This window comes from Anabrus simplex, chromosome 1 (assembly GCF_040414725.1).
Source record: "Anabrus simplex isolate iqAnaSimp1 chromosome 1, ASM4041472v1, whole genome shotgun sequence".
In the NCBI taxonomy this organism is placed as follows: domain Eukaryota; kingdom Metazoa; phylum Arthropoda; class Insecta; order Orthoptera; family Tettigoniidae; genus Anabrus; species Anabrus simplex.
In genome coordinates this window covers 936,325,247-936,397,335 of record NC_090265.1, presented here as the reverse complement: position 1 = coordinate 936,397,335, position 72,089 = coordinate 936,325,247, and positions in this window count along the sequence as shown.

The following is a 72,089-nucleotide window of genomic DNA, read 5'->3' as shown; positions in this document are numbered from 1 at the left end:
GGTAGAAATTAATGTCTAAACCTTTTTTTCTCATGTGCATCATTTCGATACGAGGATCAATAAGGGAGATATCATTAAAGGACCGTTTTTCTGTACAAGTCCCATCGGACTTAACTCACGAGCGGGTGCGTGTAAAGCGTATTCCTTACAACTTGAAAACTACTGAAGACATTCGAAACAAAATTTATATTTAGCATCCACCTGTCCAAAGGTAGGTTTTAAACGTAAATAACATTTCATGTTCCGGAATGGACTGGCGGTTTATAAGGAACCGAAATGGTGATTTTACTCTTCCACAATATATACAGAACAAGACCAACCTGACTGGAAATCGACCAAACCTGATGGAATTCCACCTCTAAACCTTTTTTTTCATGTGCATTTTTTCGTCAGGAGGATTAATAAGGGAGATATCATGAATGGTCACTTTTGCAGGTTAAGTCCAGCGGACATAGCCCAAAAGGTGTTTTACATGGAGCAGATTCCTTATCTATATAAATCAAATCGTAACGACTGTGTACCTCTACACTGACTATTTTGGCGAAATTTTCGTACAGCTTTCCGTTTAAGGGGTAATAATAACAATCTCCATAATTTTTGATTTCCTGAAAGTCCTAATTTTTACCCGCCTCGCCCAAAATCCACATTGTGGCATAATCTGCCAGAAGAATAAGAAGATAATTGAAATTTGACAAAATTATACGTTTTAGCCTGTAACGAATGAAAAATCCTATATCATTAAATTTTTCATTTTTTATCCCCGAAGAATATCGAAATATGCAGGCAATTTTAATGATGGTGCAGACCTTCGGAAATTCCTATCACGTAACGGATTGCACAATCTCCGTTCAATTTGGAATGATCTACAACCTTGGTCTTATGACTTTATGCCGTATCTGTATCCCTTTTACGTTTGATTTTTCTCTATTAATCGATGTTAAGTCAATTTGGAATTTTCACATGCATTATTCATACTTTCAATTACTTATATGAAATACAGAATCATCAAACTCTTCACGAAAATTGACCCACTCAGTAGCCATATGTGAGCCAAATGCTACGTATGTAGCTGTCACATTATTATCCGAAAAGTAATGTAATGTGAGATGATCTTACAAAACCTTTACCCTGTTCCACGTTTCTAAATCTGACCCAAGAATAGATGACATATCATTGGACCAGCCATTTAGGCCACTAAATCCGGCGTGTCTTATGGTATAATCCTTTGTCGATATGACGTACGTTTAGTAGCAGTTAATCTGTAAATGAAGGTCTTCAATATTGTAAACACGCATATACTTTCGTATGTCGATCTATATATATTCACTGATGTCGATTTAGCGATCGAGAAAGGGTCGGTCTGCTATTGTAATCAGTACTCCCCACACCGACTTTGACTGGCAGTAGGAAAGGGTTCCTTCTCCAACTCCTGTGTAACTGTCATTAGTAAGGAAGGCCTACAATTGTAATGAATAGTTCCCTTCTCGATTTGACTTGCAGAAGGTAAGTGAGCATGCAGTTTTGTTTAAAACTCCCCTACCCGATTGTGTTTGGCAGTAGGCAAGGGTGCCCGCCATTATAAAGAAATGTACTCATCTAAAATGTGACTGGCATTAGGCATAGTGGCCTGCTATTTTGATGGAAACTCACCAACTTGGTGTGACTGGCAGTACGCTGGCTGGCAGTAGGAAAAGGGGCCTGTCATTATAATGATAACTGCACAACTCAATTTCGAGTGATAGTAGGGTAATTGCCTGCCATTATAATAAAAACTGTAATCTGTCTGGAGGTAGGAAAGGGGGGCTGCCATTTTAACGAAAACTCCCCAAATCGATTCTGTCCGCATAGTAGGCAATGGGGCCTGCAATTATAATGTAAACTTCCCAACCTGATTGTGAATGCCAGTAGGCAAGTGAGCCTGCCGTTATATCACAAATCCGTAACAAACACTTTACATTGGAAACGTACGGGGACCTCCCCATGCTCTTTCTCGGATAACGCTAAGAGACATGCAATTTTAAAACTATCTTATTTACTGCATGTACACTATTTACTTCGATATTCGAATACAATGTAGAATACCGTAGCGAAGCACGGGTACATTCGCTAGTTCTGTATAAAATTTTGAATTCCGTAGCGAAGCACGGGTACATCAGCTGGTGTAATAATATTACTTTGATGAGAAAGAGGAAATAAATGTATGTAGTTTTATGCAGAAACACAAATATGGACATAGACATATATGCAGGAAAAGTTTCCTAATATATCCAATATATTGTATGATAGAACAGTAACGAGCTGGGTCGAATACCTCAGGCGTTAGAGAGCTGACTCCTGAGCTCAAGTTGGCGGGATTGATCCCGGCTCAGCTCTGTGGTGTTTGATGGTGCTCAAATACGCCAGTCTCGTGTCGGTATATTTACCGGCAAGAGAATAACTCATGCGGGACAACATTCCGGCAACTCAGCGTCCCCAAAAACCGTATAAAAAGTAGTTAGTGCGACATTAAAACCAAATAACGGTATTATTAAACGCTCACGAGCCTATATTTTGCTTTCGAACACCGACCGGCTGGGAAAGAGTGTTGAAGAGGACTGGGGAAAGATTCTCTCTACACATTTTCACCTAGAACAGATTTCCGAGGAAGTTATGTGGTGTTGTCGGCGGGAAGAATGTTTATGGCTAGAACGGCTCCGGTATTCGTGGAGTACATCGTTTAGGAAAAGTATCGTGTTCAGACATTTCTAAAGCACATCAGGAGGTCATAAATAATATTTCTGATCTCTTGAAGTTGATGAGAATTCAAAACAAGCAATTTAAAAAGAGATATGTTGCATTCTTTTGAGCCGATCAGTATAGTTCGACAAGGCTTTATCAGCCTAAAATCGAAAATTCAGAGATTCTAGAGGGGAAAATTTGTATTGTGATATGCACCTACTGATCACACACACTCCTTTGTAAACTGAATTATAATGCGATACTATACTATTGCTTATATTTCATACTTATAACGTAATGTTTGCATTGAGTTACTTCTGTACTTCATCCAGCGGTAAGTGTAGCCCACATTAGGAGGATGCCACTTCAGTAGCATGCCATACGAGCAGACAGTTATCAAACTAATGCCTGAGTGTGGACAATCAGTCGGCATCATACGTTACAGAGAATACATTTCTTCAGGTTTTTTAGGTTCTTTGAGGGCTGGCTGGCACAACTCTGTCTTATTTTCTGCGCCCTTCCTGACGATATGTGATTAGATAGTTGAAAATCCCACTCTAGAAACTACCGAGAATCGAACCTCGGCCATCATGGTGGAAAGTCATGCTAAGTCACTGTGATAGTTACGTTCTTGGATTATTACCAGACCTATAATTCGTATATAATATTTTTTATTGAAACGACATTTCAAAAATGCATATTTGCGCTCGGAAAGAAATACAATCACGTAAGCATAATGTTATTTAGTATATTTTGAGAGTTTGAGGGGAAGAGAACATATACATTTTATTTTGCATATAATCGCGTATTTTTCCGTTCTCCACCCATATTTATCAACTTCCTTAATGCGAGGAATAAAAGGAGTAATCGTCTTTAAATGATGGTTGTAAATTTACGATTAAATATAAATTATATAATATTTTCACATAAAATATGTCCGTCTCCGTCGCGTAACGGTTAGTATTATTTGCTGCCCACCTTGGGGGCCAGGGTTCAATTTCCGGCGGTACTGTCAGAAATTTAAGAATGGCAGGAGGGCTGGTATGAGGCTGAAATAGTACATGCAGCTCACCTCCATTGGGGGTGTACCTGAAAAGAGCTGCACTACCTCAGGATGAGGACACGAGTTTCTTTGTTCGGCTCCATGGCTAAATGGTTAGCGTGTTAGCCTTTGGTCCAGAGTGTCACGGGTTCGATTCCCGGCGCTGGGCGAGGGATTATAACCTTAAATGGTTAATTACCTTGGCTCGGGGACTGATTGTTTGTGCCGTCCCCAGCATCCCTGCAACTCACACACCATACATAACGCTATCCTCCACCACAATAACATGCACTTACCTACATATGGCAGATGCCGCCCATCCTCCTCGGAGGTCTGCCTTACAAGGGGGGCACCTGGCTAGAAATACCCATAAGAAATCTATATAAATAAAATCGTAACGACCATGTGTCTGTACATTGATTATTTTGACGAAATTTCCGTACAGTTATCCGTTTCACGTGTAATAATGACCATGTGCATCATTTTTAGCTTTGTTGTCTGTTTATTTGTCTGTTTGTCTGTCCTTCTATAACTTGAAAACTACTGGATATATTTCCACCAAACTTCATATTTAGAATCCACCTGTCCTTGGGTAGGTTTTAGCGCAAATATAATTTCTAAATCCCTGAACTGAGTGGGGATTTTTACGAAACCGAATCCGTGATTTTGCACTCCCTCAAAGTATACACATCCGAAATTAATGTAAATCTACCTGCCTTGTTGTTGTGTTGTTTGAGTCATCAGTCCATAGACTGGTTTGATGCAGCTCTCCATGCCACCCTATCCTGTGCTAACCTTTTCATTTCTACGTAACTATTGCATCCTACATCTGTTCTAATCTGCTTGTCATATTCATATCTTGGTCTACCCCTACCGTTCTTACCCCCTACACTTCCTTCAAAAACCAACTGAACAAGTCCTGGGTGTCTTAAGATGTGTCCTATCATTCTATCTCTTCTTCTCGTCAAATTTAGCCAAATCGATCTCCTCTCACCAATTCGATTCAGTATCTCTTCATTCGTGATTCGATCTATCCATCTCACCTTCAGCATTCTTCTGTAACACCACATTTCAAAAGCTTCTATTGTCTTTCTTTCTGAGCTAGTTATCGCCCATGTTTCACTTCCATACAATGCCACGCTCCACACGAAAGTCTTCAAAAACATCTTTCTAATTCCGATATCAATGTTTGAAGTGAGCAAAATTCTTTTCTTAAGAAAGCTCTTCCTTGCTTGTGCTAGTCTGCATTTTATGTCCTCCTTACTTCTGCCATCGTTAGTTATTTTACTACCCAAGTAACAATATTCATCTACTTCCTTTAAGACTTCATTTCCTAATCTAATATTTCCTGCATCACCTGCCTTCGTTCGACTGCACTCCATTACTTTTCTTTTGGACTTATTTATTTTCATCTTGTACTCCTTACCCAAGACTTCATCCATACCATTCAGCAACTTCTCGAGATCTTCTGCAGTCTCAGATAAAATAACAATATCATCGGCAAATCTCAAGGTTTTGATTTCCTCTCCTTGGACTGTGATTCCCTTTCCAAATTTCTCTTTGATTTCCTTTACTGCCTGTTCTATGTAAACATTGAAAAGGAGAGGGGACAAACTGCAGCCTTGCCTCACTCCTTTCTGGATTGCTGCTTCTTTTTCAAAGCCCTCGATTCTTATCACTGCAGACTGATTTTTATACAGATTGTAGATAATTCTTCGTTCTCGGTATCTGATCCCTATCATCTTCAGAATCATAAATAGCTTGGTCCAATCAACATTATCAAATGCCTTTTCTAGATCTACGAATGCCATGTACGTGAGCTTGTCCTTCTTGATTCGATCCTCTAAGATCAGACGTAAAGTCAGGATAGCTTCACGTGTTCCTACATTTCTTCTGAAGCCAAATTGATCTTCTCCCAACTCAGCTTCAGCTTGTTTTTCCATTCTTCTGTAAATAATACGTGTTAAAATTTTGCGGGCATGAGATACTAAACTAATGGTGCGGTAGTTTTCACACCTGTCAGCACCGGCTTTCTTGGGAATAGGTATAACAACATTCTGCTGAAAATCGGATGGGACTTCTCCTGTCTCATACATCTTGCAGACTAAATGAAATAACCTTGCCATGCTGGTTTCTCCTAAGGCAGTCAGTAATTCAGAGGGAATGTCATCAATTCCAGGTGCCTTGTTCCTATTGAGGTCACTCACAGCTCTGTCAAACTCTGACCTCAAAATTGGGTCTCCCTTTTCATCAGCATCAACAGCCTCTTCATGTTCCAGAACCAAATTATCTACATCTTTACCTTGATGCAACTGTTGGATATGCTCCTGCCATCTTTCTGCTTTGTCTTCTTTCCCTAGAAGTGGTTTTCCATCTGAGCTCTTAATATTCATACCCCTAGATTTCCTTTCTCCAAAGGTTTCCTTGATTTTCCTGTATGCAGCATCTACCTTTCCCAGGACCATACAGCCTTCGACATCCTTGCATTTCTCCTTCAGCCATTCTTCCTTAGCTGCCTTGCACTTTCTATCCACTTCATTCTTTAATCGCCTGTATTCTTTTCTGCCCTCTTCATTTCTAGCATTCTTGTATTTTCGTCGTTCATCAATCAGGTCTAGTATCTCCTGAGTTATCCACTGATTCTTAGTTGATCTTTTCTTCCTTCCTAACATTTCTTCAGCAGCCCTACTGACTTCATTTTTCATGACTCTCCACTCTTCCTCTATAGTGTTTCCTTCAGCCTTTTCATTTAGTCCTTGTGCAACATGTTCCTTGAAACAATCCCTCACATTCTTTTCTTTCAACTTGTCTAGATCCCATCTTTTTGCATTCTTTCCTTTCTTCAATTTCTTCAACTTCAGATGGCATTTCATGACCAACAAGTTGTGGTCAGAGTCCACGTCTGCTCCTGGGAAAGTTTTGCAATCCAACACCTGGTTTCTGAATCTCTGCCTAATCATAATGAAGTCTATTTGATACCTTCCAGTGTCTCCAGGTCTCGTCCACGTACACAGCCGTCGTTTGTGGTGTTTGAACCAAGTATTGGCAAGGACTAAATTATGATCAGTGCAGAATTCAACCAGACGACTTCCTCTTTCGTTCCTTCGTCCCAATCCAAATTCTCCTACTGTACTACCTTCTCTTCCTTGGCCTACCACTGCATTCCAGTCTCCCATCACAATTAGATTCTCGTCACCTTTTACATATTGTATTAAATCTTCTATCTCCTCATATATTCTTTCGATTTCTTCATCATCCGCTGAACTAGTAGGCATATAGACCTGCACTATTGTGGTGGGCATTGGTTTGGTGTCTATCTTGACGACAATAATTCTTTCACTATGCTGGTCGTAGTAGCTTACCCGCTGCCCTATTTTCTTATTCATTATTAAACCTGCCTTAATGAAAAATAATTTCTAAACCTTTTTTCTCATGTGCATCATTTCGATAACAGGATTTAATAAGAGAGATATCATTAACGGACCGTTTTTCGGTACAAATCCCAGCGGACTTAACGCAAGAGCGGGTGCGTGTAAAGCCTATTTCTTACAAATTGAAAACTACTGAAGGTATTTGAACCAAACTTTATATATAGCATCCATCTGTCCAAGGGTAGGTTTCCTTGGTGTCTGTTAGTTTGTTTGTTTGTCTGTTGGTTTGTTTGTCTTTCTATAACTTGAAAACTACTGGATATATTTCCACCAAACTTCATATTCAGAATCCACCTGTCCTTGAGTAGGTTTTAGGGCAAATATTGTTTATAAATCCCTGAACTAATTGGGGGTTTATACGAAACCGAATCCGTGATTTTGCACTCCCTCAAAATATACACAACCGAACTTAATGGAAATCTACCTGCCTTAATGGAAATTAATTTCTAAACCTTTTTTTCTCGTGTGCTTCATTTCGATACCAGGATTAATAGCGGAGATGTCATTAACGGACCGTTTTTCGGTACAAGTCCCACCGGACTTAACGCAAGAGCGGGTGCGCGTAAAGCGAATTTCTTGCAACTTGAAAACTACTGAGATATTTGAACCAAAATTTATATTTAGCATCCACCACTCCAAGGGTAGGTTTTAAGGTATATATCATTTCAAATTCTCGGAATGGACTGGGGTTTTATAGGGGATCGAAATGGTATTTTTACTCTCCCACAATGTATAAAGTACAAGACCAACCTGACTGGAAATCGATCAAAATGTTTGGAAATCCAATTCTAATTTCTTTTTCTCAAATGCATTTTTCAACTGGAGGATTAATAAGGGAGATAACATGAAAGTTCGGTTTTCAGGCTAAGTCTAGCGGACATAGCCCAGAAGGTGTTATACGTGGAGCAGATTCCTTACCTATCTACATAACTCATATCGTAACGACCGTGTGTCTGTGCATTGACTATTTTGGCGAAATTTTCGTACAGCGTTCGGTTTAACGGGTAATAATGACCACCTGCATATTTTTAGCTATAGTTTCCTGGAAGTCCTAAATTTTACCCCCCCCCCCCTCGCCCAAAATCAAGATTGCCTCAGAATCTGCCCCACGAGCTGAAAAGTTGAAATTAAGCGAATTTATACGTTTTAGCCGGTAACCTACGGAAAACTTCCAAGATCTTTAAATATTTCACTTTTTATGCCGAATAATATCGAAATATAGGCAATTTAATGACGGTGCAGACCTTCGTTTCGAGGTATTTCGCGGCTAAACGGTAAGTCCTATCACAAAACGGATGGCACGATCTCCGTTCAATTTCGAGGGAATTTTTCGACAGGAGGATTAATAAGTGAGATATCATGAACGGTTGGTTTTGCAGGTTAAGTCCAGCGGACGTAGCCAAAATGTGTTGTACGTGGAGCAGATTCATTATCTATCTATATAAATAAAATCGTAACGACTGTGTGTGCCTGTACATTGACTATTTTGGTGAAATTTTCGTACAGATAAACGTTTGAGGGGTAATAATGATCGTCTGCATATGTTTTGGTTTAATTTCCTGAACCCCCTCACCCAAAATCCAGATTGCAGCATAATCTGCCAGACAAGCAAGAAAATTGAAATTTGGCAAAATTATACTTTTCAGCCTGTAGCGAAAGAAAAACTTCACAGATCTTTAATTTTTTCATTTTTATCCCCGAAGAATATCGAAATATGGAAGCAATTTTAATGATGGTGCAGACCTTCTTTTCGAGGTATTTCGTGGGATAAATGGGAAGTCCTGTCACATAACGGATGGCACAATCTTCGTGGAATTAGGAGTGATCTTCAACCTTGGTCTTTTGACTTTTTGTTGTATCTGTGTCGCCTATACGTTAGATTCGTCTCTATTTCTCGATTTTAAGTAAATTTGGACTCTTTACCTATATAATTCATACTTTCAATCATTTATAGGAAAGATAGTATGATCAAACTCTACACGAACATTGACCCACCCAGTACCCGTATGTGAGCCAAATGCTATGTCATATAATTATCCGAAAAGTAATGCAATGTAAGATAATCTTACACAAATTTCAACCTATTCAACTTTTCTGACTCAATCTGACCCATGAATAGATGAGATACGAGAAAATATCATAGGACCAGCTATTTAGATCGCTAAATACTGCGGCCTACGGTACAATCCTTTGTTAATATGACGTACCGTTTAGCAGCAGTTAATCTGTAAATGAAGGTCTGCAATATTGTAAACATGCATATACTTTCGTATGTCCATCTATATATATTCATTGATGTCGATTTGTAAGGATCGTGAAAGGGTGTGCCTGCTATTTTAATCAGTACTCCCTACACCGACTTTGACTGCTGGCAGAAAGGAATGGGGCCCTTCTCCAACTCCTGTGTAACTGGCGTTAGTAAGGAGGGCCTACCATTTTAATGAATAATTCACTTCTCGATTTGTCTTGCAGAAGGCAAGGGATCATGCAGTTTTGTTCGAAAGTCCCCTACCCTATTGTGTTTGGCTCTAGGCCAGGGTGCCCGCCATTATAAACAAATGTTCCAATCTAAAATTTGACTAGCATTAGGCATAGTGGCCTGCTATTTTCATGGAAACTCACTAATTCTGTGTGACTGGCAGTAAGCTGGCTGGCAGCAGTAAAAAGGGCCTGTCATTATAATGATAACTGCACAACTCAATTTTGACTGGTGGTAGGGAAGTTGCCTGCTATTATAATAAAAGCTCCTCAACTGTAATCTGTCTGAAAGTAGGAAATGGGTCTGCCATTGTAACTAAAAACCCCAAATCGATTGTGACCGCGCAGTAGACAATGAGCCTGCAATTATAATGTAACCTTGCCAACTCGATTGTGAATGGCAGTAGGCAAGTGAGCCTGCCCTTATAATAACAACTCCGCAACCCTCAATTTACACTGGAAACAACGTATGGGGACCTCCCCAAGCTATTACTCGGATAAGGCAAAGAGACGTGCAATTTTAAAACAATCTCATTTACTGCACGCACAGTATTTACGTCGATATCCGTATTCAATGTAGAATACCGTAGTGAAGCACGGGTACATTTGCTAGTTAATGTCAATATATATATATATTGACATTAAAAATAATCTACGGTTAGAATTATTTGAATATTTCATTATTTCCTGGACCGTCCATCTCTGTGGTATAGTGGTTAGTTACCACCCCCGCAGGCCCGCATTCAATTTCGGGCTCTGCCACGAAAATTGATAAGTGGTAAAAGGGCTGAAACGTGGTCCACTCAGCCCTGGGGGATCATTTCCACCTCAGCCATCCTCGACGTGGTTTTCCGTGGTTTGCCACTTCCCCTCCAGGCAAATGCTAGTATGGTACATAACTTAAGGCCACGACAACTTATGTCCCTTCAAATTCTCCCATTACCCCGTAAGGTCTCTGTTCAGCATATCAGGTGAGGCCACCTGGAGAAGTACCCAGTTCTATCCCTGACTTAAAAGTCTTTTCTTTCTAGTGGCTTTTACGTTGCACCGACACGGATAGATCTTATGGCGACGATGGGATAGGAAAGGGGTAGGAGTGGGAAGGAAGCAGCGGTGGCCTTAACTAAGGTACAGCCGCAGGATTTGCCTGGTGTGAAAATGGGAAACCACGTGAAACCATCTTCAGGGCTGCCGGCAGTGGGGTTCGAACCCACTATCTCCCTGATACAAGCTCACAGCGCGCGACCCTAACCGCACGGTCAACTCGCCCGGTACTGAAGTCTCACGCTCCAGCACACTGTCCTTGTGGAGGTAGAAGTGAGATCCCTTGCTGAGTCCAGGGGAAGAAACCATCCCTGGAACTTAAACGGACATTGAAATGAAATTCATGCCCTGGAACTTTATTTCTATATTACAGTCCAGTTAACTCTCACTTAAAACTACGTTCAAGAGATTTGCTTACCTTCAATTTTAATGCATATATAAACGTATAATTTGAAGTTTTCTAGTGTATAGTGGAAAATGTACCCGTGCTTCAGTACGGTATTCTACATTGTATTCGGATATAAAAGTAAATTATAAATGCAGTGAATATTTTTTTAACAGCATGTCTCTTAGCGTTATCCGAGAAACAGCATGGGCAGGTCCCCATACGTTGTTTCCAATGTAAAGTGTGAATCGCGAAGTTGTGATGATAACGGCAGGCTCACTTGCCTACTGTCATTCACAGTAGAGTTGGGAAGTTTACATTATAACGGCAGGTACCATTGCTGAATTCCCGCCAGAACACCAAATTTATCTCATGTTCACGCATGCATAGAAATGGTACACCGATGTAAACAAAGTATGGTATCTCCTCGCCTAGTCACGTAACACATTTCTGAGGTATACAGCTCACTAGAATACCTTTTTGATGATGATGATGATGATGATGATGATGATGATGATGATGATGATGATGATGATGATTGTTGTATAAAGGGGCCTAACATCAGGGTCATCGGCCCCTAATGGTATGAAATGAGGCGAAATGAAGTGACGAATTAAAAGTCCTAAACCCTCCACTGACCAGAATTTAAAACGTCAGGACGAAGAATAAATGTATGGATAGTTATGAATTTAAAACAATCAGTGGAACCAACTCACAGTGCCTCACATGCTCAGAAGTTGGCGTAAAACAATAGTATTACTGACCAAGGGACTGCTTCTATACCACGATACTGAATCGATGATGCTTGTAGTCGAAAGGGGCCCAAAATCCAAGTCATCGGTCCCTCATAATGGTACTTACCGCTAGGAAAGTAGTTCCATGGTATTTGTCACGTTGCGGTACTAATCAAATTTAGCGTAGACTCACGGTATTCCACACAGTATGGTACTACTCACAGGTAATGAAATTCGCACATGGAATACAGACCGATGGTGTTTCGCACATTGCGGTGTCATTTAACATATAGGCAGCGCAAACGTATGGTGTTCATCACATAAGTGTACTAACCACAGGGACTCGCACTATCCTGTGGTGTTCCTCATATAGTGGGTACTTTTCATAGGCAAGTCAGAACCATGGTGTCGCTCATCTTATGGTGTCGCTAATATACAGTAGTGCTATTAATCACAGGTACTGTAAAAGCCGGCAAGGCACTCTTTTCCTACTAATCATAAACGTATTTGGTACCTAACATAGTGGTACTATGCGCAAGTAAAAGCGATTCATGGTGTTTCCCGCGTGTTGGTACTAATCACAAGGAGTTTCATGGTTCTAAAAAAATCATCCCTTGGTCACCCCTTTTAGTCGCTTCTTACGACAGACAGGGGATACCGTGGGTGTATTCTTCGTCTGCGTCCCCCACCCAAGGGGGCATACCTTTTTGTGATTGAAATGTGCACAGTGGTGGATGTACAGAAAAACACACACTCGTCTGTGCTTTCAGCACTGTTATACCCGTTCAAACATTTCCTTTCCTTTTCGGTACAGGACTGGCCTTCATCTCTACCCTCCTTTAAATATTGGAGTGGGTCAGTGTTGGTTGTTTATGCCGCGACACCAATTTTGTGCATTCGTGCACTGGAAGGTCATCATTAACCAGTAGTAGAGTCCTGTCATGAAATCGGTTGCACTTTTATGGCGAATATTTATTGTTAGTAACTTCGTATTCTTATTTTCCTCTTCTATGTGCCATGAGCAGTCTCTCAGACGTAGACAGCCACCATAGTTAATGATTCTTGGTTTTCTTCAGTGTGGCAACTCCAGGAAATTTAAGAAATGTATGGGATACAATTTCCATATCTCTGAAGTTGGCCTATGATTGTTTGACCGTGTCAAAGTGTTAATGTTTACTGATATTTGCGCAGTAAATGCGGCTAGCATCTTCGGAGTAAGCGAGTCAATCAGACTGAATGAACAGTGGCTGATAGCAGTAACGAGTTTATACACACAATCTGATCAAATGTATCCCGACACTCTTCTATAGACATGAACTAGTTGCCATTATGACCACCGCTGCTGCTATGAGGTGTCGATGTTCTTCAGTGCTTCGAAATACCGGAAAAATGGGTGGAACAAGAGGCTTAGAACATCGAATTGTCATTTGTTATTTTTACATCAGGAAGGGTCACTCCCGCCGCCTTCAACTCGCCTAAGTCGACTACCGATGACGTTATTGTGAAGTGAAAACGGGAAGCTATAAAAAGCCATGGCTTAGTCCTCTTCATTGTTTAATATTCGTAAGACAAATATCTGTAGTCTCCTACTTCCCCTCCCTTCCCTGATTTTACTTTTACCGAGCTCGATAGCTGCCGTCGCTTAAGTGCGGCCAGTATCCAGTAATCGGGAGATAGTGGGTTCGAGCCCCACTGTCGGCAGCCTTGAAGATGGTTTTCCATGGTTTCCCATTTTCACACCAGGCAAATGCCAGGGCTGTACCTTAATTAAGGCCACGGCCGCTTCCTACCAATTCCCAGGCCCTTACTGTTCCATCGTCGCCATAAGACCTATCTGTGTCAGTGCGACGTAAAGTAAATACCAAAAAATAATTAATTTTCAAAATAAACTGTATAATATTGTAATCGTCACGAAGTACGTGTTCCAGGTAGGCTATCCCGCTTTTAATAACCGATAGTTTTCTGTTGCTATGAGAACGTTGTGTATGCTGTTCTTTGCTTGTAGTTGCACCCAGGAGACTTACGATTCTTCTTTGTAACAATATTTAAAAAGCTTCAAACTTCTTAGCTGCATCCTGTTTCAGAGTTCACGTTTCAACACCAGAAAGCGGGGTATACCACACCTAGCAGTTTACCATGCGGTGTCGGAGATTCAAAATTGAGAGCGCCAATGAATACCAAATATTTCATTCTGTTAAATGTGATTCTAGCTATTTTATACGGATTTCGATTTCTATATCGGGATATAGGGCGCGAGTAATCCAGGAGCGAAGGTACTTAAAATTATTTGTTCTAATATTTTATCTCGTTGAAAATCATTAGCTTTTGCTTTGTTAAATTTTCTTCTGCTTATTCCAGGTATTTCTAAGGTCATTGAAACTACCGCGACCTTGGGCTGAGATTTAAGGCCAGACGGCATTCCTGATCCCTCATGATTTTTGACATGAAAACCACGATAGGTCGAGATTTGTATCTCAGACTTCCCGATGGGAAGCCAGCAGATAAGTAACTGAACTAACCACACTCCTAATAGCTTTGTTTTTTAATAACTTTAAAAAGTATAATTTGACAGAATTCATTAATTTTTAGTAGCACATTCTGTTTTGTATATTCAACTAATTAACACACAAGGAATAAAATTGTACCGGTTGGTACACCTCTACGCCGCACTTTTGAATTCTCCGCCTTAACGTACCGGTACTCCCCTACAGCAGAAACTCTGAACTTTAAAAACTGAATTATCTCAACAGTTTCTCAGAAGATGTCACTGCGTTAATTTCGAACTGCTTTTGTTTACTAATTATCAAGAAGTGTGGACATTCTCTGATAGATGTCTCTACAAAACTATGACGATGCACCCTGGTGCGAAGTGGTAGAACTTTATTTGAAGAAATTTTGTATTCATAAGTTTGTTCTTAACTAAATTTCGTTCTTTCATTTGTGGGTTGGCAATATAAATCTTTTCTTTCCGCCAGTTTTGAAGTTAGCCAATCAATAATTTCTGTCATTAATTTTCAGCCAATCGTGTCTTTCTTCTCCAATTTTGATGTGTAAATTTTAGTCAGCCAATAAACGGCTGTGGGTGTGTCTTAATTATTCATGATAGGTCTCGAATCTTCCACGAGGGTATAAAACTGCTGATTTTCACAGCTCTTCGCCACTTCAACAACATCTAGCTTTGTGTATGGAAGTATAGCAGGGGGCGGGTAGCGCCTCTTCCTTCGGGGCAGCAGCTCTTCAACAAAGGTAATGGCCGTTTAACACCTTTATTTCTTGCTAGCTCAGCAGTTTAACCCTCGGGGAAGGTCCGAAACCTTTTCAATGTAACCTACCTGTCTAAAAATGTAACTTAGTGCCGGCGTATGTAAAATTGTCTTATTACTTTAACTGTAAATCGGGGATAGAGAGTGCTTTACCCTCTCGAGCTCCCCTTAATTTTTGATTTGAGGTGACTACGTTTTCATAACCGATTTTCTACTCTTAATGTATTAAAATTTTCTTATACGAGTCACCTCCCTAGTGTGGGAATAGCCCCTGTTTTATCAGCCTAGTGTCCCTTATGTTTTAACAAGTGTTCATGTAGGAGTGCAAGTACACGCCTCCACTCTGCTTTGCATTTTGGGCCATTTACTTATCCTATTCTTTTTCAACGAAGGCCCAGTAGGTTGGGTACAGGATACCCCTGTTTCTTTGTAGATGTGCCTTGAGGGCAGTTGATAGTAATGTTGGTTGTTGCCTTTGATAGGCTCAGAAAATTTAGAGCGGGTTAGCTCTTTTATTTGTGGTAAAAGTGCCTCAGAGAGGCTTGAGATGTGAAGGTGGGAACAAGTGCTCCATGTTATTAGGGGTTTTCTGCCCTTTGGTAAATATGTTTTTGGGAGCTGAGAGCTCAAGAAATGTAAAGTGAAGGATTGAAGCCTAAGTTCTGTTATACCACCAAATTTTGTCGTTCCTAGACTTAAATTTTGTTAGTGGTACCTTTTACTTGTTGTTATTGGTTAAAATTGGAAATTCTATATCAAACCTTTAATGAAATTTTAATTCATTTCTCGGTTTTGTAGTTAGACCATTCCAGCCCGCACCTTCTTTCACCTCTGCTGTTCCACGGATAACCCCGTAACAAAAATAGTCAGAATGTTATAACCGAATATCCATTTATATTTTCATTTTGAGTGTACTGTAACAAAATTAAACTGTATTGTATCACACAATGATACAGAGCCATCTTGATAAATACTACATTCTTGTTAATTTACAGTACTTGATTAAGATAGGAGTTAGCTGCTCTGTTCATACATTCATGTGCTATAAGCCCTCTCTGAATTACAGGGTCATACTTTTAACTCTCTTGGTGTTTCTCTGTTATCTGATATGTGAACAGTTCCTTGTTGTTTGTTATCAACTTTGAATTTAGCGAGAATAATTGTGTCCATTCAGGAGTTCAGAAGCAAGGCCAGTTTGGGGCTTGTCATTAATCAGAGAAGTAAGTGTATATTAGAACAAAGAGCATGGCTTGCTAGTGGCCATTGTAGTCTCTGGGGACAGCCAGCGAACACGCACCAGGAGGACTGGAGTCTTCTACGTGAAAACAGAGAACTCCATGCGGGAAATAGTGACCGGGGTGGAAATATGCTGCTGAATTGTTCCAAATATCGTGGAAACATTTTCCAACGAATTTTAAGAAAGATAATAGGAAAGTTCATTATTTACCTAGTTCACAGTTCATATATTCAATACCTCTTGAAAAACTAAGTGTGACAAATCCGGCATTTAAAAAAATCTGTGCTAGGAAGTTTCATTAACCGGGCGAGTTGGCCGTTCGTGTAGAGGTGCACGGCTGTGAGCTTGCATCCGGGAGATAGTAGGTTCGAATCCCACTATCGGCAGCCCTGAAGATGGTTTTCCGTGGTTTCCCATTTTCACACCAGACAAATGCTGGGGCTGTACCTTAATTAAGGCCACGGCCGCTTCTTTCCAACTCCTTGGCCTTCCCTATCCAATCGTCGCCATAAGACATATCTGTGTCGGTGCGACGTAAAGCTCCTAGCAAAAACAAAGTTTCATTAATATCTGGAATGGGATCATGATTGTTTGGACGTGTCAACATTTTGATATTTATTGACATTTTAACAGTAAATGAGACTATAATTTTCGGAATAGGCCAGTCATGAATAATGGATTACAGTAGTGATGACTTTATACCCTGACCGTTCACAACGTTGGGAACGGTCACAATACTTGTACACTATTTGATGAAAAGTATCTTGACATCCCTCTCTATACAAAAATTAGAGCCTTGCTATAAAAGGCGGGTGAGTACTCGATGTTACTCAGTGCTAAGTAATACCTTCAACATTGGTGGATCAATGGAGCATATTATCTGCGCACCTTTTCTGGATATATTTACACCCTAGTGCTGAATGGGTCGACCTCGGCAATCTTCGAGATTCGTACTGGCAACCTTTGAAACACAAACTATGAATCGCTTATGCATCGCTGTGTGACATCTGGCGTACTCTTTACGTACTAGTACTATTGCTATTTACACAGCAAAGCCAAACTATAGAATTCACTCTAGGAATAAGATTCGCATCGAGAAATGTTATATAATGTTATATAATGTGTGTGTGTGACACAGTTGTTGGCTTAAGATAACAAAGGTTTAGCAAAATTCATATCGATCGATCATATTATTGATTCAATTCAGATTTCGTTTCCATTCAGTTGGCAGTACTACTGGTACCGCGAAAGCTCCCTCCTTACTCCTCACCCCGGACGGAAATATATCGATAAAAAGTGCGCAGATAATAGTTACTTCGAACGTAGAATTATTACACACGTCAACATGGATTTAACTTTTTCTGGATCCGAAAATGTCCTTTATTGCACTATTACATACAAATTTCTTAATGATTTCAGTATTTGTAGTTAATAAGATATTAAGGCTCTTTATTGATTCAAGAGAGAAATTTTAAAAGTCCAGAGTGGTTCTAAATAAAGCTCTTTATTCGACAGAGGTAGATATCAGGTGTGAAGGAACTCACGCTAATTGGCCAAGTATCTCAAAAAGTTTTCAGTAATCTACATGCCGATATTTCGTGTTAGTTGTGCTGGCTTCTGTCAAGTGGTGGTCCAGTCGCATACCAGAAAATGGCGGGTTGCGGGCAGCAAAAAGCTGTCTGTGTTCTCGATTACCATTTAAACTAGTCCCTCGTTGTTCAACGGCATTTCCGAACAAGTGTTTGACTGCACAAACCCTGCTGTAAGTGGATGCGCCTGGTGTGAAATAACAAGCTGCATTTTAAGGGAATGTCAACGGGCCGTCCGTCCGTTGATGACGTGACAATGGAGCGTGTGCGTGACTCATTTGCAAGGAGCCCGCAGAAGTCCACGCGCCGTGCAAGCCGACAATTACAAATTTCGCAGACAACAGTCTGGTGAGTGCTGCGAAAGCGATCATCACGAACCGTATTGACTTCAGTGTCTGCATGCTCTGAAACCACCCGATTTTTCGGTGCGAGCATTGTTCACTGTGGAACCAGCTACAATGCACTGTAAGAGTGTGGTTTCACATGGAAATTAGTTTAGTGACGAAGCAACATCTTATCTGTTGGAGCACATGAGTTGACGTAATGTACGGAATTGGGTCATGGAAAATCCCCTTGTAGTTGTGCAGCATGAGCGATCGTCCTCTAAAATGTATGTACACTGACTGACAGAGCAAATGCAACACCAAGAAGGAGTGGTCAGAACTTTATGCCAATTGCAGGGTAGACTGACGTCACTGAGGTATGCTCATGATGTGAAATGCGCCGCTGTGCTGCGCAAGTAGCGAACGATAAATGGGACACGGCATTGGCGGATGGCCCACTTCGTACCGTGATTTCTCAGCCGACAGTCATTGTAGAACGTGTTGTCGTGTGTCACAGGACACGTGTATAGCTAAGAATGCCAGGCCGCCGTCAACGGAGGCATTTCCAGCAGACAGACGACTTTACGAGGGGTATGGTGATCGGGCTGAGAAGGGCAGGTTGGTCGCTTCGTCAAATCGCAGCCGATACCCATAGGGATGTGTCCACGGTGCAGCGCCTGTGGCGAAGATGGTTGGCGCAGGGACATGTGGCACGTGCGAGGGGTCCAGGCGCAGCCCGAGTGACGTCAGCACGCGAGGATCGGCGCATCCGCCGCCAAGCGGTGGCAGCCCCGCACGCCACGTCAACCGCCATTCTTCAGCATGTGCAAGACACCCTGGCTGTTCCAATATCGACCAGAACAATTTCCCGTCGATTGGTTGAAGGAGGCCTGCACTCCCGGCGTCCGCTCAGAAGTCTACCATTGACTCCACAGCATAGACGTGCACGCCTGGCATGAGCTAGAGCGACTTGGATGAGGGAATGGCGGAACGTCGTGTTCTCCGATGAGTCACGCTTCTGTTCTGTCAGTGATAGTCACCGCAGACGAGTGTGGCGTCGGCGTGGAGAAAGGTCAAATCCGGCAGTAACTGTGGAGCGCCCTACCGCTAGACAACGCGGCATCATGGTTTGGGGCGCTATTGCGTATGATTCCACGTCACCTCTAGTGCGTATTCAAGGCACGTTAAATGCCTACCGCTACGTGCAGCATGTGCTGCGGCCGGTGGCACTCCCGTACCTTCAGGGGCTGCCCAATGCTCTGTTTCAGCAGGATAATGCCCGCCCACACACTGCTCGCATCTCCCAACAGGCTCTACGAGGTGTACAGATGCTTCCGTGGCCAGCGTACTCTCCGGATCTCTCACCAATCGAACACGTGTGGGATCTCATTGGACGCCGTTTGCAAACTCTGCCCCAGCCTCGTACGGACGACCAACTGTGGCAAATGGTTGACAGCGAATGGAGAACCATCCCTCAGGATACCATCCGCACTCTTATTGACTCTGTACCTTGACGTGTTTCTGCGTGCATCGCCGCTCGCGGTGGTCCTACATCCTACTGAGTCGATGCCGTGCGCATTGTGTAACCCGCATATCGGTTTGAAATAAACATCAATTATTCTTCCGTGCCGACTCTGTTTTCTCCCCAACTTTCATCCCTTTCGAACCACTCCTCCTTGGTGTTGCATTTGCTCTGTCAGTCAGTATATTTTCTGCCATTGCACGTCGCAATATTTATAGATTTTTGTTTTTCGGTTGTCACTATGACTGGTACGAAAAATATATACATGCCAAAGGAATGGCTTTCTTTCACAACTAGGGGAAGGCATTCCAGGCTTCATTTTTCAGCAAGATTGCGCACCACCGCAGTACCACCATACTGTTCGGGACTACGTAAATACCACTCTACGGAAACGATGGATCAGCCGTAAAACTTAAAGCGATAACGCACTCATGATTTGGCCACCGCAATCGCCTAATATCACCCCATGTAATTTCCTTGTGTTGTTTTTCATGAAGGACCGTGTTTGTACACTGCCACTTGCGAAAACAACGAATCACTTGAGAACATGCATCACAATAGCATTCCCAGATTAATCCCGACATGCTAGGCAGTGTTTGGCGGGAACTGGAATATCGGCTTAATATTTGCCTTGTTACACGTAGGTCGCACATTGATCATTTTGCATTAACCAAACTTGTTCAATATACACTTTCTGTTTGCCTGTGTTTTATTAAACTGTCATAATCGAGTACACCATTTATAATCGTCCTGTATTTTGCTACATAATGATATCAGTTCCAGCCAATAATTCTATCCATCTTAAGGATATAAGGTTCTGTGTATGTTGTTAGTACATTAAAAAGGTTTCATTAAGTACGCCTGTTACATTTGCTTACGGGACAGCCGTGATGCAATAGAAGGAATAATTGGACAACACGAAAATGGGTTCAAAGAAAATCTCTTGAAATCACGTTCCAAATGATTATGAGCTTAGTAGATCGAGCATTGAAAAACGTGATACGCGAAAATAACATGACATCATGTGATACTATCACCCGTGAATTCCATAGTGTTAATAACACTGCAGCTAGCACCATGACTGCGTACACGAAGATACGAGGAATGGGATTCAAAGCTCAGGCATCCGCCCATAAATCGCACATTTCATCGACGAAAGCTAATCTCTGCCACTGGTCCGAAGAAGACAGCAGACGCGCGATTTGGAGTGATGAATCACACAACAAATAGTCTGATGAAAGGGTACGGGTGTGACGAGTGCCAGACGGCGACATACGCTAAACTGTACCTGCGCCCACATTGAAATACTACAGAGCACGTTATAGACGAAGGTATACTGTGTTGAGATGCCGGCAGGAGACGAATATCCACGCTAAAAGACCTCAGAGACTGGACTCAAAAGACATCGGTAGATTTATTTCAAGCAGCACACAACAGAAACCATAGCGAGGATGGTTTCTGACATCTGAACGGGTAATAACTAGAAGTAAAAGAATACCATATGCGGACATTTTGATCAGCTGCAGGCAATCTGCGGAAGAAGATCAGTTTGGAGATCATAAAGTGTTTCAGCGTGGTAACCGGGGTCTGTTCGTGATTGGTCTGCGGTCAGTAAGGTTCCAGGAATAGTCTGGCCAGCCCCGAGCTCCGACTTCAATCCTATCGAAAATCTTTGGGATGAATTAGAACGGCGACTTCAGTCTAGGCCCCAAGGATCCACACAGCTAATTACGCTTGCTATAGCGCTCCGGGAAGACTCATTGGCTTAATTGTCAATGTTGAGGCCTTCGGTTCAGAGAGTCCCGGGTTCCATTCCAGGCCGCGTCGGGGATTTTAACCGCCTCGGAATAATTCTTCTGACTCGGGGACTCGATGTTGGTGTTTGTCCCAACACATCCCTCTTAATATTCACACAAGACAACACACTGCACTACCAACCACCACAGAAACACGCAATAGTGATTACAGCCCTCCATATAGGGTTGGCGTCAGGAAGGGCATCCGGCCTTAAACAGGGCCAAATCCACATGTACGACACAGATCGCAGCCGCGACCCCACTGGTATAAGAAAAACGGTAGGAAAAGAAAAATATAGCGCAACGGGAGGAATGGTCAAACATTCCTCGAGAGACGTTGCGAGACCTGGTAGAAAGCCTATTCTACAAACTTCGAGCTATAACATAGGCCTTGTATTTTTGTTCATTGGGTGGGCTCACCACATATTATCACTCGACAGTATATATGCAGAAGACAGGGAGAGTTATCTGGATACTTTGGAACAGGAGATAATTCCAGAAGAGAGAGGGATAGGAAATTTCAACATTATTCTTATCTCTTAGCAGACTGAGGAATGACCCTTCTACCGGGTAAAAGTGGTGGTATTTGATGGTGCTCACCAGTACACTAAAATGCCTACATGATTGGTGATGGGACGTACTGAAAAATCTGCCATTATTACCTGATATAAGTCCGTGCGGTTAGGATCTCTTCGCACCTTTCCGCAGTCGGTACGGGACATCGGCAGAGAAGGACGCGCTGACGCTCTACGACGTCGTTAGACATGGGGGACATGGGGGAAGAGTACAATGCAACAATGTAACCAGTATTTGTTCTGCCAATAAGGCTAAGTACAAATTAAAGAGGTGTTGCCATTACATGTTAACAAACCTATGTACGTCTTTCTCCCCAGAATACGGTTGATGACAACTATTTTGAATTCGTAAGAGAAAAGTCCCTATGATTGTCTCCAACTGAAGCAATTTATTGACACAATTGACCTCATCTCCCTGACAAAGCATGTCAGCGACGGGTACGACAGCTGCTCGTTTATAAATAAATTACTCTTTAACTGTCGATAATAAACCGCAGGAAAAATTAATGACATCTACAATCGTAAGGAACAACTCGCAAACGTTGAAAGTCGCCTGTCAATAGAGAGACAAGGTTAGCAATAGTTTCATGACAAACAAATGCAAGACTCCGATACTGACTCGTTTTAGTGAGAAGTGAGATATCAAGGAAGAAAATAGCACAAAATGCATCAAGTACGTAATCAATCTTCTTAAGTAGAGAATCAATTATTTTTATTTATCAGAATTTAATGTACTAAACGTCAGAGGACTTCTACAGCTCCTTGGATTAATTAGAAGCGTACAGGATTTCGGTTCAAGGGCCCATGGGTTCGAATTCTGGCCGGGTCGGGAATTTTAACTATTATCCCTCGGGGACTGGTACTTGTGTTCGTCTTAATTCGCTTCGCTTATCTACTAACTAGCACAGGAACATGCGATATTGAATACATCCCTCCATTCAAAGTTAGCGTCTGGAAGGGTATCTGATCGTAAATCTGGGCCAAAATCCACAACAAGTTACGACCCTAATAAACTCTAAAAAGGCTAGGAAGAAGAAGAAGAAGAAGAATAAGAAGAAGTTAGAAAGCATGCTTGCAATATTCGATGGCGGAGATCACTGTGAACACAATAACTGAAGTGACCATGAGTCTAAGAATAAAGACAAGGATAAGAATGAAAATAAAAAAGAATAATAATACTCTGTCAAATCAATCAGTCACTCACCGCTGACCTGCAGTTAGGGTTGTCGCTCACGTGGACGATTCCCTGTTGCTTACCTAGTTTTTCTTAAATTATATCAAAGAATTTGGAAATTTATCAAACCTCTCCACTGGTAAATTATTCCAATCACTAACACTTCTTTTCATAAACGTATATGGGCTCAATTTGTCCTCTTATCAACAATAATCCGAATCCTTGGATGAATGGTCAGCATAACGGACTCAGGACCGGAGAATCCAGAATATGATTCCCGACCAGCCAGGAGAACTTAGCGCATCTGGCATATTTCACTGGCTAAAGTGTTCGTGTTTAATTTAAAACGCACGTATAGATTTACACATAACACAGCACACTACCGACAATTACACGGTCATCATTAGCTTAAATCCACACGTAGTGCACACTTTTCAATCCGTAAAGCCCTAAATACTGTAATTCACAACCTAAATATTAATAAAAAATGAAGGAAAACGAGAATTGAATTAGTACTGTAGTTTTAAACTTGTATTGGCCACCTTTTACATAAATCGCATGTGCTCAATTTTTTTAAATATCGGTTCCGAAGCTTTGCCGGATAATCGAGCGTGCAAATCGGTTGGTAGATTAATGGAATTTAACTGTACCTGCGTAAATCATATAATTTATCCCGTAAGACTTGTAGAAGAGGTCAGGGACCCACCAACCGACCCTTAGAAATATATATTTAATTTTACATCGTAATATCATAAATCGTGGAGCCTCCGTGGCTCAGACGGCAGCGCGTCGGCCTCTCACCACTGGATACCGTGGTTCAAATCCCGGTCACTCCATGTGAGATTTGTGCTGGACAAAGCGGAGGCGGGACAGGTTTTTCTCCGGGTACTCCGGTTTTCCCTGTCATCTTTCATTCCAGCAACACTCTCCATTATCATTTTATAGCATCTATCACTCATTAACAAATCACCTTGGGAGTGGCGACCCCATTGTAATAACAGCCTATATATGTTTCATTCATTACATCCCTGACCCGGTCAATGACTGGAAAACAGGTTGTAGGTTTTCATTTTCATTTTCAATATCATAAATCGTAGGGAATTTTCCGTACTGTTGGCGTCAATAGCCACTGCTATTGGCTGAGATATATATGGTTATGCTACTCGAAAATGTGCATCACATTCGCCAGAGGAAGAAAATCTATCTTTTTAAACATCTACATCAGACATGAGCAGTTTATATAATTCAATTATAGAGTACCTCTCAGAAAGTCTGAGTAATTTCAAAGGCTAGTCACGATGCGCAGAATCATTTCAAATATACCGTCGTTGCATCTTCAAACACCGTTATGTGACAATGTCGGGAGCATAAATACTGACCAGTAGCACATGTGTCACAGAACGGACATTCGTTGATAAAGTTCATGCAATTTCAGTAGTGTAATTTTGCCTTCATCTCCCCTTAATTTACAAAGCATAGCTTTTCTGTACCCTCTAACGTTTTTGTGGATATCTACGGGACACTTCTCTATAAGGGAGGTGAATTTGTGTTGATAATAATTAACTCCGACAAATTCTTAAACAAGAGCAACATACAACACCATGCACTCAATTTTTCTTCAGCTATTATTAAACTTAAATAAAGTGGTATTAAACATAAAAATCTGAAACTTTGCAACCGAAAACAGTATGGTAAAGGAATCCTAATCTTTTCTCAGTGTCATGCCTTATTATTATTGAAATAATTAAGATAAATTACATCTGAAATTTTGTAAACATTTATGTACCTTTTCTCCAGTACCGATGACTATAGATAACTGAAATTTAGTTACGTTTTGGTCAATGTACGTATTTTACCCGACAAGGACATGAACCAAGGATCGAAGATCAAGGGAGACGCACATTGCTTTTATGGTAGCGAGTTCGTGCAAAACTGTAAGCTTGGGACACCACGGGTGTGGCCGAGCCATTGAATTGCGAAGCTGAAAATATAAGGAGAAGGTTCTTGCCGAGTGGGAGACATACAGTTTATGCATCGAAGTAAGAGAGCCATATTTAAATCAGCATGACCAATTTAGAATTATCGGAATTTATAATACGGTACCGCATTGTGATTCAAAGGAGCTGGTCGTGATTTGGTAATTTATTTAGACTGTGTGACGTCCTTTGTGGCAATAACCCACTTCTAGAAGAAGGAATAGATGGTTACGTAATAACGAAAAGTTACTGGGGCCTTACGTTTTATCTTTTAACACTCACTTGACAAGGGGAATTCGATGAACGAAAGGAGAATTTGGATAAATATATTTATTTATTACGAGAGATTACACGATCAGATTTCGCACAGACATGTGTTATTTATATTAAGACTACTGGTCAACTGGTTGTCGCACTATCATGCCTCAGATACACCGTGGACAGGTTGTATACGAATTTTGCGAGGGGAAGTCTCTTAGAAGCGTCACCCCAGACCGGGTTTCTTCTCAAGAGGGATGGACCTATGACCTAATAGAGCTCCGTTTTACTTTGCCTGGGATACTGTTGAAGCAGAAAATTGGTAAAACAGCTTAATTAGAGTAATGTGTGGAGTGAATTAATACGCGAGATACAATTAAGTGCATAATTATCTTTGACGAGTCTTGAACATAACACTCAACTAGTAAACCTGTTATTATTATTATTATTATTATTATTATTATTATTATTATTATTATTATTATTATTATTATTATTATTATTATTATTACAGTCACCCGGGATAACAAAGGGGATGTGTAATAATACAAGCACTACTGCGGGCTATGCTATGGGGTTTAAATCAGAGTCGAGTAGTGAATAACTTGTACGGAACGTATCGAAGTATCCTGTATTAATTTTCTTTGATTCCGGGACTATTGAATCAGAGATCAGGGTTTGTGCGCGGTGACGCAGACGAACGGAGCAAGGATTAACAGTATGTGTATCTGTGTCTAGATAACTGAAGATTTCCAGTGCCAAGGACCATGGATATTAACCGTAGCAGCCAGCAGATGAAATCAATGGACGTCAACGCGGACATGAACCAGCACTAAATCCACAAGATGGGCCACCCTAGCTGACCAAGGTGTTATCCAGGGACAATAAGGCTGAGAATACCATTCTTTTATGCTTGACGTAAATGGGGTACGGACAATTCTTTACAAAACTGTAACTATTAACTGACATGGATTTTAGTTTATTTAATTGTAGACATGACAAGTTAAGGCACAGAGTCTTTTTAGTAACAAGTCTGAGTGACTTGTTTTGGAAATATGGGTAAATTTATTTATGGGGAAATTTGCTTTATTTGGGGTATATGTTTCTCTGTAGTTGTTTCAATATAATGATTAGTTTTATTTGGCTGTAGGAGGGGCTGGTATTTAACCGAAGGACCTATCATGCATGCTGATTAGTGTTAGTGTAGATAAAATTGTCTGAAAGAAGAAATGAAACTGAGAAGAATCGCCCAAAGAGCCGAACCACGACCCCCGATGAGATATTTAGCTATGTACTATTTTCATTTTAATTGTGTTCATTTAACATATGTTTGATAACTGTAGGGCTCATTACGCTTTCAATCGTGTGAAACTAACATTGTTAATGTTGTTTTGATTAACGTGTGTGTTTGTTATGACGTAAATATTAAGTGCTGGATTAATGACTGTGTAAGTCACGTAGGCACATTAATTATAATAATAAGAAGACTATTAGAAGCCGGTGTTTTGATATTCAGATTTCTGTGTAGATAAGGAATATGTTTTGATGACAGTTGCGTCAGATGACGAAGTTGGGATGATTAGAAGTTAGGACTCACGGTGTAAGATAATAATAATAATAATTTCGTGTGGCTATTTCTAGCCGAGTGCAGCCCTTGTAAGGCAGACCCTCCGATGAGGGTGGGCGGCATCTGCCATTTGTAGGTAACTGCGTGTTATTGTGGTGGAGGATAGTGTTATGTGTGGTGTGTGAGTTGCAGGGATGTTGGGGACAGCACAAACACCCAGCCCCCGGGCTACTGGAATTAACCAATTAAGGTTAAAATCCCCGACACGGCCGAGAATCGAACCCGGGACCCTCTGAACCGAAGGCCAGTACGCTGACCATTCAGCCAACGAGTCGGACACGGTGTAAGATATTGATGACAGATCGTGTTTGTACTCATGCGGATGCTTATGAATTGAGAGATGAATTACAAATTACCTCACTGTAATTAGGAAGTTATTTTATGTTTCGATTTGATGTTGTGTTATTTTAAAAGGGACGATATGTTTCTCGCCTGACAGCAGCAGTCTGTCCCATTTGTCACGCCCCTCCAGCTGAGAGGGTCGTGGATGAGGGAGCCCGTATATCAGTAGCCAGCCTCCTAGTATTTTTGTGCGTCTTTGAACACGCACCTGAGCCTGTAAACCATTATGTGTCCTTGCGGGGAGATTTTGTTGACGTACCTCCTCAGTTGATTAGATAGACGTCGAAAAATGTGACCCGGTTTTTCCTCCATTTATTAATTTTCTTGGAAATAAAATTATTAGTAGGGTTTTCAGGATTCCTGGAGACATCGTGGATGCCGGTGTACAGTAATCTCACAAGTTTGGGACAGATGACTTGTGTTTCAGATGTATTGTGTATATAAATTTGTATTTCTCATGAGTGCTTATTGTGTATTGTATTCGTGATGTCATTCAGCGTCGAAAATGGTGTTCACCATTGGTGCGGTGAATTTTTGTGTACGGGGGAGGGTTCGATCCGAAATCAAAACCTCCGACGCTCGTATTGTTTGTATATTTTATAATATGTAAAGTTATTCCATTGGGAAATTTATTTGTGTTAGGTTAGGAGTCACTCAGATTTGTTTACACCGAGTGTTATGATTTTGTCTGCCCTGTAAAATTGGGAATAGCTTCAGGGATTTATTCTAAATATTCCGCACACGTAAAGTCGTGACATAGTTCCGTAAATAACGGTAGTACTCAGTTTTATCCCTCATACATTATAGTTTTCAACGATCCACAACGATGTAAAAATAGATTCTTCTACTCGCCTTGAATATGTGTATCATTCTTCATCATGGGGGTGATGCTGATTCCTCCCCGCGGTGCCCCTGGATAGGTACAGGTAACTGTGTTGCCAGTACTGAACTGAACGTCAGCTTTTGGTTGCCAGTCTATCACTTGTGATCTCCTGGCTAATGGTACACGAAACAAAAGATCCTAGCTCTTTTCAGAGCCAATCTGCAAAGCCCTTGGGAACTGTTCTGAGAGTCCTTCAAATCAACATCGAAGGAATCGGTAGATCTAAAAGTGACTACCTTTCCAAACTGGCATTGGAAAATAATGTTGATATAATATGCATTCAGGAAACTCATGCCTCTGATCAATCTCAGCTTCGTTCAAGAGGAAACATTTCTGGATACAACTTACTTGGAGCTACTTATCATCAGTCTTATGGAACTGCAACCTTTGTTCGAAATTCCATCACCTGCTGTTATTTAGTCTTTGCTAATTCTGATGCAGGCATTTTCAACATCACTACAAAAGTTAATGATGTATCGATCATAAATATTTATATACCTCCAGGAACTCACTGCCTAACAGTGTTCTTCAAACAGTCTCTCACCCATCCATCTATGTGGGTGATTTCAATAGTCACCATACTCTGTGGGGTTATAGATATAGTGATCAGTGTGGAGAAAAACTTATAGAGTAGGCAGAGCTTTGTAACATGCAACTGATTTTCAATCCAAAAGACAAACCTACATTCAAGTCAGGAAGATGGAACTCAGAAACCAATCCTGACTTGTGCTTTGCTTCATGTGATCATCAGGGATCCAGCTTACCTGTGTTTCGTAAAGTTCTCATGAACATTCCACATAGTCAACATCGACCTGTCCTTCTGGAAATTGGAATGCAGATTCCTATTATAAGATCTTCTCCACTCCCTCGTTGGAACTTTGGTAAAGCTAGTTGGGAGAGCTATTCAGCTGATCTTGACAGTACCATACGATGGATTCCTCCTGAGGTTAGTAACTGCTCTAGGTTTGTGAAAGCTATTCTAACATGTGCTAAAAGACATATTCCCCGTGGAGTGAGAAAGGACTTTATTCCAGGGTGGGATGAGGTTTGTGAAGAACTAAATAAAGATTTCCAGAGGAGTGGTGAAAAAGATGTAGCTGAGCTCCTTCATAAACTAGATGAAGCTAGACGAAGCAGATGGAAGGAAATCATCGATACACTGGACTTCAGACACTCAAGTAGAAAAGCTTGGAGCCTTCTAAAGAAGCTAGGAAGAATACCTCACAGTCCCCATCTGAAACCAGAGGTTTCACCTAATCATATTGCCAGTCGTATTGCCAGTTTGTCTAAATCCAAGGCAGACAAATTACACAAAAGTTTTATTAAAAACGAACTGTCTCATTTGAGAAAGCATTACACTACTTCTTCCAACATTTCTGCTCCTTTTACTGAGCAAGAGCTTTTACTTGCCCTAAATGAATTGAAATATGGAAAATCTCCGGGTTTTGATGGTATACACCCAGAATTTTTGAAGCACTGTGGAAAAAATGTAAGGAACTGGCTAGTTCAGTTTTACTCAAACGTACTTCGAACAAGTCAACTCCCTTCAGAGTTTCAACGAACTAAGATACTAGCTATCTTAAAAGCTGGTAAACCTACGGATTCTGTCGAAAGCTATAGACCAATTGCCTTAATGAGTGTCTGCTTTAAGCTCTTGGAACGGCTTATCTACAATTGAATAAGTCCTCTAATTTTTAGAATCATTCCAATCGAACAAGCTGGTTTTAGACCTCAACGTAGTTGTGAAGATCAGGTGATTGCTCTGACAACACATACTGAGACATGTTTTGAAAAGCAATTAAAGAGTGGAGCAGTGTTTATTGATCTAACAGCTGCATATGATACAGTGTGGAGAGAAGGTATTGTGTATAAGTTCTTTAAACTGACAACGTGTAGTTAAATGTCGCGTTTGATTAACAATATGCTCTCAAATAGAATTATCTAGGTAGTCATGCATACACATCACAGCAAAATAAAGGTACTTATCAATGGACTACCTCAAGGATCTGTTCTCTCTCCATTACTCTTTAACCTGTATATTGCAGACATACCTGTCACGAGCTCTCGTCAATTTGCTTATCCCGACGATCTGGCAATAATTAGTCAGTATGTGGATGCTAATGTGATAGAGAGAACTTTAAATGCAGACCTGGATGTTCTGTGCACATACTTCAAAACGTGGTGCTTGAAACCAAGCCCTAATAAAACAGAAACCTGCTCCTTCCATTTAAATAACCGGCAAGCGAATATCACCTTGAAAGTGTCACTTAATGGAAGTCTTCTCCCACACAATGCCAACCCCAAAAATCTTGGAGTTGTTCTCGACCGAACGCTATCATACAGGAATGATCTAACAAACCTAGCAGCCAAATTAAAGTCACGTAACAACATCATCCACAAATTTGCTGGCTCTACATGGGGAGTTTCTGCATCTACTTTGCGTACTTCAGCTATGGCGCTGGTGCTTTCCACAGCTGAGTACATTTCTTCAGTTTGGATCAACAGCTCTCATGCTAGAAAGGTGGACACGGTCCTGAATGAAACAATGCGTGTCATAAGTGGCACAGTAAAATCTACTCCACTTTTCTGGTTGCCAGTGCTCAGCCACATAGAACCTCCTAGAATTAGAAGATTGAATACCTTGGTTAGAGAATACAACAAGATATTAACCAATCCTGATCTCCCTATCCATGAAGATGTTAACGTCATATTCAGCCGCCTAAAATCAAGATCTCCTCCTATTCGAACAGCACAGGAACTTGTTAGGAGGGATTTCAATCCAAAAACTGATTGGCAACAAGAGTGGGACAGTGTAGCTCCGATTCAATGGCAGACACTGTTCAATTATAAGAATCTTCCAGCTGGCTTTGATTTGCCCCGCAAGACATGGTTAGCCCTCAACAGAGTATGTACTAACCACGGGAGATACGGATCAATGTTGTTTAAATGGGGAATGAGATCATCTCCAGCCTGCGACTGTGGTGCAGTTAAGCAGACTATCAATCATATTGTCACCGAATGCATTGTAAGGGCATTCGCTGGATCCAGCCAGGACTTTGTGGTGGCTTCTTCTGAGGCCATACAATGCCTAGAGAACTCAGATCTAACTTTTTGAACCCTTTTGCTTGCATGATTGTTTTCAATTTTATGTGTATATCTTGTAATTATGTATATAATATTTTGTGCTGTATATTTAATCTTTGTATTGCTTAGTGTACGTTTCCATACGCTAATAATAATAATAATAATAATAATAATAATAATAATAATAATAATAATTCATCATCATAATCAGGATTCAATAAACCTCTTTGATTTGTTTTAAACTTTAAAAAAATATTGTTCACATTCAGTTATTGATATGACACCCATATTCTCCTACCCTATATGCCGCTAAGTTATTTTTATATTTGATGCTCGCTTGATTTTAACCCGTAAGCGACCCTGAAGAGTTAACGCCCGAGACCCTATGGGTAGGGGACGGGTGCAGTATAAAAAAATTGGTGGAAGGGAATTGTTTTAAGTACAGTAGTTTGAAAAGCTAGGCATTTAAATTATATACAACGTTTTTGGGCCTTTATGAAGGACATTTCAATGGCTTTAACATAGGCACCCCTTAAGTTATCAAAATATCCTTTCACTAAAACGTAGATGACAGAACCTTTCTGGTCAGAGTTCTAAGCTGAAATATCATTACATAGCGGATTTTCTAGGCGCAACGCCGATATTTTGTGACTGAAACTGTCTGAATCGGTTCAACGCAACCTTTTACATTTTTCATTTCGTAAATGCTGGGTTAACGTGTTTCTTCAAAGCCATGACGGTCGACTTTCCATTTACTAGTCCTTTTCATATTGGTGGTTGCTGTAGACACGTCTTACGTTCATAGTACATATTTAACGATCACCACCATTCATCAGAAGAACTAAAATGGATAAATACTGGGCTAAAAGAATAAGTTATTGAATGCTGATCCGCGTGGTTCTCAGTGAGCCATTCGCGACGAAGAAGAAGAAGCAGGCAGGGATATCTTACTGAACAACTGGCCGCCACTCTCAATAACGGGGTAAGTTAACCATTGTTTTATGTTCCAGGCATAACATGACTAATCCCAGCTGGGTTTCCATCAGGTTATCTGTATTCAAAGTCAGCAGTGGAATTTTCTCAGCAGAGATGAACAAATGTGCTTGGGGTGTAAAAATTGCATTTGTATGTTTTGTCTTCATGTGCTACCTATGGGTCTCCTTAAGAAACTGTTACGCAACAGTTCGTGTCTTCGACACTCGACTACATAAAAACGTTGTACAATATGGTAAGAGAATTAGTGAAAGCTGTAATTTTCTCTCAAAATACAGTTATCCTAATAGAAACAATCGATAGTTAATATCTTCTGAAGTATTGCATCCAAAAGCATGAACCTCCCTTTTTTTTAAATGCTCAGTATCTTGTTCCAATATTAGAGCCACAAAGTCTTCAAAATGAAAAATCCGACTTTGGGTACCCTTTCCGCGCAACGAGTCACATTTATTGGACATAGAAAAATATAATTAAGGCAACCAGGGCAATTCTGACTATACCCTCCGTGTGTGAATGGTAGGGTATAGTCTCCACCTAAATATCATACGTCCGTAGGAAAGTATAAGAGAGTCCTATTTATTATTTCAAGTAAAAAAGGTGCAGTTTCCACATCATAGAGATCAATGAGGGAACGAAACTCTTCATTTGACCAATGATCGATTCTATATTTTACTCCTTTTCATACTGTCATTATATCTATGTTCTGTTGTAATTATTTGTTTGATGTTGCAAGCAAAATACAAACTTGCTGTGTGCGTACAAGTTACAGAAAGCAGCACGAATTTTATTCAGGGTGATAAACATAGGAATAGTTACGTCCAATGCAATTTTGGGTGGCAGATGCAATATAGGAATACTAACTTACAGTGCAATTTACGATGGGTTACAAGATTCAGTACGCATTTTATTTCTTTACATATTTAACACAATTTGAGATTACTGTGGAATGTGCTGTTTTTCTTACATCCACTTATATGTCACTAGCTGGTGTAATTGTGCTTCACTACGGAATTTTACATTTTATACCGAATTCTAGATAAACTCGTGTACACGTTGTGAATAAGCTTTTATTAAATTGCTTAAAACATTGGTATTAAAAAACTAAATTTTAGGCACCTTCCCTTAAACTACCAATTCATCCAGCGTGAATACAGTTATTTATAATCTATACTTTAGTGCTTTATTCCCAGGCTACACATACCGATTTTTATTAATATGTTCTCCCATTTTCTCGGGGCTCTGCATTCGTAGGGACTTAGCAACAAAACTCGAAATTCATTAATATCTCTCTTATGGCTGGTATGGTAAAATTGTATAAGACATAAACGATCGGAAATTAAATTATGTATAACTTTCGTTTTGTCGTATTTATAATCGGTATGTAAAGTCGGGAAATGAGCCACTACAATCTAGGCTATAAAACATCTCATTCGCGCTAAGTGAAATGGTAATTTAGGGGAAGGCTTAAAATTTAATTCCTAGATGTTTATACTATTAGTGGTCCAATCGATAAAAACTACATAAATAAAGTTATACAGAATTAAATTTTCGATCATTTATGTCGTCTGGAGTTTTACAGTACCGGCTATGATAACAGAGATATTCATGAATTTCGATTTTTGTTGCTACGTCCATAAAACGCCGAGACGCGAAAAAAGAGGTAAAGATAATAGAATGAAAATCGGTATCTAAAATCGTGGAATAAGGAAATACAGTCTAGGGTATAAGGAAATATATTCACGCTGGATGAAATGGTAGTTTAGGGGAAGGCACCTGACAGTTAATGTTTAATTACAAATGTTAGTTGTCTTATCGAGAAGTATTACATAACAAAACTTATAGAGAATATAATTTCCGGTCATCGTTGTCTTATTCACTTTTACCGCACAGACTATGATAAGAGTAGTGGTGGTGGTGGTGGTTGTTTTAAGAGGACCATCCTTTCTAATAGGCTACTAATCAAAGAAAAATGGACTAGTTCCGATACTTCGAAAAATGAAGGTATTGGTATAAAGAAGACAAGGGCCACGAAGGGCGTGATAAATGAAAGACTCCCTAGGCTTTCCGCACGTAATACTGTTGAGATCAGAAAAGAACAAGAGATGACGAAGGGAGATCGTAAAGGAATTATAACTTCAAGGATAAGACAAGAAGGAGTCATGAAAGAAAGGAAGACTTCCTTTACATTATTGATGCCCTACCTAATTTCACAGAGTCAGATGAAAACTAAATGTGAAGGCCTACAATATCGAAAGCTCATAAAACTGATCAGCAATAACATTACATGGACATTTTTGTGATATGCTTTGTCTCTTCTGTTGCTACTCATCTCCGATAGATGGGATTACGGCTGCGAAAGAAGTATACACTGAATATTGGCGGGAAGTAGCTGGGGAGCCAGAAAACTTTTTTCTTTAGCATGCCATCCCTCTGGTTCATAAATTTTTTGCTATTACTGGTACGTAACACACAGGTTCATCGTAGTATTTCAGCTATTCGATCCCTACTTTGAGGCGCGTCTTGGAATGGCCAGAGTGCACATTAAAGGGATAATGGCAGGGGACTGTTCACGGCTGTCTGCGGCCTGGTCATTCAAGCTCGGGAACTTTGGACTGTTAGATGAGCAGCGGAGTACTATTCGTTAAAAGTGATAAAATGTGCGGTATTTAATTTGATCGAGTAGTTCATATGATAGCGCTGCTTTTAATAGCGCCATTCCTACTGACTTCATTTTAACGACCTATGTTGAGTTCAGTTGGGAAAACCGCAAAGACAGTCTTTTCGCGGATGTAAAAAAGCAGATAGAAAGAGTGTCTGCCATCATAATGAAAACTAACCAACATGATTGTGATCGTAGGTAGATGGCCTGCCATTACAATGAAAATTCCCTAACTCAGTCTTCACATGAGAAAAGATGTATGGTTACTTACCGGTCACGTTTCTGGGGTAACGTTACAAGCTATACAATGTAATATAATCTTACTCACAACGTGTACACTATTTAACCTAGAATTCTGTATACAGTGTAGAATTCCGTAGCGAAGAACAGGTACATCAGCTAGTTATTAATATGACTTTATGGTCGGCTGTTAAGTGCAGTTGGTTAGGTGATTGCATCCTATGGTGCACGTTTGCGGTAACGAATGGTGGTTATTTACAGTATGTTAAGATCTAAATTTCGGCATATAAATTGTTATAGTCGAGTTGTATTTTCATTGGGTTCTCTTCAATGTAGCCGCTATTTGAATCCCGACAAACGCATGTGAGTCATTAGAAATTTGAAGTAATGCACCCTTAGTTCGGATTCCACAATAAAGCTCGCGTAGCTGTGATCAAAATGTGAATAGCCACCTAAAACTACAAACTTGCTCGCTTGCTTATATTTCGATAATTTGATAGTCTTAAGAACAATAACAGTTAAGGGGACATTTATTATTATTATTATTATTATTATTATTATTATTATTATTATTATTATTATTGTTATTATTATTATTATTATTATTATTATTATTATTATTATTATTATTATTATTTGCTAGTGGCTTTACGTCGCACTGACACGGATAGATCTTATGGCGACGATGGGATACGAAAGGCCTAGGAGTTGGAAGAAAGCCTGGTGTGAAAATGGGAAACCACGGAAAACCATCTTCAGGGCTGCTGACAGTGGGATTCGAGCCCAATATCTCCCGGATGCAAGCTCATAGCCGCGCGCCTCTAACCGCACGGCTAACTCTCCCGGTATTATTATTATTATTATTATTATTATTATTATTATTATTATTATTATTATTATTGTTATTGTTGTTGTTGAGGCATTCCTAATACATACCAGTTATTTACTTACGGGGTATCTTAGAGAAATACTTGACCTATATGCAAACTTTGATTTTAAATTGTTCTCTTACGAGAGTTCGTTCTGAAATGAAATGACGTATCTCCTATATTTTTCATGAATAAAATTAAACGTAATGCTTTATCAGAATCAGTATAGGAATTTAAGTTGCATTTACTTCATTTTGCCTCTCTGTTCAAAGATACTATTTCTTTACTTGCGGCTAATCCACTTGTTCAGTGCATTCATTTCTTCCTCACTCCGCCCTCGGCGTCCACTGCCTCTACTATTTTCTCCCTCACCCCAACATTAATCCCGTTTCCTGTTCCCTGATGTCCTTTTTTCCATCTATTCCACTTCGATACAGCATAGATCTCCTTATAATGGTCCCTTAATGTGCAGGGCGCGAGCAAGAAGCTGTGGTAGTCACATCTTTCTTCTCACACTTGTATTCTTTCCTAGCATAAACTTTTCTTGTTTCTGAAATTGTGATACCACAGTTACGGAGGCCAACGCAAGGACAAAGGGTAGTTAATAATAATAATAATAATAATAATAATAATAATAATAATAATAATAATAATAATAATAATAAAGTAATAAATAAAGTAACAATTAGTTCCACACATTGATGTGTAAAATTATAAAGCGGCATTTATACATTTTGATGTAGTGATATCATCTGTTAGATGTCCACCTCCGCAGCGTAACGGTTAGCATTATTATCTGTCGTCCTCGGGGGTCTGGGTTCGATTCCCGGTACTGCGGGAAATTTAAGAATGGCAGAAGGACTGGCATGTGGTTGAAGTGGTACATGCAGCTCACCTCAATTGGGGGTGTGTCTAAAAATAGCTGCACCACCTCGGGATGAGGGCACGTGTTTACTTGTCCGGTTCCATGGCTGAATGGTTAGCGTGCTGGCCTTTAGTCCAGAGGGTTCCGGGTTCGATTCCAGGCGGAATCGGATATTTTAACCTTAAATGGTTAATTCCCTTGGCTCGGGGACTGGGTGTTTGTGCTCTCCCCAACATCCCTGGAACTCACACAAGGCAGATGCCGCCCACCCTCAGAGGGTCGGCCTTAAAAGGGCTGCACTCGGCTAGAAATAGCCTCACGAAATTAAATTAAATTAAATCTGTTAGATCATTGTGTTGTAAGATCCAATCGCTGTAGTGGCATTTCACACATGAAAGTTGTTCTAAGTTTTAAAACGTTTCAGTACGTTTACATGCATACATAAATTTAGGAATGCCGGCGTATTTTTCAAGGTTCGTTTTGCGTTGTAATGGTTCAGAGTTTTGTACAGCCGAATCTTGAACTGTTTCGAGAGGTTTTTGGAGTGGAGCAATTGTGTTAAGCTGTAAAGGGACCGTTTCCTGACTGAATCCCGGCGTATTTCCGTTTCGCATGACATGCCCTCAGTGAAAAGCGTACCAGGTATTTTAATTCGCAGACTCTCCTTTAGGACCGATCTTCCACGCGCAGTGACCGTCGCTGTCGAACAACTTGACCTCGTCCTCGGGTCAAAACGAGTTAATCAATCCTAGCTTCGTTTATGAGGAGCCAGAATCTGTTGGTGGCCATCTCCAGTGCTCTGGTCATTTGTATCAAGTCCTCCTCAAAGCTGGTGAGTAAACAGATATCGCCTGCGTAAGTTAAGTGAATTTGGTTTTCCCTTTCGAGTTGAACCCCTTTCGAAGTTCTCTCGGAAAGTCTCAGGGGCAAAATTGAAAAGGGTAAGAGATAACCCGTCTCCTCGTCTGAGATGCGTCACAATTTTAAAGCCCTCTGTTACTCTGTTTCCCATCTTTACCGTACCACGAGTTTCGCTCAGGCAGATCCTTACCAGATTGTGATGAGTTTTCAGCCATCCCGAACTCTCTTGGGCAGTTAAACAGATTCTCACGAAGTATGCAGTCGTAATCCTTCTTGAAATCTACAAACAGTACCGCATTTTCTCAGGTTTTCAGTGAGCTGTCGGGGAACGAAGATGTGATATACTGTCGACAGTCCTGGCCGTAAACCTCGGTATTCATATTCTGCCAAAGGTTGAATTCTATCCATGGGACAATTGCAGGATTTGGTAGCAGATATTAAGCAAGGCAATTCATCGATAGCCAACATATTTCGACTTGTCACCCTTCTTATGTATGAGACGGACGGGAGCCGTTTTCTATTCTGTTGGTACTTCTTGAGTGGTCCAAATTGTTTGTATCACACGGTGTATTCTTTCTTGAATTGCCTCTCCTCTCTCCTGGATCATCTATGCCTGTATTACGTCTTCACCTGGGCTGTTATTTTCCTTAAGCGGTTTTATTTGCGTCTTGATCTCGTTCAGGGTTTGTGGGGGTAATCTGAGTCAGCTCTGGTTGGGAACTGGAACAATTGAGGGGCTGATTGAACTATTCCTTCCATTTCTCGACGATGCCACTATCGTTTGTCAGACTTCTGTCTGATGATGTGCTCTTTCCTAAAACACTTCACCTTTTGGAAAATTTATTTGGTCTTTTTCTCCATTAAATCTGCTTCTGCCTCTACAATGATGCCATTAAGAAATTTCCTCTCTGCTCTTCACGTGTTGCTTGGGAAGCTCTTCGAAACTCCTCAAATCGTGCTTTACTCTGCGCCACATCCGTCTCCGTCAACCACTTTCTCCGTTCTAAGGCATCTACCCATTCCTTTGCAAACCAGATCTTCTTACTTACTACGTCTCCCTTGAGTGAGTCCTTCTCTGTGTCAGACCCTGCGGTCTGGATTTTCCCCATATTTGGTCAGGGTCTTCGCTCGAATCCACCACCTGAGTGCTTCGAAGCCGTTGTTATTAAGTTGCAGCTGATATTTGGGCTTTATTGCTTCATCTTCGAACTTTTCAACACGGTATCTCTCAAACTCCTTCAATTTGGCACTGTTCCATCCTTTACAATTTAATGCTAAGCGTCCTGTGACCAGGCATGATCAATTTCACACTCTGCTCCCCGTGCCGTCTTAACGTCAGACTGTTATTTCTATGGCGATGTGGTCAGTCTGATTTACTGTCCTCCCACCTGCTGATAACCATCTCCACTTGTATGTCTTTATGCTGGAAGTTTGTGCTGGAGATGAGTATACCTGCAGAAGTGGCACCATTATCGTTGCTTAGTTCATGTAGGTTGTGTCTTCGTACCATGTTTTAGAATACCTGTTCTCTCCTCACTTTAGCATTCATATCACCGATGAGGATCCCACAGTTTCCATTTGGGATGGCGTCTATCACCGCTTCTAACCGAGCATAGAACTCGTCTTTTTTCTGTCAGAATGTCTTCTGTGGGACACGAAATTCACATTGTTGTGCTTCATGTTCAACGCTAAGAAAGAGATTCTCTAGTTGACGGAGACGAACGCTGAAACATCAGTTGCCGAGGTCTTGACCACGTAAAAGCCAGTACCTAATGTGCATATTCATTCACAGGTTACATAAAATATAGCTGAATTATCAACATCAATTGCTTCACGAATCCTCCCACTGGATTTCTTGCAGTGCAGTTAGATCTAAATTGCGCTTTTGAATGTATTTAATTACACTGGTTGGAGCTCCTGCTTTCTATACACTCCCTATATTCCATTTTCCAAATCGCATGTCATTACTTTGCTACTGTCATCGTCTAGTTATAGTTTTATCATCAAAATTCCGAGGCATGCTTGTGGCTTTGGAAGCATATTTAATTTATTTATTTTTTACGAAGAAAGGGCGGCGGCCTCTCGTCCAACTTTTGGACAGCTTACGGGGTAGCTGGATTTTCTAATTCAATACTTGAATACTTATGGTCAGTAGACATGACACATAAATATGCAGATATGTGATCGAGTTCGGTGCGATTACCACCTAGGTGGAGATTTTGTGTCGAGTGCTGGGCTACTTTGGGGATCTTGAAGATACATATTCAATACTAAACAATAAAAGTGAATAATTAAGGATCCAAACTTCACCCACGTATGATGGGAAGATTTTCGGTAATTAAAATATAGAAACTTTAATCAACACTATTAGATGTGAAAATCACATTAGTGCATCACAAAGACAAGTAACGATCACACACACAGAACTACAGCACTGCAGAACACAGTGTGTATATACTCCCAGTAAAACAGCATTAAAAAGCAAATTCACCGCCTGCTAATAATTCCGTCAGGTGCTGTCATAGGCACTAAGAATGTAATAGCTAAATGCAAATTCTAAAATATTATGTGTCAATTATGTGTCTTTCAGTTTTGGTTTTAAGATATATATAGGCTACAGTAGCCTATAACTTGCTGTAAGAAGTCGGTAATTGTGTACGTAAAATTTAAACTGAGAAATATGAATCATAACCTAAAATATGCATATACTTTTATTTAAAACATGCAAATTCTCAGCACAATATCGATAGTTCACTATACTGACATTTCAAGGGATAACAGCGAGGGAAAAGTATGGAAAAGGCAACTTTGAACTTGTTACCAGAGGAACAAATTCTTTAAATCTGCTATATATAATTAATTTCATACACTCCTACATTTACATATCATTGGAACTGTAACGGTTCAAATCCCGTTACAAGATGATATCTGTATTTTTATTATTGTATGATTTTATCTGTATTTTATTATTATTATTATTATTATTACTATGTCAGTATTATTATTATTTTATCTGTGATATTGTTACTATTATTGTAATTATCCGTTTTATTCAATTTTTCAATTGCCTGTTGCTTGCAAGATTGCACTTAGATGTATGCATATATACGTATGTGTAGTATAACACTCAATACCTGTACAGTGAGAATTGTTGTATACATCAGAGATTGGAAGTGACGTTGTTATATTGCGACACCACTGGCGATTCTGCCAAGTCATCGCCACTCCATGGCTACGTCTTCATATTTATTTAGCAATGAGCGCACGGACTCGTCGCCGCGGGGCTATTTCACCACTGTGTGTAATATCTGTCGCGTAGGTGGGAGTATGTCATTGTTATTTCTGGAGATTACGTAGTTGTGTCAACCAACGTCTATATAAGGTGGATGCACATTGTAGCGTCAGTCATTAGTTATACGGATGCAGTACAGTGAAGTAGTCTACTAGATCAAGAGGCCTTAGTTGGTCAGCCAACGAGTGTGAACGAGAGATGGCGAAGACTCAGTGAGCCATTAATTATTGGTCATTGAGAGAGTGAGACCAAATGGTTGGTCCGTCACTTAGTGGAAGACGCGGACGCAAGGCTTACCAAGGAGTCAGAGAGGGCAACCCTGGACCTGCCAAGAGGTCATACCATATTGACTTACAAAGAAGTCAGATGATATGGAGAAGAAGCAGTCGCAAGGATGTATCACCACGTTAGGCGTGACACATCTACAGTAAACACCAGAGCAATGGATTACGTCGTAATTACACTCAAAGTGTTGAAGGTACAGTCAAGTGAATCAGTGAGGGAAATATTTCGTATAAATTGTTAAATGTCCGGTCAAGAAGAATTCAAATTCATGCCTAGTTTCTTTCAGTTGCAATGTCATAATTTCATATTCTCATCGGTTTTATCGCAACAAGACTCACTATTTTTTATATATTATTTAAAGAATATATTTTGTTCTATCAAACGAATTCATAGTTTCATTTCATTGAAAGTAAAATATCTTAACCTCAAAATTAATGGGGAAACCGAACGCCAATCTCCTTTTCCCAGAAGTTATATGGTATGTTGTCAAAAGTAAGCTTATTACCCCACACCCTAGAGATGGTCAAGAGTCTCATTCTATTATTGCTGTACTGAGTGACAGCTGGCGCCCTTCAAATAACGTATGTGTAAGTAAGCAGGTAACAAGTAAGTGTGAGTACAGGTTTCGACGAGTGTGTAATTTATTTAATGAATGTTAATTTTCAGATTTTCCATTTTAAATGAAGATATTCAGATATGCAAGTTAAAATTCAGATTAATATGTTTCAAAAGTTAGTCAGGCAGTTAAGGACCGTTTCAATGTGGCGCCCAACGTGGGGCTCGAATAAATTCAGAATTTGTTCTGAATGACAGCATATCATAGGTTCATTTTGGGAGGAGTGTGCGCATTTAAGCCAACGGAAATTATTACCGGTAAATGTCAAGAGTGTAATTTTGTGATATATATTTGTATTTTGGGGATATGTCAAGGGATTTGAAGAGGGAAATTAATTTGAGATCGCGTACTATCACTAGTGAACCAAAGATGGACAAGGAAGACAATAACAAGTCATGTGAGGACGAGGTCATTGCTTCTGTGGACATCCAAGGTGAAATTCAGAGTAGGGAACAGGTGAATACAATGGAAACTTCTGAGGTAATTCAGGAAAGTGCAGAAATTGAGAAGCACACTGAAACCCAAAAGGAAATCGCGGGGGGAATGAACCAAGATTTTCTAAATTTGCTGATGGCCAGATTTACCGAGCTCAGTAATGAAAATAAGAAAGAGGTGAAAGAATTTTTAGTAGTAATAGTAGTGAAAATAATAAAGAGATGAAAGAGATGAAAGAATTAATTAATACTAATAATGAAAATTGTAAGAAACTGATTGAAAATAGTAAGGAAGAGATGAAAGAGATGAAAGAATTATTTAGTAGTAGTAGTGAAAATAATAAGAAAGAGATGAAAGAATTAATTAGTACTAATAATGAAAATTGTAATAAACGGATTAACGCCATAAGTAGTAAAATGGAAGAAATGATTGTTAGTATTAACGGAAATTTTAATGTGATCAATGATAAAATAGATGGGTTAAGTGAATCACTAAATTCTAAAATAGATACTAAGATAGTAGAGGTAACTAATCAAATATCTAAGTTAGAAAATAAGTTAAACAAAGAGTGTGTTGACCTTAGAGGAGAAATGGAGTTGAATCGGAGCGATCTTCATACTCAAATTGATCATGTCAAAGGAACATATGCAGAGAATATCGTAGAGTTAAGTAATAAGATTTCTAATATCCGGGAAGAAATTCACGAGATCATAGATAAAAGACTAGACAAGATCTATAATGCAGTGGGGCAAGATATGAGGGAATGTGTCAGTAAGGTAGAAACGTTTGAAAAAGAGCTTGGGCAGGTCAGAGAACTAAAGAATAAACAAGAAACATTGTCGCAGAAGGTTACAGAGAAAGAGGAAAAATTACAGGAAGAATTGAGAATAATGAAAGAGAATGCGGAGAGAGTGGCGGAAGAAAAAGTTTTGAATTGCCAGAGGGTACTACGGCAAGAAATGAGAGAAGGTCAGATTACAAGAGAAATAATAGTAACGAGTGGTTTATACAATAGAGACCAAGATTTGCCTAAGTTTACTGCAAAACAATTTAATCCTATGGAATTTGTAACATTAGTTGAGAAAAGATTTGCAAATAAGTTGAGGGATAATATTATCGAATGGGAATACGTATTAGAGATCTTGTCTAATTCTTTCATCGGTGAAAGTAAAACCTGGTTTCAAGTGTACCGTAATGATATGTCTAATTTAGGAGAATTTAAAGAGAAGTTCGTTGACAAGTTTTGGGATGAGAATATACAAGATCGTGAGAGAGAACGGATTATGCTTGGTAAATATAGACAACAGGAGGGAGTGTCTATGACAGAATACTTTCTGACACACGTGCTTATATGGAAAATCTTAATAGTATTGGTTCAGAAGTTGATATCGTAAGGATTATGTTAAAACATTATTCTGATAAGATTAGGGAAGCTGCGTGTATGCAGAAAGTCAGTACTATCAAAGAAATGGAGGTATTGTTAGATAGTTTCGAGACTCTGAATGGTAGAGTAGTTGATAATCGACCGCAAATTAGAACTGTAGAAGGAGCGGGAAACAGGTCAGATAATTATCAGAGGAGAGGGAATAATAATGATCAGCCGAGGAATAATAGAAATTTCAATAGTGATAGAGGTCAGCAGAATTACCAGAGAGAATCGGAAGATGGGAGGCGTGCAGATGTGAATTATGTGAGGAATTATAGACAAAATAGCTGGAGAGGGAATAATTATGATCAGCCGAGGAATAATAGAAATGTCAATAGTGACAGAGGTCAGCAGAGTTACCAGAGAGAATCGGAAGATGGGAGGCGTACAGATGTGAATTATGTGAGGAATTATAGACAGAATAGCTGGAGAGGGAATAATTATGATCAGCAGACGAATAATAGACATTTCAATAGTGATAGGGTTCAGCAGAGTTATCAGGGGCAATCCGGTGAAGGAAGGCGTGGAAACTTTATAGGCCAAAGTGACGGAAGGCGTGAGGATTTTAGTCATCAGAAAGAGAGTAATAGGATAAATGCGAATGGTATTCAGGAATAGTCATCGAGCAAGAGTATTCCAAATTCACAGGGAATCGGGTAAATTAAGTGAACAGTCCGAAGGTAGAAGTTGAACAGGTATGTAGTATAAGTAGTTATGTAGTGAAAGTAGATTTAAGAGTACAGTGTGATTGTGACCTAAGTAATGTTAAGTGAGATATTTAAGTACTGACGTAGCCGTAGATAAGGAAGTAATTGATGGTAGCAGTAAGTTAGACGTAAGAAGTGTTCTGTTAAGTGATGTAGGTACTTGTAATGCCGAGAATATGACGTAAGTAGTGAGGTAGTAACTCCGATGATGGAAATTGTGATATGAAGAAGGTAAGAGAAGGTACTATCAGATCTTATAACAGCCGTTGGGTAAGTCACAGTGTGTAAATAAGAAGATAGCGGTACCAATCATAATTGAAGGTAATTGTTAGCCACGCCTTGTTGTACCAAAGCTTGTGTATTCAGTTATTTTAGGGGCTGCTTGGTTGCAAATCATGGAAGTAGAGTAGGCTTTGATTTAGGTAGTGTGTGTTTGTTCTGGGAGGAAACTAGCAAAGAAGTGCATATTAATTATGATGGTCTGAGGTAAGTGTGTTGGTGACGTGTGTTCGTTGAAATATATGGGAGGTAAGTGAAGTTGTTCCTAGTGAGAGGAAATGTGTTGAAGTGTGTCCGGTGTCTATAACGACCAGGATCTGAGGGATCGTCGGTATGAGGCAGTGACGTGAGGTAATTTGAGTGAATTATAGGAGGAGTAATTGTGTTCGATGTTAGGTAAGCATCGAGAGGTATTTAGTGGTAAGTGAGGAAGAACACGTATATGAACATAAATTTGTAGTACATGACCATTCATTATTGTGGGAGGTAAGTAACCCCATTCAACTTGAAAATGCTAGTGAAGTCTAAGAACAAATAAACATTATGCTGGATTACGGAATAATTGAACCATCTTGTAGCCATAGTATTGATTCTTTTAATTATTGTTGCCAAGTGGGATGTGATTTCTTGAGATATGTAAGTTTACAAGGGCAAAATTGATTCAGTTTGAGTGACAGAGTGCTACTCAGAGTTCCATTTTCATCATCTGCAGAGGCGGGAAATATGTTGAAGTTATTATTTTGTATCAGGGGTATTTCACTATTGTGAACCGTATCGGGAAGTGTGCATATTCTTAAAAGATCAGGAAGGGGATATTGTCGTTATTTATAATATTATACATGTAAGGAAGTACTTCACGTGAGATTTGTTGAGATAATAATAAGATGATTAAATTTTGTAAGAAACTGGCAAAATAAAACTAACATCTGCGATTGGCGTGTGAACCAAGTGTCGTATTGGTGTATTAGAAGAATAAGTGCTACATTGTCATGTACTGTGTGACAAAAAAAAACGGAGAACAGGACATTGGACAGTTATCTGCGATAACAATATGCAAGAAAAGTTCTCATATAAGTGATATCTCACAAAAAGTTTTGATATGTTAAAAAAAAGGAGAAGAATGTTGTATATTGATTGAAATTATTTGTGTGTGTTAAATTAAGGGCTATGCTCTTGTGAATTGTATGAGAATGGGACACTGGACAGTTATCTGCGATGACAATGTGCGAGAAGAATTCTCATATATGTGATGTATTATAAAATGTATGGATGCTGAAAAAGAAAATTATTGTTGTATACTCATTTAAAGTGTTTATCTGTGTCAGTGTTATATATATAATTTTGTTCATAAATCAATCGATTCTTTGTTCTTCACCGCCTGCTAATAATTCCGTCAGGTGCTGTCATAGGCACTAAGAATGTAACAGCTAAATGCAAATTCTAAAATATTATGTGTCAATTATGTGTCTTTCAGTTTTGGTTTTAAGATATATATAGGCTACAGTAGCCTATAACTTGCTGTAAGAAGTCGGTAATTGTGTACGTAAAATTTAAACTGAGAAATTGAATCATAACCTAAAATATGCATATACTTTTATTTAAAACATGCAAATTCTCAGCACAATATCGATAGTTCACTATACTGACATTTCAAGGGATAACAGCGAGGGTAAAGTATGGAAAAGGCAACTTTGAACTTGTTACCAGAGGAACAAATTCTTTAAATCTGCTATATATAATTAATTTCATACACTCCTACATTTACATATCATTGGAACATACTTGAATAGTAATTTACTGCAGTAGAGAAAGATGCAATGCTGAATACTTCTTACACTTAAGAGGGAATACAGGTCAACGACTCCCGACCATTCCTTAGATTGTAACGGTGCAACCCGATCTTCAACAAAAGAGCAGACCCATTTTTCAGTGTGGGTGTATAACATAATTTCAAAATCGGAAACATTTGAGCTGTCTTCAGTTTCTTAAAAAAAGGCAGATGTGCATTTATTGGCATTCTACATTAAAATAGGAAAAATTAATTTTGATGTTTATGACCCTAAAGACCATGAAATGAACTTGTATGAGATCGTTTGTAAAGATAAAACATAGAAATTTTGCATATCATCCGGTATCTACTTATGCACTTCAGGGTAGGACGCACCAAAAAACATTAATTTTAGTTCCATAAAAATGAGTAATTCATAGCTTAACGCCAGTGTGGAACGAAGTTTAACAGCAGTGTTTTGTTAAGCTAAGTTTGTAAACGGTAATCGACAAAAATAAATTAAAATTTTGAACGTTATTTTAAGTTCTTTGAGCGTTTATAAAATATTTTTCATCAAGTTATATTTGTTTTGTGTAATGTTTTAACTGGTCCATTTTGAACACTAAAAACTTGTTGTTGTTGAACTGAAACCTAGAATTGTCCTAGAAACTTACATTGTAGGTTTCGGACCACAAACACAGTACCACAACGACAACATACTGATGGGAGTTCAAGAGAGTCTACAGATAATAAGTCCCACCGTTTAGGTACTTATACCAACTCTAATTCTGTACCTGAGAACCAGACTATCTTAAGTCCATTTTTTGCCTTTTTGAGATATTCTGGAGTGTAGATGATGAAAGAACGCTTTATTGAGCCAGACTATAAGTCTTGTAAAACAATAATTTTACGAATTAGCAGTGCCAATATAATCTTTAGTCCTAAGAATCCTGTGAGCCAACTTTTCCTATGTCCACTTACGATACTTTGGTTCAAAGCAAATTATAACTTGCGATAGCCTAAGTCCGTTTAAGATAGTTTGGCATTAAGATTTTGTGTTACCATTGTATTTCAAGTCACATTATTGAGAAGGATTTTGTTGAATTAGGCGGGAGTATTACCATTGTTTTGCATGTTCTGCTCGGTTTCATTCATAAGAAGCAATGAGTTGTGGACGGATGTTGGTATCTTGCACTGCAGCTAAACCAGTGTCCAGGAGGTAAGAATAATATTTATTAGTACAATATATTTCAATGCTCTACAGATATTGAAAAGTAATTTGTTGACGTTTTAGAAAAGAGTCTTCCTCTTTATGAGCCTCACAGTAATTAGCTTGTTAATCAATTTCTTTTACAGGGTTTAATGCCAATGACAATGAGCTTAAGGGAACAGAAACTGCTTTTCCTTCTATGAATCTCCACGTAGATAAAAATGTCGAAGTAAGTATTAAGTTTACCGCACTTTATAATCATGAAAGGCTATACTGTATTTGAGAAAATATTTTTTAAGAGCCAATGCAATTTGTTCAAGAACTGTTATTCGTTCGTGTGCTTTTTATCTGCTTGATAGTAGCTAAAAATATTTTTGTCCACAGGCCCATGCTGTTACGATGCCCGATTTTGTGAAGAAGAGGACGAAGAAGATAGTGGTGAAAAGGTGTACACTCAATTAGAATGTGTTAAAGTGAATTCTCATTACACTGACCTAGGTTACAATGATCAAGTCTTCACGCCTATTTACCCGCCGCTTGTTGCTAAAGAGACTAAAATAGAATGCAGTGCCAATTTTCAAGGGCCTGTGGATAGTTCTGGTAAGAGATCACAGTCCCCACAAGAGCATTCGTTGGAAAGTGACCCCATTCAGTGCCCTTTCTTCTGTTCGTGACATCAAGCAAACAGAGAGCGGAAAAGTTTTGCTCCCCTCTCGTACAACTGGTGCAAGATTGGTCCCGTACTCAGATTCTGAAGATGAAGATGAAGATTTTGAAAATAATAAGAATGGTTGTAGGAAAAGGAAAAGAAATACTCTTTTGTGGAAGAGGAATGTGAGGAAAGTAAAGTTATTATGTGGAGAAGAATGTGTCTCTTCAGCTGGTAAGTTAGTTGGTAAGTGTGTCCTTCGTTATGAATGTAGAAATTGCAGAATGAAATGTTCAACAAAGGTTTGAAGGACAGCAAATATTTAATGAATTTTGGAGCGCAGAGAAGAGTTGGGACCTTAAAAGACAGTAAATTATTTCCCTTATGGAGGAAAAGCCAGTTATAAAGAATATGCCACGATGTCATGAGACACAACGGCAAAGAACAGCAATAAATATTTAAACGTGTCAAACAATAAAATCCCCATTTGTCAAAAATGTTTTTAAATACACAGGGGATAAGAATTCAAATGGTTAAAACTGCCTTGAGAAAGGCCAGTGGGTGTGGTATGATTGAAATTGATAGAAGAGGTAAACACTCGCCATCAAATGAAATCTCAGAAGAGCTTTTTCATGACATTAGAGCACATGTTGACAGACATCCATTTTATGAGAGTCATTACAGCATGGAACGAATGAGAGGAAGTACGTAGAAAGTAAACTTAATCTATCAAAAATGTATTCTTCATACTGCCAAGAATGTACCAAGGAAGGAAAAATAGTAGCAAAAGATTGGTTGTTTCGAAAAATATTCAATGAAGAGTATAACATCGCTTTTAAGTTGCCAGATAACGATACGTGTGACAAGTGCGATGAATATAATATCCAGATAAACCAACAATCGTCCACATAACATGATATATCTGAAATTAGGGAAAGGAAGAAAGAGCACTTGGAAGAAGCCACTCGCCACTACAAGATGGAAGCAAATGACAAGGAAACTTGCGACGAAAACGGGAACGTCGTAATGGTGAACCTACAAAAATGTTTACCGACACCATATCTAAAAAATTCAGAGTGCTACTACCTCAGGAAGTTATGGACACTAAGCTATACTCTATATGATTCCACACTAAGACAGTCCTATTGCATGATGTATGATGAAACCTGTGGAGGAAATGAGATGGCTTCATGTTTCTTGAAATGGGCAAAAATTCATCTAACTGATGAAACACACATCCTCACTGTCTGGTCATATAACTGTTCAGGTCAGAACAGAAATCATCAAATGATTATCCTGTACTTCTGGCTTATTTCAAAATGGAAAAAATTGCAAGTTATTAACCACAAGTACTTGTTGCGTGGGCACACCCACATGGAAGTGGATACTGTACACAGCATTATTGAAAGGAAGAAGAAAAGGATCGAGACACAAAACATCTTTACTTGTAATGATTGTATAAACTTAGTAGAAGAAAGTGGGGAAAAAATCAAAGTTGAAAGAATGTGTTTGGCAGATTTCAAAGATTTCTTGGGTTTTTCAAGCGAAGACAGTAACATGATTGCTCTGAGGAAGAAAAACACCCTGGGAGAAAACGCACATATTTCTGAAATGGTTTGGATCCAGGTGATAAAAGACAAACCATACACCTATCAATACGAAACCTCATTCCAGGATGAAATGTTCAAAGAAGTCGATTTGAGGAGGAATACCAGAAGTGCCAGGACATCTTTCCCACAAACTCTTCCTGTGATTAAGACTATTAACAAGTCAATTAGTAAAGAAAAGTATAAGGATTGTTCACCATTTTGAAGTGGGTTCCAGAAGACTATCACTTGTACTTCAGGAATCTCAAGACTGAAGAATCCGTCACAGAAGACTACCCTGACTTGGAATAAAAATTGCCCGGTTAGCAGTTTTGGCTCATGATTTATTAACTTTAACGTAAGCGCAGTAGCGCTCAATGCTGTACTGAATTTTATTGATGTTTTCTTCCTTGTGATTTTGATATGTTTATAATAAAGTTAATGTGAAAGGAGTTAGCGCTATAATTTTATTCTTTAACATGTCTTTCTCCTATCCTAAGTCCTCTCCACATCCTGACAAACAGATATCCTAAGTCCACAAAAGTATTTAAAAAATGAGAGAACAAAACCCCGTCATTACAGTATTAAGTACAAGTGGCTATGATTACATAAATGTAAGACAAATATTATTTCAGTCTTTTGTTACGACCCTGTAGGGAAAGTTGCGAGCAAAAATTCGTTTTCTGGTTCTACTGTTAAACTTTGGACTTAAGATAGTCTGGTTCTGAGGTGCAGAATTAAGTTTCTCTATAAACTTCACAACGAAGGGCACTGGTTACTGGTTGAACCACTTGATCAGTGGTGAATCGCTCTGACTTGAACGGACCAAACACGTGATAGTCGAAAGGAGGAGAGATCTTGGTCCATAAGAACCCAGTGGAAAGGACGGAGTGTATCCGTTGTTGTATTATGCGTAATATTTGGTATTCGCTTCTAGATTCTCATGTTATTTGTGTGGAGTATTTCAGAATTTGAGATTTTCACGCCATTTTTATTGATATAAAATGAAGTTACCGTCTAATTTTGTGAAGGAGGAGTGGAATAATACAGGTGCAATGAGAATTTGAAAGAAAGGAGTTGAAAAATAATTAAGGTAAAGAGGCGGCGTAATAAAAGGAAAGAAGCAAGTGTTGTTAGAAGGTGAAGTATAAAATATTGCAACCTTTCTTTAGTGATTTTGTTAAACCTTGAATTATGGTAAGCGCGAATAAGATTTTGAAAAACATGTCTGAAGTTTATTAATTTTTTAGGTTAGACGTGTTCTTAAAATAGGACATTGGTAGGATTGCGGTAACAGAATCTACTTTCAGTGGGAATGAATGCGATTTCCCTTCAGCTGTTTATGAGTTTCAAAACATTGCTTGCGCTCATGAGACAGAAGTAAATATTTTAATCTTGGAATTTATGAATTACTTAGTTTTTATAAAGTCTAAAAATGATTGTGGTTCAAATTATAGGCGATTTGGAATCAAAAGTGCATTGAGTCTATGAAGTGTGCAGTAATTTTATAGGACAGGTCACATTCGAGTAGATATTGGGGGTCACTCTTGCAAGTTCTTCCTGCGAACTCCATCCAACAGCTGTTTCCGTAAATGGTTCCCGATCAGGGAACTGGTGGCATGAACAGGCTACAGTTTACGTTAACCATGGCACGTTGGAGCACAGCGATAGTCAGGCATTTTAATTTTTCCTGAAAATTATACCGCACACTATTTCCTCTGTCAACTGAGAACCTCCCATTAGAAACCAAATGACAAACGAGAAGTGCATACAGTCAACTGCTCGTTATCTGTATCTCAGTGTGTTACTAACGAGCAACCATTGTACTTTCCTAAAAAAGTAAGTAGTGGGTCCCATAAACGAGCGGTCCTCAGCAGTTGTCGTTACCTTAAAATGGCCCTAGGTATGATTATTCATCAGCAATTTGCACGTTTTGACACGAATAGCCCTTGTCAACCTATGTATGCTGATATTAATTGCAGTACTTGATGTCACGTAAGTGTTGGTGGTGAAAGACGGCACGGAGAGTTGAACTCGCTGGTGAAACATTAGCGATTAGAGGTGAGAAGTGAAGACGACCCACAATCACCAGTAGATAACGCTCTACTCGAGAAAGACCACCTACCGCTTGACCATTCATTATCACCATGTCACCACATGCGCACATTGTATCATGCACCTCTCCATCAATGAGTGTTTATCATCTCCTAGCGCCATCCATAACATTGTCAGATCGTAATCTCCTTAGTCTGCTCCCATTAAGTCCCTACATTCATATGTACGGCCTTAAGAGGGTCCACTCAAAGGGTTCGAGCGCACAATAAAACTTGGATCGGAAATGTAAAGTATGTAAGTGTTGAAAATCGAACTCCAGTGGGGCGGCTAGGGAGAAGATCAATGCTATTCCATAATGCCACACTCAAGTGTTCCCTCTCTCTCTTGATCTGAGAGAACTGCTGGCGTGGCGAGCATGCAGCCTTGGAAGTGGCCATGTGTGCCCTGCAAGTAAAGTTCGATTTCCAAACCACGTTCTTCAAATCAGCATATTATTTAAATAACGTAAGTGAAGCTATCGGTGCCGAGGTAGTGTATCAGACTACATGACATCGGACCACGAGACATAGCTTTAATTCCCAGCTTGTTTAAGGAATTTAGGTCTTAAATTAAGTTTCGTGAACATAAACTGAGCACGCTGATCCTGTGACAACCCAACATCTGCTGGCCTAAGGCCCTGTTGTGAGTAGATACGGCAATGGTTGTGCCTTTAATTGGCTGTTAATATCGCGATGATCAAGCGTCGGGACCTCCAAGTTTATGTCGAATCTGAAACACAGGGATGTAGCTTTTAACATTAAGAATACTACATGCATTGACTGGTATTCAAATCTAGGTTAAAAGGCAGTGACAGTATCACCGGGCTACCATTTCTCGTGTAGATATGATCAATGTATTGCCTTAAGTGTAAAGATAATATGGCCATCATTCTCGTGTAATCACTGGACGTATGTGGTGAATAGAGCCCGGAAGTTAGACAAACAGAGACAAACATGTGCTCGTACGTTTGGGAAGGTAGGACCAGTTATTATTTTGCCCTTTTTTGCGTATTTTAGCTTCCGTAGCCTATTTGATAGCTTAATGCCTTTTTTGCCTTTTTTTAAGTTGTTGTGGGTATTTTCTGCTGTTATTTGTGTATTAAAATTAATCATTGGAAAGAAAAACTGTATAATTTCAATGTACTGTATTAATAATTTAAAAAAATCATTTTAGCTTAATAGATAAAACATAATATTTACATAAATGAAGTCCGTGCTACGTAAAATTAAGTGCGGGTGGTGATTATTGTTTTGAGAGGAAGAACAACTGGTAACCATTCTCTGATAACACTAATCAGAAGGGAAATGGAAGAGGTCCGATACTTAGAAAAATGAAGGTATCGGCAAAAGAAAGGGAAGGCCCACGAAGAGCGTGAAAATGAAACACTACCTAGGCCTCGCAAATCTAATACCGTCGAGGTTGGAAAAGAACAAGAGTTGGCCATGGGTGGTCAGACAGCAAAGGTAAGAGCGAGGAACCAGAATTAAGTAAGTGGAAGCAAGACCAGACTCAGCTGGAGGAACCGTGGTTGCCAACAACACTCCCAACTTGAGGCGCCCTAGTCCCCCTTATAGTCGCCTTCTCTTACGACAGACAGGGGATACCATTGACGTTATTCTATCATCACTCCTTACAGGGGAATGTAAGATTAAGTGCTAAAATATGATGCAGATGTGTGTTACGTAACTTACATTGTTTGTCCAACCCTTGTCCCGTTTCACTACGGGGCCGGGTATGAGGTGAGATCAATCTGTCGTGGCGGGTTTTTATGACCGGATGCCTTGCCTGACTTCAACCTCATAAGAGGAGTTAATGAGATGAAATGAATGGCATGATATATCATAGTAGGAAGGGAGAGGGTGAAACCCGGTGCCGGCACATACTGTACTCCTGTCGAATAGTACCAAGGAAGGCTTAACGTCCCCATCCGACGAACGAATCACCATCAACAGCGGCATATGAGCACTGCAAAGAGGTTTGGAATTTAATCCATGCTTTTCGCATCACCTCCCCTACCCTGCCGGCCTACATCTCATGGTGAAAATTCTTTTGACCAATAGGACTCGAACCGGCTAACCATGGTGTCAGACACCAGGCGGGCTATTATTTTAAGTGCCCAGTTTTTGTTACTATAAATGCCTATTTTAATTACTTTACTGCCTATTTCCTAAATGGTAAGTGCTTATTTGCCCTCTTATTTTAGCAAAATCAAATGCCTGAACTTCCGGGTTCTAGTGATGTGTAAGTTTCGAATGTTAAGGAAAAGTCATATTTCTTTCCTAAGCTCATTTTACCCGAAATCTGAAAAATAAGTGTGAATGATGGGTCCCTGACCCCGTTTAAAGCAGTTTTATGTTGCATATACCGGGCGAGTTGGCTGTGCGGTTAGAGGCGCGCGGCTGTGAGCTTCCATTCGGGAGATAGTGGGTTCGAATCCCACTGTCGGTAACCCTGAAGATGGTTTTCCGTGGTTTCTCACTTTAACACCATGCAAATGCTCGGGCTATACTTGAATTAAGGCCACGGCTGCTTCCTTCCAACTCCTAGGCCTTTCCTATATGATCGTCGCCGTAAGACCTATCTGTATCGGTGCGGCGTAAAGCCACTAGCGAACAAAAGTTACATATACATGCATATTTCGGTCATTTTTATTAATTTAGTCATATTTTGCTAATTTGAGTGATATAAGGTCATATATGGTTATTTTGTGAGTATTTTTGTTTAAATTGAATCATTGTTTTTAACAAGGTACATATTTTTTGCGTCGGATTTCAAACAAAGGCTTTCAAAATACCTTTTTAGATGTATTTCTCTTTCCTTTCCCGAAAAAGGTAGGTAACAGGTTTATAAGATATGATTTCTAGAAAGTGCACTGAACGAACGTACGCCGACAGATACCAAAAGGCATGAAAAATAATTTTTGTCGTCCTTCTGTAGGGAAACAGAGTGAGAACTGTTCCTCGGGGCTATGCTATCGAATGAATGTTTAAATTTATAACGTACGTATTGTGGGTCTGTTAGTTTGTATGATTAAAAGTGTTTGTTATATTATTGCTAATAACTGTTTGATGATGTTGATGCTTGTTGTTTAAAGGGGCCTAACATCTAGGTCATCGGCCCCTACTGTTAAGAAATGAGGCGAAATATAATGACAATTTAAAAGTCCAAAATCATCCACTGACCAGAATTCAGAACGTGATGATGAAGAATGAATGGAGGGATGTGAATTTAAAACAATCAGTGGATCCGATCCGCAATGCCACACATTCCCAGAACCCAGCGTCAAACAATAGTATTACTGGCCAAGAGACTGCTTCTAAAGAACAATCCTGAATCGATGATGTTTGCAGTGTAGAGGGGTCCAAAATCCACGTCATCGTCCCCTCATAATGATACTTATCGCTGGGAAAGTAGAACCATGGTATTTGTCATGTAGCGTAGACTCGAGGAATTCCACACATTATGGTACTAGAAAAACAAACAAAAACAAACCCCATGGCACTACAGCCCTTGAAGGACCTTGGCCTACCAAGGCGACCGCTGCTCAGCCCGAAGACCTGCAGGTTACGAGGTGTCGTGTGGTCAGCACGACGAATCCTCTCGGCCGTTATTCTTAGCTTTCTAGACCGGGGCCGCCATCTCACTGTCAGATAGCTCCTCAATTCTAATCACGTAGGCTAAGTGGACCTCGAACCAGCCTTCAGGTCCAGGTGGAAATCCCTGACCTGGCCGGGAATCGAACCCGGGGCCACCGGGTAAGAGGCAGGCACGCTACCCCTACACCATGGGGCCAGCACATTATGGTACTACTCACAGGTAATGTAAAGCGCATATGTAACACAGACGTATGGTGTTTCTCATATTGCGGAGCCATTTACGTGCAACGTAAACATATGGTGTTCCTATGGTGTCTCACACCCACGGTGTCGCTCATATAGTGGTACTAATCACAGGTACTGTAAAACTCACCCTGATTCACACACTGTCGCTACTAATCACAAACCTATTTGGTACCTAACATAGTGGTACTACGCGCAAGTAAAAGCGACCCACGGTGTTCCCCGCGTGCTGGTACTAATTACAAGTAGTCTCATACTTCTAGTTCGACAATCCCTTGGTCGCCCCTCTCAGTCACCTCTTACGACAGGCAGGGGATACCGTGGGTGTACATTTCGCCTTCGTCCCCCACCCACAGGGGCCTAATAACTGTTTGGCACGTTCAACATAAGTAATACTATAATACTTGCTACTTATCCCTAAAATTCTGAAGTCATATTTTACTTTTTTAGGTCATATGTACCTAGTTTAGGTCATATTTCCTTGCATAATTTATACTTCTTCAGGAAACAAACTTCTGAAATCTAGTGATGAGTGTGTGCATTTGAAATTAATGCTGCTTCACTCTACCACCAACAAGTTTTCGGCGACTGTGGAGTACATTCCCCTCATGAACATGGGAAAACATAGAAAATTAATCCCCAGGTATTCCGACAGTGGAGTTCGAACTCAACATTTCCCGAATACAAGCTAATAGCTACACGACCTGTATCGCGTAGCTAGGTGCAAGTCACAGATCATAGGAATGAGATTAGGGTGACTCCGGCTTAGAGAGACACAAAATCGAAGCATTGCATTGTACTACAGAATGAGGTACAATAAATACTGTATAGCGTAACCTGTCAAATATTTACAGCGTCTTCTCACGGTTATGGGATAGCTACGTAAGAGTGATGAATTATGAGGGGTAGTACAGTACTTGAAAACCAAAGAACTACTTTCGCAAAGGAAATCTGACCTCTGGTGTCTGTAAAATCTGATAGGAGCTATTATTATTATTATTATTATTATTATTATTATTATTATTATTATTATTATTATTGCTGTATTTAAAGATCATGTACATAACCTTGATCGTACTGGCTTACCGAGCTCGATAGCTGCAGTCGCTTAAGTGCGGCCAGTATCCAGTAATCGGGAGATCGTGGGTTCGAGCCCCACTGTCGGCAGCCCTGAAGATGGTTTTCCGTGGTTTCCCATTTTCACACCAAGCAAATGCCGGGGCTGTACCTTAATTAAGGCCACGGCCGCTTCCTTCCACTTCCTAGGCCTTTCCCGTCCCATCGTCGCCATAAGACATATCTGTGTCGGTGCGACGTAAAGCAAAAAAAAAAAAATGATCGTACTGGCAGGGGGCTGTAAAATTGATGCCATCGCGCAACACCGTACTTCACAGCGGTGCCACTCATGATGTCAGTGCTGTTGCTTATTCAACAGTCCTGCTCCTCAAAACCTCACTTTACCGTCCACAGGTTGAGATACGTGTGCATGGCTAACATAAAACTAAAAGGAAAGAAAAATATGAATGTAAAGCAGAATTGTTCCCACAACAGTTCATATTAAGCTCTGGGATTAAGAGTGTTTATCTTGTAGGATACAACAGCAAGAGGGATGGCCTACTGCAACGAAATAATTCGTTATGTTTCCGTAGATAACACAGGCGTAGATAAAGAGTAGCGACAATTTGTGTCGGTGCTGCCAGTTATTAATGGTCGTACACATTCATCACTTCTCAGCAGATTAAAAATTTACTGTTCCGCGTAGAAATGTTGTTGAGGATAGCAGTTTTCATGCTAGCCAACATTTGATTTTGTTACATATCGGTGTAGCAATTGATTGCGACGAAACGGAACCTTCCTCTCAAATAAATCAGCTGTTTGCGATTATTCACTTTCCTCCCTTAAGTCTTGTTAATAGATATACAACAGCCTGTAGCTCATGTGATAAAACAACATAATTATTGTCAAAAATCTTTGGTCAGCCTCTGTGGTGTAGTGGTTAGTGTAATTATCTGCCACTCCCGGAGGTTCTGGTTCGATTACCAGTTCTGCCACGAAATTTGAAAAGTGGCACAAGGGCTGGAACGGGATCCACTCAGCCTCTGGAGGTCAACTGAGTACAGGTGGGTTCGATTCCCACCTCAGCAATCCTGGAAGTGGTTTTCCGTGGTATCCCACTTCTCCTCCGGCCAAATGCCGGGATAGTACCTAACTTAAGGCCACGGCCGCTTCCTTCCCTCTTCCGTCTGTATCCCTTCCGATTTTCCAATACCCCCGCAAGGCCACTGTTCAGCATAGCAGGTGAGGCCGCCAGGGCGAGATACTGGTCATCCTCCCAAGTTGTATCCCCCGACCCATAGTCTGAAGCTCCAGGACACTGCCCTTGAGGCGGTAGAGGTTTAATCCCTCGCTGATTCCGCGGGAAAACCGACCCTGCAGGGTAAACGGATTAAGAAGAAGAATATTTAACTATTTGAGAGACTTCAGATATCATTGCACTGAGCCGAGAACAAACCCACCAACTTGAGCTTTGGAGGTTAGCGTTTAAAAGTATTATTTTTGACATAAAGACCAAAGGCGGGCATTAATACTGTACAAGTGGAGGCATATGCTTCACCTAGTGTACCGTCACTGCATTGTCCAACATACGACGCTTGTAGTGGTGTCTCAACGGCGCACTAGGGGTAGCATTCCCAACTGATTAGCCCAATGCAACACTGGGGATAAACGCTGGTAATTTCACGATTTCGAAAAGCCTAAAGAACTTAAATGTGTTTAATATAATTATTTTTATTTAGATATTCTTATCTTAGCCCACCTGGTGGCCACGATCGTTAAGGGGTGAAGTTTATACGATCTGACACCGTGGTTAGCCGGTTCGAGTCTCGCTGATTGAAAATATTTTCACCATCAAAATGTTGGTCGACAGGGTAGGAGATGTGGAAGTATGCAATTTCTAATTATTTGATTACGTGCCAAAAGCGTGGATTCAATCCCAAACCTCTCCGCATTGTTCATAAGGAGTCAGGGCATAGTTTCGCTGCAAAGGTGATTCGTCCCTCGGATAGGAACGTTAAGCGTTAAGCAGAATCCTTGCTGCTATTCGATAAGAATAGGGTGTATGCCGGCACTGGGTTTCACCCTTTCCCTTCCTACTATCATATATCACATCATTTCATCTCGGGAACTCCTCTGATGAGAGTGACGTCAGAAAGGGCATCCGGTCGTAAAAACACGCAACGATGATTCATCTCACTTCATACCCAACCCCGTAGAGAAACGGGACAAGTGTTGGACATACACAATACAGACAACCTTGTTGTACGAGTGTAAGTCGAAGAGTTAGTTTTCATTCTGACATCCTTGTTGTACGAGTATGCAATTTCTAATTATTTGATTACATGCCAAAAGCGTAGATTCAAGAATTCGTTTTCCTACAGACATCCTTGTTGTACGAATGTAAGTCCAAGAGTTAGTTTCCTAATATGTTGTAAATGAATTGGTGGAAGAGAGATCAAGGTATAAAATCAAACCCCATGGCACAACAGCCCCGAAGGACCTTGGCCTATCAAACGACCACAGCTCAGCCCGAAGCTCTACAGTTTACAAGGTGCCGTGTGGTCAGCACGACGAATCCTCGCGGCCATTATTCTTGGCTTTCTAGACCGGGGCAGTAATCTCACTGTCAGATACCTCCTGAATTGATATCACGTAGCCTCAGCCCTCAGATACAGGTAAATATCTAACCTGGCAGAGAATCGAAGCGTGGCCAAGAGGCAGGTATTCTACCCCTCCAACGCGGGGCCGGTAGATCAAAATATAACAATTATTTATTTCGGCTTGATTCTCTTATTTTTCGACCTTATCATCAAAGTTATTGAAGTATGGTGTGAAATGAATTTATCTTCCTATTGTGACTTTCTTAACTTCCTGACTAAATTTACAAACATATGTAAAACTACATTTAATATGGAAAATCTGAATATCTGCATTTAAAATGGAAATTATGAAAATTAACATTCATTAAATAAAATACACACTCGTCGAACCCTGTACTCACACTTACTTGTTACCTGCTTACTTACACATACGTTATTTGAAGGGCGCCAGCTGTCACTCAGTACAGCAATAATAGAATGAGACTCTTGACTATCTCTAGGGTGTGGGGTAATAAGCTTACTTTTGACAACATACCATATAAGTTCTGGGAAAAGAAGATTGGCGTTCGGTTTCCCCATTAATTTTGAGGTTAAGATATTTTACTTTCATTGAAATAAAACCATGAATTCGTTTGATAGAACAATATATATTCTTTAAATAATATATCAAAAAATAGTGAGTCTTGTTGCGATAAAACAGATGAGAATATGAAATTTAGACATTGCAACTGAAAGAAACTAGGCATGAATTTGAATTCTTCTTGACCGGACATTTAACAATTTATACGAAATATTTCCCTCACTGATTCACTTGACTGTACCTTCAACACTTTGAGTGTAATTACGACGTATTCCTTTGATCTGGTGTTTATTGTAGATGTGTCACGCCTAACTTGGTGATACATCCTTGTGACTGCTTCTTCTCCATCTCATCTGACTTCTTTGTAAGTCAATATGGTATTACCTCTTGGTAGGTCCTGGGTTGCCCTCTCTGACTTCATGGTAAGCCCTTGCGTCCGTGTCTTCCACTAAGTGACGGACCAACCATTTGGTCTCACTCTCTCAATGACCAATAATTACTGGCTCACTGAGTCTTCACCATCTCTCGTTCACACTGGTTGACTGACCAACTAAGGCCTCTTGATCTAGTAGACTTCTTCACTGTACTGCATCCGTATAACTAATGACTGACGCTACAATATGCATCCACCTTATATAGACGTTGGTTGACACCGCTACGTAATCTCCAGAAATAACAATGACATACTCCCACAACGCGGCAAATATTACATACAGTGGTGAAATAGCCCGGAGGCGGCTAACTCCGTGAGCGCATATCTAAATAAATACAATGCCGTAGCCATGGCGCGGCGATGACTTGGCAGAATCTCCACTAATCCTGCACAATGTCCCAACGTCACATCCAATCTCTGATATATACAACAATTCTCACTGTACAGGTATTGAGTGTTATTCTACACATACGTATATATGCATACATCTAAGTACAATCTTGCAAGCAACAGGCAATTGCAAAATCGAATTGTATAAACGGATAATTACAATAATAGTAACAATATCACAGATAACATAATAATAATACTGACATAATAATAATAATAATAATAATAATAATAAAATATAGATAAAATCATACAATAATAAAAATACAGATATCATCTTGTAACGGGATTTGAACCGTTACACTATTGACGATAGAAAGTGATAGCCTGCTTGTTTAACACCTTCAACAGATTCAGAGTAAAAGGTATGTTCCGCACCAAATCATCAATGGGACCAATGAATACACGGGCCGATGACCTAGATGTTAGATCCCTTTAAACAACGAACATTAATGAATGCACCTAATACTGACGGACATCAGTTTCATTCTTTGTTCTTCACAGTCGATTGAGCTTATGCAAATTCACATGATGGCTTCCGAAACTGTTCGACAAGTTTAGAGACACAATTCTCCCATAAATGCTGACAGATTTTCCTACCGTAACAACTTTTTCTCTAACCGCCATTTTCCAACTGTCGCTATGTCTTGTTTTTCTGCCTTGCGCACTTGTGCGTCATTTATAGGCATGACTGCAAACAGTAAGATACATACGTTTTAGTAAGCTCCGTTCCTTTCTTTTCTTTTCCTGAACAATGAAACAGAAAAACGTACTTTTTAATTCACCTTCGTATACAGAAAGGAGACTAACTGAAGGTCTGGAACAAGAGAATGACAGTTATAGTTATGTCATTTGATTTTCTTTCCCCTAATTACTTTTTATAGTTTTCGCAGATGCCGTGATACCGTACGTTCTTAGCGTTTTATGTCTGAACTATTCAGTCCAGCCAGAAGAAGAAGAAGAAGAAGAAGAAGTAATAGACATGAAAGTATCGATAATGACTGCAGGTACAAGCAAGTGGGAAGAATGGCAGGAGGATACTCGAAATGAGGAGATAGAGGCTAAATTAGGAAGGAACTCTTGGGCGAAATAGTGCACACACACACACACACACACACACACACACACACACACACACACACACACACACAAACGCAGCTTCGGTGGTCATGTCATGCTTTCATATGAGGCGAATGGAAGGGGATAAGTTATCCAGTAATGAACTCTGTCTTGGAGAGTAAGAGAATCGGAAGGAGATCGAGACGATGGTAGTTAATCAATCGTTTAAAGGTAAGTGGTGCAAACGTAAACGAAATGTCAGAGTTGCAAATGAAGGATTCTGAAGCAGCTTATTCGCTGAGGTCAAAATATGACCACGACATTGCAACCGCTTTTATCAGAGGCTGACAATAAAATCCTTCATTATTATGCTGTAGGTTGAAGTGAGTTGTATTTAACTAGACACCTACCCATCTGAACCAAATGATGTAAGTACAATGTATATCGATAACATTATTAAGTTTCCCGGAGAGTCTACAAATCGAAATATCACCTCAACAACATCTCTGTCCATGGACTCATCGTCAGTGCTCGAGGTACAATCCCTGAATTTCTCTTGGACTCAACCGGACACGACTTCATGGCATAACTACCATCCGGGTACGAGGTTCACTAACAATACCTTGAAATCATTCGTATTACATTTGACAAACATTCCTTTACGCCACCCAGCGTTTCCTTATTTAGTTCAGAACTTTTTTGAATTTTCTATCTGAGATATTATTTTGATTCTCATTTATGACTACCGGACGAGCTGGCCGTGAGGTTATGGGCGCGCAGATGTGAGCTTGCATCCGGGAGATAGTAGACTGGACCCCACTATCGGCAGTGCTGAAGATGGTTTTTGATTTTTACACCAGACAAACACTGGAGCTATACCTTAATTAAGGACACGGCCTTTTCTTTCCCATTCCTAGGCCTTTCCTGTCCCATTGCCACCATAAGACCTATCTGTGTTGGTGCGACGTAAAGTAAATTGTAGAAAAAATACCTATGACTATCAAATACTTACTTTTTTCTTTTACTGATATACTATGTCCATGTGGCAGTCTACTTATGGGGGAAGTTGTATTAATAAAATAATATAATAAACATCTGGAAGGGAGAGAGCTGCCCGAAGCTGAGAATCAAATGAGAGTAATCCCCAATTTTTTTTAAAAAAAACTTTTAACAACATTGGTTAAATAATTGTCCGCCTCTGTGTTTTTTTTTTTTTTTTTGCCAGTTGTTTTTCGCCGCACCGACACAGATATGTCTTATGGCGACGATGGGACGGGAAAGGGCTAGGAGTGGCAAGGAAGCGGCCGCGGCCTTAATTAAGGTACAGCCCCAGCATTTGCCTGGTGTGAAAATAGGAAACCACGGAAAACCATTTTCAGGGCTGCCGACAGTGGGGTTCGAACCTACTATCTCCCGCATACTGGATACTGGCCGCACTTAAGCGACTGCAGCTATCGAGCTCGGTCCTCTGTGGTTTAATGGTTAGTGCGATTAGCTGCCAACCCCGGAGACCCGGGTTCCATTCCCGACTCTGCCACGAAATTTGAAAAGCGGTACGAGGGCGGGAACGGGTTCAACTCAGCCTCCGGCAGTCAACTGAGTAGAGAGAGAGTTAGAACCCTCCTCAGCCATCCTCGAAGTGATTTTCCGTGGATTCCCACTTCTCCACCAGACAAATGCCGGCATGGTACCTAACTTAAGGCCACGGTCGCTTCCTTTCCACTTCATTGTCTATCCCTTCTGATCTTCCCATCCTCCAACAAAGTCCCTGCTCAACATAGCAGCTGAGACCGCCTGGGCGAGGTACTGGGCCTCCTTCCCAGCAGTAACCCCCGAAACAAAAGTCTCGCGCTCTAGTAGAGGTGGGATCCCTCGCTGAGTCCGGGAAGAACCAACCCACGAGGGTAAACGGATTTAGAAAGTAAGAAAAGAAAGGAAGAAAGAAAGTAAGAAAAGAAAGATTAAATAATCTCTAAAGTTCTTACTAGGAAACTACTTAGACATACCCACTATAATGGTGAAAATTTGTGTCAATGATTTTGTACTAACAGTTTTGTACCTGCCCTGCTGGGTGGCCAAAGTTTACGGTTTCATTTTCGGCTCCGTCCGGTGGTATTTGAAAATACTTAAATAAAGCAACCTCGCACCGGCTGAATGACCGCCACATTAAAGAAATCAGGTGTAACTAAGTTCCGGCTCTTCGGCGCTCTTGCAGTCGTAAAAATATTTAGTGAGATGTATAATCAATAACATTGTTATATTTCGTACCTTCTACACACTATAAAATATTAAACAACAATGAGGATATAGTATAATTAGTTAAAATTACCGATGATGATGATGATGCTTGTTGTTTCTAGGGGCCTAATATCTAGGTCATCGTCCCAGCTAAAATTACCGTCCGTCGCCTTGGTGTAGTGGATAGTGTAATTAGCTGCCACCCATGGAAGCCCGGGTTCGATTCCCGGCTTTGCCATGAATTTTGAAAAGGGTACGAGGACTGGAACGGGGTTAACTCAGCTTCGGGAGGTCAAGTGAATAGAGAAAGGTTCGATTCCCACCTCAGCCATCCTCTCCTCCAAGCAAATGCCGGGATGGTACCTAACTTAATGCTACGGCTGCTTCCTTCCCTTGTCCTTGTCTATCCCTTCCAATCTTCCCATCCCGCCGCAAGGCCCCTGTTCAGCATAGCAGGTGAGTCCGCCTGGGCGAGGTACTGTTCCTCCTGCCCAGTTGTATCCCCGACACAAAGTCTCACGCTCCAGGACACTGCCTTTGGAGCGATAGGGGTGAAATTCCTCGCTGAGTCCGAGGGAAAACCAACACTGGAGGGTAAACCGATCAAGAAAGAAAGAAAGAAGGGGAGCTAAAATTATTTTCACGTGATTCCAATGTTCTGTCTGGATCGTTTGCGTATTGTAGTGGCCTTGCTGTTCGATGGCTCCGGTTTCTATTCCCGACCGATCCATGAATGTTAACTGCGTCTGAGTATTATCCGCGAAACTTTTTGTGACACTTCTTTTTACGAGGCTGAGGAGTAAGGAGGAAGCTACAACGGTTTCGGTAATACTGCCAACTGAATGGAATTCCAAATTGAATTGATAGTATGATCGAATTTTTCTAAACAGTCGTTCCCGTGTAGGAGTTCTAGGTTGTTCTTGTGATGTGCTTGGATTTTCCTCACTCATGTTCAAACTTAACCTATATTTTGACATAGATGTGTAAATAACAATAGTATTTAGGCCTAAAGTGTTGTAATTATACCGCCAGATATCTCGCGGTGATGACTAATCGATTCATATTTTTATGTGTCAGAGGTTGCCAATACGAATCTCGAAGATAACCGAGGTCTACCGATTCAGCATTAGGGAGCCGAAGTATCACTAAAAGTTTTGGGGATAGTAATTCCTCTGACTTGCCGACTGGGTGTTTGTGTTATGGCGACGATGGGGCAGGGAAGGGCTAGGAGTGGGAAGGAAGCGGCCGTGGCCTTAATTAAGGTACAGCCCCAGCATTTGCCTGGTGTGAAAATGGGAAACCACGGAAAACCATTTTCAGGGCTGCCGGCAGTGGGGTTCGAACCCACTATCTACGGAATACTGGATACTGGCCGCACTTAAGCGACTGCAGCTATCGAGCTCGATCACAGACTTCATTTACAAACAACACAGCATACTGTTAACCACTTAAATACACACACAATAATGCATAGCCTACATCTACCCACATGGGGTTGGCATCAGAGAAGGCAACCGATCGTAAAACTGGAGTTAGTCCATATATGTGGCTTGATTTAGAAGTTACGGCAACTACATTTTTTCTCTCGATAAGGCTCCAACAGAGGATAGATAATAATTACATTCGAAAATGTACGGGAGGGATTTTTAAAGGCGACACCACATGCAGGAATGTAAGGTAAAAAAAAAATACACGTGGCCATTTGAAATCACGGTTTTCTTCATTTTATTCTTGTACAACTTTATACAATCATTTACACGAATTGTAAAAGCCCTTAAATATCCGTCAAAGTAACCTCCTAGGTTGTCTGTGGTCCAACACGCTCAATGAGGAATTCGGAAGATACCATTGATTGCATGAGATTTGTCAATGTGTGCTACTTCACGTCGGAATGTTCGTACGATGTCTTGTTTGCTGGCAACGCGTTTGCCGAGAAATAGCCCCTTCAATATGGGAATCAGATCGATGCCACATGGACTAATATCTACGAATGTTGTTCTAATTTAGTAACTTCCATTCAGTACCGCTGTCATGAGACATCCGAAATAGGGGGCATGATCACGGCCACACTCATGCACCCGTACCCCATCTGCCGGCAACATTACGAAGTTCATGGAACGTATCTTCAGATGCGTGTATTGCACATTATTTTGGTGCTGGAATAATAATAATAATAATAATAATAATAATAATAATAATGTTATTGGTTGATGTCCCACTAATAAACTACTTTCTGCAACAATTTCCTGTAGTCTGGTTTGCCTACAAATATTATTATTCACTCCTCTCATCTTTCAACTTTTCTATGTTTCTAAACCTACTTCCTTCGGCCTTTCTTTATTTTTCTCATTCATTCTATTAAGTACTTAAGGGAGATGCCGATCGGCATGAAAGAGAATTAGTTCGACCATACCCTAAAATCAGACTTGATACATTTAAACATTTAAATACATTTCTACTGATACCTTTTGTCTTAGTATTCAAAATCGGTGACTGCCTCAAACTGGTGATCTCCCTTTGTGGTCTGAGTTTGACATAAGCATGTAGTTTGTCTTTCCTAGGTTTGAACTTGCGTTCAATGTCTTAGACTTACCAATAATTCTTAAATGAGGCTAATACCTTATCACTCGTATGTGATGTAGTTTGCATAATGGATTATATACGATTTTTCGCAATTTTTCGATAAGATTTTAACATTCAAAGACAGATCACTGATGCCTACTGTCCATCAGTATACTTGCGCGACCGTAGGTCGGTAATGTCTTTGATGTTGAGCCAGAGGTACTCCTGAAGCCTGTAGTAATGTAATGGGAAGGGATCAAGGAAAATATATGGTGGTCGGTACACGTAGATTTTGGTGGGATGGTTTGGTTTGTAGGGCTGTTTTGTCGCCCGTTATGCAAATGAAAAAAAAACAAAACATGGCATCACTTGTATATGTATTTGATTGGCTGTACAGGCCAAGGCTGTACAGTTGAAGCTCTATCGTAAAATCCTAAAATTACAGTAACAGATTAAAGCAGCAAGCTAGAAAATGGCAAGATTCAAATATGAATCACTATGCATTGTAGGGTTAAGTACTTCCACCTTTACTTTTTTCTTATTCATTCCATTAGGCCTAAGTACTTAAGGAAGATGCCGGTCGAATCTGTTAACTCTGTCAGGCAGGTAAAGATTGTCTGGACACTTCTGTGGATGATACAGAATTAGTTCGACCATATCCTAAAATCAGAATTCTTGCATCTGGGAAATAGTGGGTTCAAACCCCACTGTCGGCAGCCCTGCAGATGTTTTTCCGTGGTTTCTTATTTTCACAGCAGGCAATAGTTCCAAACCTAGCCCTTTCCTATCCTATCGTCTCCATAAGACCTATCATCTGTGTCTATGCAACGTAAAGCAAATAGCAAATAGCAAAAAAAAGAAAAAAAATCAGAATTGTTCTATTTAAACATATGAATACATTTCTACTGATACCTCAAAATCGTAACTTAACATAGAGTTCCCGTACATTCCCAAGAGCACGAATATGATGATCAAACATTACCACAGTCTCTCCAAATAATTAATTATAACAAACTAGAAACTGCAGGCGTGAGCATACTGTGCTGAGTGCCATAAAGTAATAACACACAGATACAGTAGTGAACGTGGTCTGATTAGCATTTTACTGTTTAATTTACAATACTACAGTATTTTCTGCGCTTAACAAAACATATTTCTTCTATTAAATATTCCTATTCCCAACGTTATTTCATTTCCAGTGGAGGAGAGACTACGTTTACTATTTTCATCCTGTAAACTCTGGGGAACTTTTATGATGTTGGTGAGATTTTTCACTATAACAGCCTGTGTCATTTTTAATTTTTGTTGTATGTTTTTATTGTATTATTTTCTGATGGCGACGATGGTACAAGAGAGAGCTAGGAGAGCAAAGGAAGCGACCGTGGCCTTAATTAAGGTACAGTTCCGGCATTTGCCTTGTGTGAAAATTGGAAACACCGGGCGAGTTGGCCGTGCGCGTAGAGGCGCGCGGCTGTGAGCTTGCATCCGGGAGATAGTAGGTTCGAATCCCACTATCGGCAGCCCTGAAAATGGTTTTCCGTGGTTTACCATTTTCACACCAGGCAAATGCTGGGGCTGTACCTTAATTAAGGCCACGGCCGCTTCCTTCCAACTCCTAGGCCTTTCCTATCCCATCGTCGCCATAAGACCTATCCGTGTCGGTGCGACGTAAAGCCCCTAGCAAAAAAAACAAAATTGGAAACCACGGAAAACCATCTTCAGGGCTGCCGATTGTCGGGTTCGAACCCACTATCTCCCTAATGCAAGCTGATAGCTACGTGACCGGAACCACACAGCCACTTATCCGGTAAAACTCTTATTGTCATCATCATCATCATCAACAATAACAATAACATAGTCAAAGCGGTCAAATCCGTCAAAGAAAAGCTTGTTTTAATTACAGCGATGCATATTTGTGATGGACATCAGACAGGAATGTTTCTATATTGATTCAGATCGCTCCTAAATTGTCAGTAACCTCATTTTTGTTTTCACGAAGGAACTAAGTGCCGGCCCCGCGGTGTAGGGTACCCTCTAACGGGACGGCTCTGCGTTCGATTCCCGGTCAGATCGGAGATTATTGCCGTAATCTGAGAGATGTTCTGATATCCATACAACCTACGGGAAAACAATTGGAGAGCTGTCTGACAGTGAGATGGTAATCCCAGTCTAGAAGGCCAAAAATAACGGCCGAGAGGAATCGTAGGGCTGGGTACGCGTCACATCGTAATCCGCAGGCCTTCGGACGGAGCAGTGGTCACTTGGTAGGCCAAGACCCATCAGGACTGTAGCGCCAATTATGATTGTGGTAGGAATGGGGGAAAGGGGTTAAGTACATAAAGTAACCTCTGTGTTGTAGTAGTCATGAAAGACAGAAATGGCCGCCACTTTTCCAGACGAGTCGCCACTATATCAAGGCCACGTGGTAGCCATGATCGTTAATCCTATATGGTCTGATATTGTGGTTAGCCGTAGAGCCCCATTGGTTGAAAAAATTTCCACCATCAGAATTTTCACCCAGCAGGGTAGAGGAGATGATAGTATACAATTTTTTGAGGACGTTTAGGCCTATATTATTTTTTCTTTCTTCTTTCTTTTTTTCCGTCTACCCTGCAGGATTAGTTTTCCCTCGGACTCAGCAAGGAATTCCAGCTCTACCGCCTTAAGGGCAGTGTCTTGGAGCGTGAGACTTCGGGTCGGGGATACAACTGAGTAGGAGGACCAATACCTCGCCCAGGCAGCATCATCTGCTATGCTGTATAGGGGCTTTGTGAGGTGGGGGGGGGGGGTGGATGGGAAGATCAGAAGGAAGAGGAAAGGAAGCGGCCGTAGCCTTAAGTTAGGTACCACCCCAATATTTTCCCGGAGGGGAAGTGGAAAACCACAGAAATCCACTTCGAGGATGGCTGAAGTGGGAATCGAATCCCCCTTTACTCAGTCGACCTGCTAAGGCTGAGTGGACCCCGTTACAGCCCTCGTACCACCTTCCAAATTTCGTGGCAGAGACGGGAATCGAACCCGGGCCTGCGGGGGTGGCAGCTAATCACGTTAACCACTACACCACAGAGGCGGACGATATCTCGCTTTCCTGCGTTATTCCAGCACGATCGGAGGGTCCGCATATTTGCAATGTCGTCACCTTTTGTTGCGGTCAAATGCGACTTCAGATGTGGCATTGGTTCTTTTCACGTCTTCCATAACCCTGTCTAACCAGCGCTTCCTGGGTCTTCCACGTGGCCCTCTTCCGATAGGGTTAAATGTAGCTAGTGACTGAATCCGCGCCACTTCGGACAACGCGTCCATACCACCTCAGGCGCGCTTCCCGCATCTTCTCTGCGATCGAAGCCGCACCTAATTGTAGTTCTCATTTGACGGATGCTTCCACCGTGTCAATCCAAGGGTCCAACACAGCATCCGCATCTCCATCACATGGAATGACTGTTCGTGCCTTGATGTTGCTGGCCAGCACTCGATTCCATGGAGGGCGACAGGATGAACGACAGTGCTGTAGTCTATATTTTTTCCGGGCATCCGGTGATCACAATGGAATCCAGTGAACTGTCGCTATTTCGTCCAGGGTGCTATAACCCTACTATACTGCTAATAATAAGAGTTGATGTCTGACATTTCTTAGAGGGAGGTCCGTTTACTGCCTGCCGGGGCGGGATAAAGGGAGTGGCTGTGTGGTTGCCATGGAAACGAGGGTGGGGCGACTGCGGTTGCCATGGAGATAAAACTTCAGGGCAGCTCGTCTTGCTGGGAGTTGCCAAACCTGTCACTGTCACTGATAAGAGCCTGATTGTTTGTATAAGAGTGATCGCAAATGGGACGGCACCGCCTGGCCAGGTAGTCTACAACAGATCACAGCGGTCAGAATGAAGGAGGGAACAAGTCAGCCGGAAGCGAGTGGTAAGAGGATGTAGAAAGGAATGCTGGAATGTGGCAACTTCGTGAAATGGCACGAGCAATGCTCCTCCCTCCAACCTTACCTGTCAGACGCCAACTTTAGTAAAGTCTAGTATAATTATGAACATGTTCAGAGACTTTAAATACTATAGAGCAAAAAATTATGAATCATCTTACGTAAATTAGTCTCCATTAATCGATAAGAAGTTTTTTTTTTTTGCTAGGGGCTTTACGTCGCACCGACACAGATAGGTCTTATGGTGACGATGGGATAGGAAAGGCCTAGGAGTTGGAAGGAAGCGGCCGTGGCCTTAATTAAGGTACAGCCCCAGCATTTGCCTGGTGTGAAAATGGGAAACCACGGAAAACCATTTTCAGGGCTGCCGATAGTGGGATTCGAACCTACTATCTCCCGGATGCAAGCTCACAGCCGCGCGCCTCTACGCGCACGGCCAACTCGCCCGGTAATCGATAAGAAGTAACTGGGTTAGCAAAACATAGTAACGGGATATTTTTGTCTTTGAATCTGAGCTTTGAAGAAGGTTAATGTGTCTACAATGATGATAGCACATGCAAATAGGAGCAGTCCAGCAGTTCGAGACATCACGAAAGAAATATCAATTCATCGAGCAATAAACACAGAAAACCAAGAGAACATTTTAACTTCAACAAGGCAACAATGAAAAATACGGTTTTTAACAAGACTCTGCCCATTTACATAAGCGACAATGCATTGAAGCGAGTTAGTCATTCACATTAAAGAAGAGGTTGCTAATAATCGTAAAAGCGGAGCGTTCTGAATACTTCCGCCAAAATTATAATTCTCGAAATATTTAATCCCACATCATCCCCTCTTAATACTTCGTTGGCGTATTCATAAATGCTCAACCGAGATCGCCTCGTCTCCTACAGCTTACGTTAAGTCTCCGCGCGTGTGGAATGTCATTCGTTGAGTTATGGTGTTGACTGACTCTCAATAGCGGTAGCACACTTAGTTAGGTATTGTAAATAATAATAATAATAATAATAATAATAATAATAATAATAATAATAATAATAATAATAATACTGTATTTAGTACAAAAAACTATGTCATTAACAGTAAAACCCT